At 41.4% G+C, this 72,089-nt stretch overlaps 2 protein-coding genes and 1 non-coding gene across 4 annotated transcripts; all 3 read right to left on the reverse strand.

Moving 5' to 3' along the window:
• Nucleotides 1-6,462: 6,462 nt before the first annotated feature.
• On the reverse strand, nucleotides 6,463-12,106 carry IL17F (interleukin 17F). The gene is made up of 3 exons (XM_054568814.1): nucleotides 12,080-12,106; nucleotides 7,860-8,065; nucleotides 6,463-6,727 (listed from the first exon to the last, which is right to left on the reverse strand). The coding sequence occupies exons 1-3, from the start codon at nucleotides 12,104-12,106 to the stop codon at nucleotides 6,463-6,465; spliced, it is 498 nt and encodes a 165-aa protein (XP_054424789.1).
• Nucleotides 12,107-14,601: 2,495 nt separating this feature from the next.
• Nucleotides 14,602-14,731, reverse strand: LOC129068024 (small nucleolar RNA SNORA25). The gene has a single exon (XR_008528843.1). It is a non-coding gene; the product is annotated as a small nucleolar RNA SNORA25 (small nucleolar RNA).
• A 16,173-nt stretch (nucleotides 14,732-30,904) lies between these two features.
• MCM3 (minichromosome maintenance complex component 3) lies at nucleotides 30,905-50,031 on the reverse strand. 2 transcript variants are annotated; one of them, XM_054568815.1, is made up of 17 exons: nucleotides 49,843-50,031; nucleotides 48,658-48,770; nucleotides 48,000-48,208; nucleotides 47,384-47,514; nucleotides 45,167-45,405; nucleotides 44,566-44,674; nucleotides 43,642-43,795; nucleotides 43,172-43,303; nucleotides 42,362-42,570; nucleotides 40,260-40,434; nucleotides 39,771-39,897; nucleotides 38,804-38,954; nucleotides 36,616-36,756; nucleotides 35,521-35,624; nucleotides 34,942-35,030; nucleotides 34,399-34,468; nucleotides 30,905-32,110 (listed from the first exon to the last, which is right to left on the reverse strand). In XM_054568815.1, exons 1-17 carry the CDS (start codon nucleotides 49,918-49,920, stop codon nucleotides 31,912-31,914), a joined length of 2,430 nt encoding a protein of 809 aa, XP_054424790.1. In that variant the 5' UTR covers nucleotides 49,921-50,031; the 3' UTR covers nucleotides 30,905-31,911. The 2 variants fall into 2 exon arrangements, with proteins under 2 accessions (XP_054424790.1, XP_054424792.1); XM_054568817.1 differs by lacking the exon at nucleotides 48,658-48,770 and having other exon boundaries at nucleotides 49,843-49,895.
• Nucleotides 50,032-72,089: the final 22,058 nt, after the last annotated feature.

A 72,089-nucleotide genomic window follows, 5' to 3' on the forward strand; every position in this document is an offset into this window, starting at 1 on the left:
TCTGAAAACACAGAAAGCAAACCCACATATAAGGGGGTGAGGGAGCTACTGTATATACATTTGTATATAGAGAGTAAGTGGAGAGTGTAAATTTAATAACCATGATGAATATTATAGCTGTAGTGTTTAAGTATAAAAGTTGGTTGTTGAGTTCCCAGGGACTGAGCAAGATGGGAAACAGTTTCAGTGCCTCTTGGGATAATGACTACCAGTGACAAAGTGTCTGCCATTTCCTGGGTACTATAGAAAGTCTTTCACATTTTAATTTCAATCGCATTACACACTACTCTTTAAAATATATATTATCCCCCAATTGACATAGAAGGCAGCCGAGTCTCACTCAGAAGTACTAAATTACCGAAATTCATACAACCAAAAAATGGTAGAACCAGAATTCAAAGCCAAGGGCTGTCTAAATATTAAGTGCATTTTTCTAGCTTTCGTGTTAGAAACAAAAAAAAAACTATTTAATAACTATTTTTCTCATTGTAAATTACAAGTGAAATTTCTCCCATGAGGCATTATAAATATAAGTGATGTTTATCCAGATTTGGAAAGAGGTGGGTAGGAAGAGAGGAAGAGACAAGAGAGATTAAGAATATGTTTTCCCCACAGCCAAGACTTCATAAATAAGAGCTGGTTATTAAAAGAAAAGTCTAAGCTGGGTACTCAAGGTACACCCTTCATGTGGGCTGAGTACACCCTCCTCTTACAGTTGAGTCTTTGTTACTGTTGGCAAATCAATGAGAGGGATTTACCCTGGCCAGTCAGCTACAAGGATTGGCTGTGTCCACTTACCACTAAGCTCCGCCCTCCATGGAGGATCAGCTGTGTAGGGGCAGGGTGGTGGCGCTCCAACATCATCTGTAGCTGTCCATTGGGCGTGCTGGTCCTGGGGCTTCCAGGTGGTCCAGGCCAAGGTCAGCTCCCATCTGTGTTTTGCCAAAGGCCACCCTTTAGCCTGAGCTATAAAGCAACCTGAGAGGGCTACTACTTGTGCTGGGCTTAGAAATTCTCAGGTGAAGCCAAGCTATGAATCTCTGCTGGCTGCTCCTAGTGCTGGGCCAGAGACTCACTAAAGCCAGCTGCTGCTTCTTTGATAAGATTTAGGAAGTTGTGAAGTGTAAGCCCAGACCTGCCATTCATATGGAGAAGGAGCTTAGATGGGCCTGTAAATTGGGTGGGGCAGAGTTTCTGGGGATCTCGAGGGCAGGGCAAAGAGTATTATCCAGGTTCGAGTCTCACATATGACACCAGCTTGCTGGCTCTGTAGGGAGAGGGTTTAAAAAAGGGACAATGCCCTCTGCTCACCTTCATACCAGATACTTCAGTTTCTTACTTTATACCACTGGTGCCTATCAACTGCTACCCTGGTACTGGAGTTCAGAGGAAGTGAGTCTGAGTAGTTGAGTCTATGTGTGGGTTCTTTGAGAGGAATTGCTTGAGGCTTCAGAAGTTTCTTCCACCAACTCAATCCCCGCTGGTTTCTGCAGCCAGACACTGTTGGGACCTATATTCCTGGCACTGGAATTCTGGGCTGGAGGGCCTGGTGTGGGGCTGGGACTTCTTGTTCCTGAGATATCCCTCCTGAATTTTTATCCACCACACATGGATGAGGGACAAGCCCATTCTGCATCTGTGCCCCTTCTGCCAGTCTAGGTGGTATGGTTTCTTTAATTCCGTACTTGTCAGACTTCCATTCAACTCAATTTCTGACAGGTCTGAATGATGGCTGTTCTATATTTTACTCACAATTTTGATGTGGTTGGGGAAGGGGTGAGCCATGTCTGCCTACACCGCCATCTTGGGTGATAGTGGAGGCAGTGCCACTGAACCCTACAGGGCACCTACTACATTAGGCCACACAATGAAGACACAGAGTCATAGCAGCTCTACCTAATTCATTGAAACAAACACAGGGTGCCTGGCAAAATGAGGAGACAAAGAAACACAGCCCAAATGAAAAGACAGATCAAACTCCAGAAAAAGAACTAAACAAAATGGAGATAAGCAGTCTATCAGATGCAGAGTTCAAAACACTGGTTATAAAGATGCTCAAGGAACTTAGTGAGTATCTCAGCAGCATAAAAAAGATACAGTCAGAAATGAAGGATACATTAATTGAAATAAAGCACAATTTACAGGGAAACAACAGTAGAGTGGATGCATCTAAGAATCAAATCAATGATATGGAACATAAGGAAGCAAAAGACAACCAATCAGAACAAGAAAAAAAGAATCCAAAAAAATGAGGGTAGTATAAGCAGCCTATGGGACAACTTCAAGAGGTCCAACATTTGCATTATAGGGGTGCCAGAAGGAAAAGAGAAAGAGCAAGAAATTGGAAATCCATTTGAAAAAATAATGAAAGGAAACTTCCCTAATTTGGTGAAGGAAATAGACATGCAAGTCCAGGAAGCACAGAGAGCCCCAAACAAGATGGATGCAAAGGGATCCACTCCTAGACACGTCATAATTAAAATGCCAAAGGCTAAAGATAAAGAGAGAATCCTAAAAGCAGCAAGAGAGAAGTTATTTACCTACAGAAGAGTTCCCATAAGATTCAGCTGATTTTTTGAAAGAAACTGTAGTCTAGAAGGGACAGGCAAGAAATATTTAAAGTCATGAAAAGCAGGGTCCTACTGTCACGAATGCTCTACCCAGCAAAGATATCACTTAGAATCAGAGGGCAGATAAAGAGCTTCCCAGGCAAGAAAAAATTAAAGGAGTTCATCATCACCAAACCATTATTATATGAAATGTTAAAGGGGCTTAATTTAAGAAAGAGAAGATCAAAACTATGAACAATAAAATGGCAAAAAATACAAATCTATCAACAATTGAATCTGAAAAACAAACTAAGCAAACAAGAACAGACAGAATCATGAATATAGAGAACATTTTGATAGTTGCCAGATGGAGGGGGGAAATGGGTGAAGAGGTGAGGAGATTAAGAAGTACAAATAGGTAGTTACAGAATAGCCATGGGGATGTAAAGTACAGTATAGAAAATGGAATAGCCAAAGAACTTACATGCATGACCCATGGACATGAACAATAGTATGGAGATTGCCTGATGGAGTGGGATGTACTGGGTAGAGGGGGCACAAAGCGGGGGAAACCAGGACGACTATAAAAGCTAATCAATAAAATATAATTTAAAAAAAGAAGAAAAGGCTACATGCTTTAAAGTTACTACGTAGAAAGAAAAGTTCCTCTGTTCACACATTATGATGGTGAGGTTGTATTTGAACATGTGAACCTCATCTTAGACCATTCTCCTACAGGCAACACAAGGCATTTCTGAGTCCCAGGAAAATGAACTAAAAAACACAGCCTGTTCATTCAGCCTCAGCCGTGTCTTTAGTGGCTGCTGAAGAAGATTGAGTCCCCATAAGAAAACTGTGCCACCTTGTGAGTGGGAGAGGACCTGCAATTTCCTGAGTGACAGCCATCCCTCAGCTCCAGCCAGGAAAGGAAGCTATAACTCAGAGCCCCAGACTCCAGGGGGAACTACATAAAATGTATTTGGAAATGTGGGATGTGGAGGTAAGTCTGTACCCATTCCCAGGGCCACATGGAGAAATGACTAAAATGTGTCTTTATTTACAAAAAGAAAAGAAAAAACAACATGCATGAAAAGTCACAAACTTGAAGTCAGTGAACCTGTTTCTGTCACTAACTGCCCAAGTGACCTTGAGCAAGTCACCGAACTCCTCTGGGCTTCATCTGCAAATGGGAGAGGTTGACCAGGTGATCTACAGGGGCCTAGTCAGCTCTAACAATGTCCACCAGAGGGAGAGAAATTGCATCCTTTCTGACCTTCTGACTGGCCTTCAGGTTTCCAATTCCTATTGCACACTACCAACAAAATTATCTTAGGAAATACAGCTGTGTTCTCATTACATCTGCAATACAGCATACAAAACCATCCACAGGTGGGCCACTTGCCTCTTGCCATGTTAATTCACTCATTCACTCTTTTTATTCAAGAAATATTTATATGTATCGCCTACTGTGTCCCCATACGCACACTATCCCAGGCACATGGAAACACTTCCGGGTCCCCTAACACAGCAAGCTTTTTTGTGCTTCTATTGCTTTTGCTTATAATGTTCCCTTTGTTAGGGATGCCCTTACTCCATTTTCCTCTAGAGCAACTCATTTTTATCTCAGCGCACAAGCTGCGTGCTCTCTGAAACCTCCTGGTGAGCTATCATCCTCTCTATGTCCGTAACATTCCATACCAGGGCTAGAGTGCTTAGCACACTGTTATGGAATTACACAAATACATGTGTAACAAGATAATATCTTTTGTTTTAAAGATCTTATTTATTTATTTCTAGAGGGAGGGGAGGGAAGGGAGAAAGAGAGAGAAACATCAAAGTGTGGTTGCCTCTCTCGGGCCCCCTACTGCGGACCTGGCCCACAAACCCAGGCATGTGTCCTGATTGTAAACTGAACAGATGACCCTTTGGTTCACAGGCTGGCACTCAATCCACTGAGCCACACCAGCCAGGGCAGATAATATCCTGATACACTCAGATGTGTACTTTTTTCACTCTGCCATTTCCTTCATCTCTATACTTCCCCACCACTCAGACAGGGGCTTTTTATAGGAGATTCACGGCAAACTTACGAAGCTGATCACCATGAGAGAAAAAGTTTTCCATATTTCAAGAGCCTGAACATTTTAAGTACAAACATTGATATTCATACCATAAATAAAAGATTCTGAAGCAAAGAGATAAAGAGCTAGCCTAGCAAGCTACTCCATCCACCGCCCCACCCCCACCAATAAAGTAGATAAAATTTCCCCACACTAATAAATAGGTGCCAGGTTCCTGCTGCTTTCCCATCCTTAGGCAGAGTTGCCGGTGGAGGGGAGAACCTATGCCCCACGGCCTCTCTGCGCTCTGGAAGGCAGCAGCAGTGCAGAGGTGCTCTGAACTAATGGGATGGTAGCACTCCAAGAGAAAATGAGATGTGCCATATCTGGGCAAGAGAGGGATAAAAGAAGCTCCAAATGCCATGGAGACCTGAATATGGAAGCTCCTGCATCCCCAAGAAGCATTAGAGATGGATGAAAGATAATCAGTGACCCAAAAGAAGTCAGAACAAGGGAAGTGTAAAGTGACCACCACAGCCCTAAAGACCAGGGGCTTTGAGGATGGCTGTTGCCAATCCTGTGGACCTTCCATACGCCCTTCTTACTTTGTATCTCAGGTGGCTCGCACCGTGGCCAATCAATGTTCACTTCGTAAAATAATGTAGCTAGGAAGATGGATCGATAAAGAGTTACCAGGGAACATGGTGCCATTTTTCTTAACTCTCCATATAAACCTCAAGAACCATTAATAATAAAAAAAGCTCTGCAACTCATAGCAACCGAGTAGTCTGGTGGTTGCCAGGCGTGGATGGCAGAAATGGGGAGATGAACAAAGCGTACAGACAAAGAGTTATAAAGTGAATGAGTTCTGGGGATTTGATGGACAGCATAGTGCTGTGTTACATATTTAAAATTTGCTAAGAGAGCTCATCTGAAATGTTCTTACTACAGATAAGAATGTAATGCCGTGAGGGGTTGGAGGTGTTGACTAACTTTATTGTGGTAATCACTTCACAATATATTTTTGTATCAAATCATCACCTTGTACACCTCAAGCTTACACCATGTTATTTGTCAATTATATCTCAAAAAAGCTGGGAAAAACTACTATCACCAAGCTCCCACACACAAAATAACAGTAATAATCAAATAATTCTAACACTAGTGCTCTGATGAAAAAATATTTTAAAAAATGACAGGTGTATAGAATTTAAAATTTGGGGGCTACAAGGTCTGTGAGTACAATCTGAAATGAACAGTAAAGTGTTTTTTAATCATTAATACTTTATTATATTAGTACTTGATATATTAATTTTTCTCCTAAAACTGTACAATAATCAATATATCATAAAAACATGAACAATTTCCTTAGAAATATAAATACCAGGCCAACCTCATAAAGATTTAGCAAATGCTTAATAAATATAGGTACTAGGTCCTTAACGCCATCCTTCCCACCCCACCGCAGCCTGGACAACCCCTCCCACCCCCTTATGTTGTGGGTATATTTTCTGTTTTTATCCACATGGAACAGAGGACCCTTTTACCAACAAAGCTCCCAGGGAGCGGCACTGCATCGCAGCGACTGCGTGCTGGTCATCAGGGCACATATACAGAGCGGCCCAAGGGCGCCTTCATTCTCCTCCAATTGTTTTCAGGGGGTCGGGACATTGTAACTGCTCAGGACTATGTTAGGATTCAGAAGAGCCCCAGAAAGTGAATACTACATCTAATACAGAGCTTTGAGAATTCCATGCAGACCTCATTAAGAGTCCTGTGAAGTGGGGGGAATCGGGGACCACACAGGACTTGTTGCGGAGCGCTGGATGAGGAGTGGCACTTCCAGAGCTGCTTCAGCTCAGCTGATGTGCAGCTCTCAGGTCACGTGCATAGCGGACGATGGGGGTGACGCAGGTGCAGCCAACAGTCACCATCACCTTCTCCAGCCGGAAGGAGTGAGAGCAGCCCTGGGGCTCCCTCCGGAGGACCAGGAACTCTTGCTGGATAGGAACGGAGTTCATGGAGCTGTCTTCCTTCCCCTCGGCATTGATGCAGCCCGAGTGTCTGCACTGGGCCTCTGCAATCTCGGAGGGGAACCGGTGGGGGTCCCAGGTGATGCTGCAGGAGGAGCAGGAAAAGCCAGTGGTAAGACAGGGAGGGGAAGACGGACAAAGGATGAGAGCCCTGCAGCACTGGGCGCTCACATGCAGGGAGGTGGAGCTGAGTAACAGCACAGGCTCCCAACAGACAACCTGGATTTTGGCTCCAACAGGAGCTGAACTCCCTAAGCCTCAGCTTCCTCGGCTACAAAATGGAGATTCTCATATATCCCTCCTAGAACTGTTAAGATCATTCGGTGATACAAATGTATATCCAATGCCATACTGTAAAATGTTGGCATTCAATAAATGTTAGGTCTTAATTTAGTTCATTTTTTCACAATTACAATTATTATTCATCCTTTGCTTAGAGAACAAAATCACCAGTAGGCCTCCCAATATATAGTCTACAAAGTATGCTGCTTGGAAGAGAAAACCAAAGCCTCAGAGGTCTATAAATCGAGGGCCTTCTCTCAATTTCTCCCTCGATAGCCCCCTTTGCCAGGAGGCATAAAGGCAGCTAAGCCAATTCAGCCAACTTGCCACCATACACACTCCCTTCGAGTGGGAAGCAATACAGGCAGCCCAGAAGCATTTCTAATTATCCCTGGAATCTGTTTTTATACTGGTATTGGGAGGACTTACATGAGTGCTTGATATTTCAGGAACCTACACATGAGACAAAGTCACAAGACCGCACCCTGAACACTCCCTCCTTGCATCCCACTTCCCGAAGAGTCTTTCTCCTCCACTCTGTTCTCCACTCCTGGAAGACCATTGTCTAACCTGAGTGGATCTCTCTAAACTGACTTTTCTGGTTCCCACTTATTCCCACGCAGAGGTAATTATGTGAGCTGCTTTAAAGAGAGCTCTCTTCCAACACAGAAAGTTTGTAAAATCCAATCTAGGGCTCCATGAAGCAGAAAAAGGCAGAGTCAATGACAAATTGAAAGCAAAATAGTAAGACTTTCAACCACCCAGTCCAAAACAGCAAGAAAAATGTGAGCTCCCAGGTAAAGTGGTATTTCTGTTTTTATGAGGAAATGTGAGGATTTCCAGTTGTTCTATTTTTTCTAAATTTTCTACTTTCCAACTGGAATAAGTTAGCATATTTTTCAAAAGAATGTGAAGATAGTTTCCTCTGTACTTACTTGTAATCCCAGGGGGAGCTGGAGCGGTTCTGGAAGTCATGTGAGATAGGAGCCACCTGGTTTTGTCTGAGGATGCGAATGTCAACCCTCACACTGTTGTCCTCTGGAGGAGGACAAAGGGCAGTAACCCCTGCGTTGAGGTTTCTCCGAGCTGCCCCCTCCCTCAGGAGAGTGAGCCCCAGCATCAACAGCAGCAGACGCTTGATCTGGAAAATATAGAAGGTTACAGCTGATTAGGGGCTCTGGTGTCACCTGCTGGCAAGAGACATCCGATGATTTGTCTGAATTCAGCATTCCTGATCTGTGATGAGATCATGGCTTCTCTCTGAACCTCAGATCCTCACCTAGAAACTGGAATGGTCATACAGGAAGATATCAGGGTACCAAACTGAGAGCTAAACTCATTAGCCTGGTGGCTGAGCCTCCACAGTGTGAGGGCTCCTAACCAGTGGGACAGAGAGATAACAGGGCCTGGCCTCCTCCTAAGCCTCTGGTTTCTCTTCTTTTTGACCGGATGGTAACTCTTGCTTTATAATAATATTCACAAGATTAAACGAAATGTTCTTTGGAAAGCAACTATAAATCTAACAAAAATAGAGCCTTACTAAATTATAGCTCTTGTTTTTATTATATTTCCCACCTCAAAGCCCATGAATCCTCTGCAGAATCCTTCCTCCCAGTGATTCCATCATCTAGAACACACTGCCCACCTCTCTCTCTCCAAATCCCACCCTTCCATCAAGGCCCTGCTCAGGTGTGGTCTCCCCCAAAAACTGCCTCTGGAGCAGTTCAATTGGAAGTATGTTAATTATCCTTAAATCATGAAGGTTTAACCATCTGCCACTCAAGCATCTTTTCTTTACTGTCTAGAAATGTACTGTTTGTGTCAGATCTCCACCCATTGGATTGTAAGTTCCTGCAGGAGAATGTGTCACAGAACAGGGGTTTCGTAAATACTTTCTGGATGGACGGAAAGCAGATAAGTGAATGAATAAACAAATCAATACAGTTAAATTAACAATATAGTTAATCTCCCACAACCTCCCAAAGAAAAACACTATAGCAAAGTCCCAATTCTCCACGCTAATTGAAAGAAGCAGGGGCACTAATGATGCACAGCAACAGAGACCATGGAAACTATTTCTCTTTAACTCCAGAACATATATATTTTTTATACTTACACTGACATGTTGGTTTATTTGGTTTTACAGGGATGCACAAAGAAAGAAAGTTCTCTGCAAAGACCTAACTAAAATAAAAGAAGAGCTAAAAGTCCCTTCAGCTTCCCATCGTCATGACAGGGCTTTGCTCACCTCACCATCAACACTGACCCTTCCTGGGGATGGACAAGGCCCCTCAGCGACTATTAACATAATGCAGAACAAGAGCCGAAGCTGAGTTGATTTCATTCTCTGGGCTCAGCGTGGCTCAGGCCCACAACTCCCATGAGTTAAGGTAGGTGAGACAATCAGACACATTGGTTAAAGGACCTCCTTTTTCTATTTTGCAGATGCTGCGACAAGAAATGATAAGAGTAAACAAAAAGGTTTTGCTGTCAATGGGCTGTACCAGGTAACTGTTACTAAAAAGAAGTGAAAGTGAGATTGACCCAGATAAACCTGAATGAGGCTGATTGGCCTTCTGATAATCAGCAGTCATCTACTTTCATCTCCCACAATCATATATTCATTCAACAACTTTGTCTCTATAGTGTGCTGATTCAAGACATGAGCTCTGGAATCAGATGTCCTGGGTTCCTAACTCAGTTCCAGGACTCTTACTTGCTGTGACTCAGTTTTCTCCACCAGAAAATGTGAAGATTAAATGGTAAGATCCACATGAAGCATGGAGAGCACAGCCACATGTGGTAAATACTCAGCACGGGTGATGATTATCAAGTCAACACTGTGCTGATGATACACAGCGGAGAGGAAAGATGTCCTCATGTACCTTCTGTCTGGACACAGCACTGTGGAGTTTGAAAAAGTAAAAGGACACCTGCTTACACAGGTGGGTCCTTAAATAGCTTCCCAGGCCTAACAATTCCTTCCTTAGATTTTTTACATAAATTTCTCCTTTGTGTTTTTTCTCTTCTGCATCATGTTCACTAAATTATTGTTATATTTCTTACCAAAGTTTTCAAATAACTGTACCTTGAGGGTATAGGATTTAGCAAAAATTGTCATGGTTCTAATAAGTCATTATTATAGTTGCTTATAGTCTTTGAGTACCGTAGAAACATATTCACATCCCTTTAAATTTTGGATTCTCCCAAGTTGCTCGTGGAGTAGGTAGAGCTGGTAAGGTAATTATTCCAATTAGATAGCTGAAGAACTTGTGTCTCAGAGGCAACAAATAACTCCGTTGGGTTCACCAACCTGCTCACGACAGTCTGGGGACTGAAACCTAGCTCATGGTGGTCAGTGCTAGTGCTCTTGTAGATCTTTATCATTGTTACTAACATACAGCCACTCACGGGTGTTTAATCTTAGCTTTGTCCCACTAGAGGAGCCAAGCATTTTAAGCAACATGACAGCTATGTCAGGAATGCATGGCTGTCGTAGGTCATTCATGCATTCCTTTATCAGGAAATCAGATGATGTCTGCAAATCCCTTCAGTTTGCTCCGCAAAGCTGTGGCTCTGATGGCTGATTTTAGTGGTTAAGCAATACAGAGCAGGGGCTCTGATAAGGCCCTTACTGGTTCTTAAGAGCAATATATGCAACATTTCTTCTCTGAGAGGTTCAGAAATCTTGCTTCTGAACCATTCAAGAATGCTGTACTTGGAGCCATTAAAACTGGATTCATGTCCCAGTTCCTGTATGAATAGTACCCAGGGATGTTAAATCACTTGACTTGAGATGTTGTTCATGTGTTCAATGGGGAAAGTAGTTCCCAAACTATTTCACTGGGTTGGTGAAAGTCTCAGAGGTAAAAACAATAATAATATTTTTAATACTAATATTTAACACTCCTTGAGTGTTTTCTCTATCTTCATTGATTGTTATATTAAAATGACCAAGTTGACTAAAAACTATGCATGCATAGATCTGCTATTTCAGAGTATAGATTTAGTCATTTGCAATGATATCAATTAATCCCCCCTGAAATCCCATAAGGGACATGCCATTATTATTCTCAAAACTGATAAGGGGAATAATAGTGCACAGAGTGGTTAAAAACTTTTGCCAAATCTCACATTTAGTAAGTGATGGAACCAGGTTTTACTCCAAAGCTTATACCCCTAAATGCTGCACTTTATTACATTTCTTGTCATCTCTAAAATAATATGTAGATATAACACAGTATTATCATCACCATATGTCATGACTTTTGTATGAAATCCAAGCTCTTTTAGTTGCATGGCTTATTAACAAGGGGAAAAAAAAGAGAGATTATTTAAGGCAATGCCCTGTTTTCATGCTCTTCTATATTAAAAATCCTCTCCAGGTCTTACCTGACTACTGCCAGGCAAGATTCCAGACCCAGAGGAGGTAGATTTCCATCACACTAACATCTCTCTCTCTCCTCAGAGGAGTGAGAGAATGCAAAAGTAATCAGTTATCAGAGACAAGGCAAATTTCCGTCCCCTAGAAGCTGTCCAAAGTTCACTGTGGCATGGTTTCACTTCCTCCACAGGGCACTCCTTCTCTACCTGTAGTCTTGTAAAAATCATTAAACCTCTTTCGGCCCTGACTTCCTTCTCACACACACACACACACATACACACACACACACACACCCCCATCTTACAGTGATACAGAAGAGATAGATAGACAGATAGATACATAGATACATAGATAATAGATAGATATCTTCAAGGGAGTATTTTCTATATCACCATAGGAGATATATATGTATGTGTGTATACACACACACACACACACACGCACGCATGCACACACATATCCTAATAAACTGGCTAAGCTCCCACATGAGATTAGAGTTTTAAGCCTGTACAACTCTACAATGATAGCCACAAGAGAGATAATATGGTTTGTGACACCAACTATGCCAAAGCCACCAGGTGAAGAGCTGTTTTACACCCCACTATAACTTCTGACTATATTTTCTTTTTCTCCACCAGACAGGGATCAAAATTTAAGTCAGTTCTGTTTTGAAAAGAAATACCCCTAATCAAGCCTAATTCCTTAGAAATCTGCTTTTCTGGAATCCTGGGGAGTGACTATACCTAAACAGAAATTGTTATTACTACTCACCACAGCAATGTTACACAGGATGGTCATTGTCGTGTTGCTCTGGTTGCCCGCTTCGTGCAGTCAGCTCTTTCTTTTCGTGTCCTGTGTGTGCCTGTGTTGTGTCAATGAGAATACCTGTTGGTTTTATAGCAATCACTGTCCTTGTTCCGATTGACCTGCTTACTGTCATAAGATGTGGTTGCCCTGAAGTGACTGACGAATGTAGGTTTTTTCTATTCCACTTCCTGAAGGGGAATCAAAGGGGGACCCTAAAAAGAGATGACGGAAAAAGGATCAGACATTTCTTTTCTTCTGCCCCCACTTCCACCCCCATTGCCCTGAAATTACAGCAAAATTCTTAACTAATTTTCTACAGAGACTAACCAAGTTAAAAATTGCTGTCATGCTATTTTATGGTCTTCCACAAATGGTTAAGACCTCTTGACATGCACCGTATGTTCTACTTTCTAGTCATGCAATATGAACCATGATTTAAGTGGGAAATATGTCATCCTTAGAAGAGTCTTGGTATTAGATGGCAGGCCTCCCTCTAGCTCCAATTTAAGAATGGAAAAACAAAACCAAAGAAATGAATGATGTCAGTGAGAAATTCTGAAATTACATCCCCAGGTAGCTTTGTGGTAACCTGAACTAATTTGATTTTAACCCCATGGTTAGACTATTACTGATGCTTAATAAATAATCATTATTCATACAACATATAAATGACCACTATCTTGGCTATCTCTGATTGAGGATGATTTTTTTAACCTAAATGGATAAGCAAGTAGATCCTTTAAATGCTCTGATGCATTATTTTAAATAACCTGCGAAAAGCAAAAATTTAATTTGTCTCATTTAAATGTAGGTCAACAAATATTTATTAAGCACATGCTATGTGTTAGGCATTGTACTTCAGTAATACACAGACATTTTGAAATAACAGTAACTTACTTTTTTTATCTCCATTAAGATTAGGTAAAATTATACATGCTTGTTTAAAAAGGCAGGGTACATTTTATCAGAGCAAAGTTATTTTCACCTATCACATGTGTGAAAAATTTCCTCCATTTTTTTTAACTGAGGTAATGAAGAAACAGCTCTTGAGTTCATTGGAAGACCATCAAAATTTGATCAAAATTCTTCTGTGATCATGTGCCTTTCATCCACATTTCTGCTCTCCATGACCATGGATTCTTCTCTGCCTCTCTCCTCTGAAACAATCAAGAGTTTAACTCCTATTTTAAAAACTCTCTTGAATTATTCTCCCAAAAATCATACCCTTTCTCTTTACCTCTCTGCACATAATTAGTTACCCCAAGGCCATGAACACACCAGAGACTCACACTTGCTTATATGTTTTAGGGTGAGTCTCCGGTGTGTTCATGGCCTTGGGGTAGCTTTAGCTCCCCCCAGTAATCTCTACCAGTCTCTTTTGCTCAATGTGCATCCCCAAATATACACTCTAAATAAAAACAGTGTATGTTTTATGCATACACAGATTCAAGACAAGTCTCCTAGCCAACCCCTTCTAGCTACACTGAAGCCCTTAAGCCCATTTTATAGAGAATTTTTAAGACTTCACCAAATATATCCTTCCATATATTCAGTAACATTAACACCATGAAAAGAGGAGCCATGTTTTCATGTATCACTCATGCTACCAAAGTAATAAATACAATAGATCCTTAAAAATATATTAAACTGACTGGTTGAGTCACTCACTGTCTTCAGGGGTCTCTTATCCATCCAGAGCTATACCTCAATGCATTCATTGAAGGCTACACCAGCTCTCTTGAAAGAAGGAACAAATAAATCCCCTTGAATTAAAAGTGCCTAATGTAATACAAGAGGATTTTCTGGATTGCTGGAGAGAATTAAATAGCCTTTTGTGTAAGAAAGAAGCAAACATTGATGTTTTACATCCTGTAGTCACAGCGTTTTCCCCCATCAAGGTAAAAACAACTAACTTAGGATGTCAAACTAGTGATCAGCTTTCACCAAGTTTGAAGTGAATCAATGGATTCAGATCATTATTTCACCTGTAGTGTAAATCATGTGCTAATACTGGGACACAATAATGAGTATATAATGGACACATAGCTGACTGTGTTGGAAGCCCCTCACCAACTGGCCCTGTACCAGCCATGACCCACAGCTTTAAGAGTTTCCATAAAGCAAGTGGAGCCACCATGTAACACAGCAACAGCTAGGACACTCAACACACAATTCAAGGGCCAACAGAGAGAGAAAGCTGAGACTCTAGTTCCAAAACTGAGTTACATACAGCCTCACGTGAGGTACAACATTGTAACTGGTCCATCATCCATGTTAGCAATATTTTTTTTAATGCCCAACTACAAGTTTGTTCAGGCTATTACAGGTAATAGAGTGTACTATTTTAGCCTCTACATTAATTCATTTAAAATCTTATTAAGGAAAGAAAGCAAGCATCCATATATCAACCAAGAACATAATGACATGAGATTGTTGGAGATGTATATAGTTAAATGTACACATTTAGTTTTATTTATTTATTATTTATTTATATCTCCTCAGGGAAACATAGCACTATCGAGTATCTATTACATCCTATGGAGAACTTTAATTAGATTAGGTCACAGCATTAAGAGCTCCTGGTTTTTGTCCCATAAGATCTCTTTGAAATGACCTATAAATTAATATGTTATCTAATGTGTGCATACCTTTTAAAATAATTTTTGCTCAATCTAGTTGTCATGTCAGTCATTCCTATATAACAGGAATGGAGATGATCATGTGATCATAAAGTATCTGGTCACTAGCAACCTACAAGAATTAGCTAGACAAAGGACATCTGCAAGACTCCAGTGATCAAAGACAGCTATTGTAAAATCTCACTGTGAGGCAGACTCTTTGGGTCCCTGTTTGGGCACCAGCTGAAGGAGGGAGCAGGACTCTGAGTCTTGCAGAGCCCATCCTGAGGTCATCATGAATAGGGGGAAATAAAATGAGTTGTACCAGACACTTCTCAGTCTTATAGGAGGGGAGATGGCACTTTCCTCTAGTGGAGAAGATCCCAAGCCCTTCTCTTGAAGTGGGTTTTATTGAGAACCATATGAGCACGGGTATGGATGCAAAGCTCATCAATCAATGTCAAAAGGCTATATTTACAGAAAACAAATAGAGATCATAGGTAACAATTGAAGGAACACAAGAGATTTGCCTCAGGTCTGGGTCTGTGAATAATGTAAATTTCCTTCCCAGCATGAGCCAGTTATAGCATGGAACTTACTTCTAGGCCTGATTTCTCCCAGAAAACCACCAGATCCAATTTAGGGCTGTACCTGCCTTTAGTATTGTCTCAAGCCTGAGCCAGGTGGGTGGAGCAGAGCAGCCAAGAGATAAGGAGACTTCTTTCAGATAGAATGAGGAATCCAGCCATATCAAAGCCGAGGGGTGAGGGTCTTTTTCCCCTTCTCTGTGTCCCCCATGTCCTTCCCATGATGTCCCCTATGCAGCTGTGCCTGTCTTAGGTTGCCCCTGCCATCAAGGGATCTAACCCCTCATTGACTAACCAGCCATCCTCCGGGGCCAAGCAGGGTGATGTGAAGAAGGCAGGGGTTGCACCCCTGCCAGGAGGACACGTTTTGTCTCCTCAGTGGCCTATTTTTCCAAGTTGTCCTTGTTTAGCTCCCGCGTTGGGGCCCTGTTGCCTGTCGGTGGGGCTACAGCTCCTGAAACCAGACAGGGCATTTCCCAACATCACTGATTACAAATAGCTAATATAAAATCACACATAGCGTGTGTTATATTTATATTGAACAGTGCTTATCTAGGCAATGAACATAAGGGTTAATAAAATGTTCCCAATATGTTGAATGCTAACAATGTAGCAGAAAGGAAACCTAGTGGTTAAACACGTTGACTTTTAAATAACCAACATTCAGAAGTTTGTATGAGCAGGGAAAGTTGGGTAAAAAATGTGAAGAGATTAAGAAGTACTAATAGATAATTACAAAATAGTCAAGGGTATAAAGTACAGTATAGATAATATAGCCAATAATATTGTAATGACTATGCATGGTACCATGTGGGTACTGGGAATATCAAGTTGATCACTTTGTAAAGTATATGATTGTCTACCACTGTGCTGTACACCTGAAACTAATACAAAATAATACTGAATGTAAACTAAATTTAAAAATAATTTTTAATAACTTTTATGTTCACTCAAAAAAAGGCAAATCTAATCAAGATATGTTGCCCTAACCTAACCCTATATATGTAGATAAAGAAACTAATGCTTAGAAGTGAGGTGGCCCCATAGCAAAAGGCAAAAATAGTGGCTCTTTCACAGAGGTCAAGTGTCAGGCTGTGATGACAATGAGATTTTAGGCTAGATAAATGACACCGCACCCTATGCAATGGCAAAACATTTGGCAGAATTATTGCCTGTGATAACTGAAGAGGCAGTTATACCTAGAAGCACGAAAGTTCTAGAGAAAGATACTAGAAAACAGAATACTAGTTTTGTGTGTTGGATGCTATCATCTGCATTTGGCAAGGTAATACAAGAAATGGATGAGTTCAGGAAAGAGTTGGCAGGTTTGCAGACAAATATGAGAGAATGAAGGGAGTCCAGAAATTAAGAGTCTTTCAAGATTAAAACAATAATTTCTATCCTCCCAAAACAAGAGATAAGATTGAAAATGTCTTTGAGGGAGAAATGTACAGTAAAACTTTTCAACCAAATAAATTTCCTATGGCCAAGAATCAACATGAAGCATCTGATACATCCTTTTAATTGAATAAAAGAACTCAGAATAGAGTGTAAGGATATTGTTCTAGTGAATTACCACAAAATCGAGACAGAGAGGAATGCAAAGCAAAGAAATAGAGATATTCTGGGAATTATGCCACAAAAAGAACCAATTTAGATAAGAAGTTTACTAAATTTTGAGAGAGCTCTTGAAATTGATTGTGAACCAACCCCAAACTTCTAGGCACAAAGGAAGGCATACTTGCCCACAGTATTACAGATGTGGCAAAGATATTATTGGGGCAAAATTACCTCCCAGAGGTTGGAGCCAGAGATCACAAAATGTCCCTGAGAGTTGGGCCCCTCTTGAAGAGTAGAATCTAGGTCTGATTCAAGAATTTTCCACATGCTCTGGCTATAGGATCCCTACAACGTCAGCCAAGCAGGATTCAGGGTTGCCACAGGTCAAAAATGTGCATCTCCCATTCTTTCTTTCCCAAATGGAAGTATTTAGTACTATTTTCCAGCTCTATTCTATCCATTGAGACCTTATGTGATGAACTACAGTATATCATTTAGAAATCCTAGACTTTGAGCTACATACTCTGAGAGGATAGAAGTTTTGGCTGCTCTCCCTTAGGGAGAGGGTGAAAATATTATGTATATGCAAGAAGAGTGAACCAAGTATCTGGTGAATAGAAGGGTGGACTATGATAGACACAGTGATCCCCAAAACACTATTCTTCTCTACTTCCAGGAACCTGGAACATTACATTTCTTAGCCTCTCTGCTGCGTGACTTGCCTTGACCAAACAGAAGTGAAGTGTTTCACTTCTAAGCAGAAAAATCTAAAATACACTTGTCACTCTCCATGACCGCTCCTCCCCTGACTCGGGAATTATGGTAACATGTGGGGAAATGGAGACACAGTCAAGGGTCTGGATCTCTGAGTGAGTACCATGAGCTGAGCCTCCCTGTTCATCTACATTGGACATGTAAGCATGTTCAAGAAACAAGCCTTAGTTCTTATAAACCCGTGCAATTTAGAGACTGTTACGCAACAGTTCCTAGTCTAAACAGACTGATAGAGACATTAAATTATTTTACAGGCTTCTCTGTTTGTTTTTACTTTTTGTCAGAGCTCTGACTCCTCATTAATAGCCAGTTAAACAATGTTATCCTATATTTGGTTTGAAAGATATTTAGAAAGAATTAAATGCAAAAAATAAACTAGGACTATTATTCACTATTTTATTCACTAAACAAAAGCTATTCGTATATACTTTATTTTAATCCCAGTGTTATCTCCAAATAATATTAAAACACTTCTAATTTCCCTGGACATTTAGTTGCAAACAAATATGAGAGAATGAAGGGAGTCCAGAAATTAAGAGCCTTGCAAGATTAAAACAATAATTTCTATCCCCCCAAAACAAAAGATAAGATTGAAAATGTCTTTGAGGGAGAAATATACAGTAAAACTTTTCAACCAAATAAATTTCCTATGGCCAAGAATCTGACCTTAAGGCCAGACCCTTCTGAATAAGGGTTAAGAACATTGAGCCAGAATGGCCTCAAAGCATGAAGGCTGGTTTTATTCCCAACCTTCAAGCCCCTTGCAGTTCTCTCCCCTCTCAAGCACAGATATTCTGTCTCTGCTTAGGCTATTCAAACCTATTAAATACATAATCTATCTGCCTTTTTAGTCCCTAGATCATTTAGAAAGTCCACGTCCCATTCCCTTTCAAAGCCCCACCTCTCTGTCCCCTATTGAAGAAATTTTTTAAAAACATGGAAGCATGATAGCATCTATCACCACAAACCTACAGACCCCCACAAACTCCACATCATCCATACCCCTCAGCTCCTTTAATGAAAAGGATTATTTCCAGGTTAAGAATCCTTTGTGCCTGTTCATTTAGTTTTACTTATTTGAGTCAAATATTCAAACCCATTATGTACTTATTAGAATCTCCATAAAAATCACACTTCATAGCAATTACCTTTTTATAAAGATCAACATATTTTCATGAGAAAAGATTTTTCAAGCCCTGAATGGTGTGGCTCAGTGAGTTGGGCATCATCCTGCAAACCGAAAAGTCACTGGTTCAATTTCAGTCGGGACACATGCCTGGGGTGTGGGCCAGGTCCCCCAGCGGGGGCGTTCAAGAGGTAACTGATTGATGTTTCTCTCACACATCGATGTTTCCCTCTCTTTCTCCCTCCCGTCCCCTCTCTTTAAAATAAGTAAATAAAATCTTTTTTTAAAAAAGTTTTTCAAGAACAGAACAACATTATTTTTGGTTTAAAAATTAAAAAGAGATCATTATAATGATTGTCAGATGAAAATACTGTACCAGGGTCTTCCTGTACTGATGTTTGTGGGATTAGGAGTTATTTGGGGCTTAGGTCAACACAGGATAAAAGATACAGAAGTCCTTTCCTTTCTCCATCTATAACTGTCACCCAGTCTTTCTCTGTGTGTGTGTGCACATGCATGCACATGTTTGTCTCAGAGTATAATGCCTGATGAAAAAAAAAACAATAACCTATGAAAAGAGTCACAGGGGAGAAAGATGAAGGAAGGGGATGAGGCAAGAGCTGAAAAAGAGGAAAAGTAAGGGGTGAGGGGAAGACTTAAGAAAAGAGTTTCCCCAGAGTAGTGTGTTGCTAATCTGGGATGCAATAGGGCTGAGGTCACTGGAGAAAGTTCCAGATCAAATGGGGGAACCCCTCAACTCTGAAACTATTCTATGGACCTGTGGAGGCTTTTGCAGCAGAGTTTTATCTTTGCTAACCAAGATACAATTTATTGAATTCCCTTGCTGAACCAGTCACTGTGTAGGTATTTAACATGAGTAAGAAGAAGAAAAATAAAAGTACTACCTAAAAAAGGAGCAGAAAATAACCACAAGTTTCCTTTACCCAGGAGTGCTGTGAACTTTATGTCCCCAATCAGAAGACCAGGTGGCACTTCTGATTTGGAGACCATGTATCATGGTTCATTTTGGAAGCACACAGAGCCTATTTCAATGTACAAAATTTTCAGAGAGCGAAATTGCTACACATTTGAATAATAGGAATTTGAGTTTTCCCTGGAGAGAAGAAAAAGGGAGAGAGATGCCAGTAAGAGACCAAGTTGAGATGGCAAAGGAACTTTTAAGAGTCATGAGCTTAGCATTCAAATTGTTCCCACATCTACACTGTGCTTCAGTTCTCTTCCAGTATTTCTCGGTCTAAGGGAAAATTCTTTACATACAAAACAGTCATAATGTCTACAGAGCAGCAAAGTGACGTAGAGAGAGAGCAGCAGCCTCAGGAGGGGAGGCAGCAAGAATGAGTCAGGCAAGAATTGGAAATGAGAAGGCAAGCTCTGTCCTCCACCCCAGCCATCCAGGAGCGCCTTCCTGCTCAGTGTGATCCTGGGACCAGCAGCATTTAGCTTGCTAGCACCTGAGAGCTTGTCTAAAATGTAGAATCTCGGGCCCTGGCCCTAAACTATTAAATCTGACTTCACATTCACAAGATCCTCAAGTGATTCATATCACATAGAAGTCTGGGAGGCACTGCTTTAGAGAACGTGAAAGAAAGGGCGAGACTTCCCATAAAATTACAGTGGGGCCCACTAGATGCATTACATTTTGTCAAACTGAGGAACTGAGAGTCAAGTGTCCTTAAAAGTGGTTGGGATAAGCAAACAGGAGCCTTAAGTCTCACAGCTGCACTCCCTGATAGCTAAGAACTGTACCTGTTCTACTCTGGAGGGTTCCTTGAAAAGTACAGGGGTGAAGAGAACAATAGAAAAGTGAGGTTGTTTCCATGTAGAAATTCAGCAGCAGCTGATTTGGGTTGGCCTCACCGAGCTACCCACAGGCTAGCGGCAGGCAACTCAGGGTTCCGTGCAGGCTTTCACTTACTCAGCAGCCAAGCTGATTTCCTGCATCAGATGGATGGAATTAGTCAACACATTACCGAGTGCCAATGCCTGGGGAAAGCCCGTGTGAGCATCTGTCAAACACTGTCGAATTTTCCCAGCTTCCTCCCACTGAAATCTCTCTTGAGCTTGTTTCTACTAGGTCATCCAGGAACTAGTGATCAGCAACATTTGCTCCTGAGCTGCCACCACGGGGCAAAGTTCTAGGGTGGTGAGCTGGGGTGGCTAGTCTAGTCCCAGAAAGGTGACCTTGCAATCCATTTTTTGCCTCTAGATCAATGATCAATTTCTTAGACATTGGTCCAAATCTAATGTGTAGCCCCCGTTTCATTTATTAAAGAAAATCACCATCCCACACCTTTCACATGAACTCATGTTTCAGCTTCGGCTCCACAAAATGTTTTGTGTTTCTGAGCCCTCGCCTTCTCCTGGCCAGTTCCTTTTTCCTAGAATGAACGTTTCAGTTCTCTCTACTCATTTAGGTTCAACCCAAATGCCTGGCCTCTTAGTTCAAATCCATCTCCTCTGACCGGCAATGCAATTGTGTCTTGCCCTCTTCTGAAATCTCCACTAACTTTCATGGCATTTCATTTAGCAGTTACTTTTCTCCTGTCCACTTGAATGACTACCTGTATGTGCTTTTGTGTTTTTAGCTTTCAAGTGTTTATTTCTAATCTGCTTATTCTGGGGTTTTTTTTAATCTTCCCTCCACTCCCACATCCCCAGCAAATTATCCCACCCATAGCTGGTGCTAGGGAATAGTTATCCACTTAATTTGATTTAATTTGATATTGATCCTAGTTAATTTCTTCTTCCACCTGATTTTTTTCCTAATAAGTGGATCAGAGTATGTCACCACAAAATACGTCACTTGGACATAAGGACTATTTTAAGCTGAAGGTAATGAGAAACAACAGACTCAGGAAAGGCTGTCCTCCCCCTGTCTAAAAGCAGGGCATGAGTTTACCTTTGCAAAGGTGCCCCCTCTCTTATATTAGAAGGAGGACAATGACTAAGCCACCGGAGAGGGAGACAGCTCATCAATGGAGTGAGCGCCAACCTGAGTCTGCATAGCAAACCTCACTAAATAACACTTAGCTTCTATTAGTTTCCCACATATATTTCCTTTCCTACAATTTACTTCTGCTAGATGTCCAAAACCCTCTCCTTCACTAATCTAGTTAATTCTGAGTGCATATGTGGGGCAGTAGGGGGTGGGGGGGGGGACCAGAGAGAGAACAGAGAGAGCCACTCCTCTGAGAAATGTGTCACTTTCACTCCTGCAGCGGACTGACTCAGAGTGGTAAATCTCAGGTTCCCCTAATTTTCGTAGAAACACTGTAGAACAGCAGGATTAAATGGGTTTCCTGTGAGGGACAGTCCTTTGCAGAGGTGAGGAATTGAAGGGTGTATGGAGAAAGGAGAAGAAAATAAAGAGAAGGGATGTGAGAAGGAAAAGGGGAACCTCAGGGAGCAAAGAGAGGCGTGCCCAATTTATCAGGGCTCATTCCACTGCTCTCTCCCCTGCAACTCACCCAGGGTGATCACAGGATGGTGGTCGGGAAAGGACATCAAGGTGAAAAAAGACTGAGAGGTTCACGGCTGGCTGCGCAGAGCCCAGCACTTAGGGAAAGCTTCCTGTAGAGTGCACATGTTTATGTCCATTCCACAAGCTTTGTGCTGAGCAAATCACCCAGGAGAATGTCTCTGCTAACTTTTTTATCCCATGACATCTCTCACCCTACAGGTCCAGAGCACTTCTTCACCTAGCACCCAAGTTAGCCATTAGGTAGGGTAGACTTCTCTTTCCCTTTGCTCCATATAGATTTCAGGAGCTGCACAGGTCTTTAGAGATAATCTGGTTCAGCCCTCTCAGCTGATGATGAAGGTTGGATGGCTTTCCTACTGGCAGCCCCCAGGGGAGGAGCCCAGCCTGGACGCAGGCCTTTTGACTCCCCGTAGTTTCCATCCACAAACAAAGGCGTCACTCTACAAGTCTTCCAGGACCATTTTTTTAACAAAGTGCTACCTAAGGGAGGAAAATTATTATATTAATAGCCTTACATTGCAGATCAAGCCATATAGCTCACAAAGCATTTTCATCAACATTTATCTTTTAATTATATTTTACTTATTATGCTATTACAGTTGTCCTGATTTTTCCTTCTTTGTCCCTCCCCCGCCCCCAGTCCCTCAGGCAATTCCCTCCAACCATTGTTTATGTCCATGGGTCATGTGTATAAATTCTTTGACTACTCCATTTCCTATACCGTACTTTGCATCCCCATGGCTAATCTGTAACTACCTATTTGTACTTCTTAATCCCCTCACCTCTCGACCAATTCTTGCACGCTCCCTCCCATCTGGCAACCATCAAAACCCTTTGACCCTGGCTGGTGTGGCTAAGTGGATTGAGTGCTGGCCTGCAAAATGAAGGATCACTGGTTTGATTCCCGGCACATGCCTGAGTTGCAGACCAGGTCCCCAGTAGGGGGCACACAAGAGGCAATGACACACTGATGTCTCTCTCTCTTTCTCCCTCCTTTCCCCCTCTCTAAAAATAAATAAAATCTTTGGGGGGATATTCTCTGTATCCATGATTCTATCTCTGTTCTTGTTTGCTTAGTTTTTTAGATTCATGTTGTTGATAGACTTGCATTTTTTGTCATTGTTCATAGTTTTGATCTTTTTCTTAAATAAATCCCTTTAATATTTCATATAATAATGGTTTGGTGGTGATGAACTCTTATTTTTTTCTTGCCTGGGAAGCTCTTTATCTGCCCTCTGATTCTAAATGATATCTTTGCTGGGTAGAGAATCGTGACAGTAAGACCCTGCTTTTCATGACTTTGAATATTTCCTGCCAGCCCCTTCTAGCCTACAGTCTCTTTCAAAAAATCAGTTGATAGTCTTATGGGAACACCCCTGTAGGTAACTTCTCTCTTCCTACTTTTAAGATTCTCTCTTTATCTTTAATATTTGGCATTTTAATTATGTGTCTAGGAGTGGGTCTCTTATGCATCCATCTTGCTTTGGGCTCTCTGTGCTTCCTGGACTTGCTTGTCTATTTCCTAAACTAAATTAGGGAAATTTTCTTTCATTATTTTTTCATATAAATTTTCAATTTCTTGCTCTTCCTCTTCTCCTTCTGGCACCCCTGTGATGTGAATGTTGGGCCTCTTGAGGTTGTTGAAGATGCTGCTTACACTATCCATACTTTTTTGGATTCTTTTCTCTTTTTGTTGTTCTGATTGGTTGTTTTTTGCTTGCTTATGTTCCATATCGTTGATTTGAATCTCAGCTTCATCTACTGTACTGATATTTTCCTGAAAAGTGTTCTTTATTTCAATTAGTATATCCTTTGTTTCTGACTGGATCTTTTTTATGCTGTTGAGGTCCTCACTTAATTTCCTTGAGCATCCTTATAACCAGTGTTTTAAACTGCATCTGGTAGATAGCATTTTGTTTAGTTGTTTTTCTGGAGTTTTGATCTGCTCTTTCATCTGGGCCATGCTTCTTCTCATCTTGGCAGCCTCCCTGTGTTTGTTTCCATGTATTAGGTAGAGCTACTTGGACTCTGTGTCTTGATAATATGGCCTAAAGCAGTAGGTGTCCTGTAGGATCTAGTGGCACAGCCTCCCCTGTCACTCAAGCTGGATATTTCAGTTGCACCCTTCATGTGAGCTGAGTACACCCTCCTCTTCTAGTTGAGACTTGGTTGCTGCTGGTAGATCGAAGGGAGGGATTATACCCAGGCCAGTCAGCTACAAGGATTGGCTGTGACCACTTAACCAACTTCCACCCTCCATGAAGGATCAGAGGTGCAAGGGAAGGGTGGTGGTGCTCCGACTTCATCTGTAGCTGTCCACTGGGTGCACTGGTCCTGGGATTTCCTCAGTGGTATAGGCCAAGGTCAGCCTGTGCTGGGCATGGAGGTTCCCAGGAGAAACCAAGCTGTGAATCTAACCTGGCTGCTGCTTGTATAGGGCCTGAGGCTCACTGGAGCCAGCTGTTACTTGTTTGATAAGATCTAGGAAGTTATGAAGCATAAGCCAAGACAAGCCATTCATCCGGGGAAGCAGCTCGGGTTGGCCCATAAATTGGGTGGGGCAGAGTCTCTGGGGATCTCCAAGGCAGTGTTAGCCAGGTTGATGGGGTCTCAGACATGGCACCAGCTTGCCAGAGGATTTAGAAAAGGGACAATGGCGAGCGCCTTGATACCAGACACTTTAGTTTCTCCCTGTATACCACTGGTGCCTTTCAAGCTGCTACCCCAGTGCTGGGGCTCAGAGGAAGTGAGTCTGAGTAGGTGAGTCCACGTGTGGGTTCTTTAAGAGGAACTGCTTGGTGATCCAGCAGTTTCCTTTACCAACTCAATCCCCACTGGTTTTGCAGCCACGAGTTGTGGGGACTTATCCTCCTGGCACTAGAACCCTGGACTGGGGGCCTGGTGTGGAGCTATGACTCCTCACCTGAGATATCCCTCCCGAATGTTCATCCACCACATGGGTGAAGGAGCAGCCTGTTCTGTGTCTGCACCTCTCCTACAGTCTGGATGGATGCAGTTTCTTTAATTCCATAGTTGTCAGACTTCCACTCAAGGAAGTCTGATTTCTGACAGTTCCGAGTGATGGTTGTTCTATATTTTAGTTGTAATTTTGATGTGGTTGTGCAGAGGCAAGCCATATCTGCCTATGCCACCATTTTGATTAAAAGTTCATAGAAATTATGGTATTTGACTCTCACAACAATCCCATGAGAAAAAGATGATCAATCTCTCCATTTCAAAGATTAAGAACTTGAAACTTTCTTAGAGAGTACATGGAAACTGTACAAAGCCACACAGCTATCAAACAGCAAAGCTGAAATTCAAACCTACAGCTTTTGACTCCAAGCCCAGAGAAGGAAAAATAACTTCCCCGGATGCAGGCTGGAGAATTTGGAAATGAAGATGGCCAGGGAACAGTGACAAAGTGAAGGGTTGCAGGAGGATCAGACTGACAGAGTGAGCAACATTTTCTAAGTGGTGTCTGCACCGGGATCAGGACACCTGAGTGACTCTTTTTTCTGAAGATCATGAAAAATGAAACCAGTCTTTGTTTTATTCTGAAGGCTTTTTAGCCTCTTCACATTATCTTATACACAGTTACCTATGTATTAACAAGTGGAGACAAGATCTGGCCAGACGGTTTTGATGATAGCTCATGAGATGCCTTACTATAACAACTTTTCAAAGATTACCTAGTGGTGGGAAGTTGCCTGCTCTGCACTTGCTATGTTTACTATAGGAAGGATTTTTTAACCACTTCCATAACTCTGCGAGTACCAATGAAGGTACTGTGTGAGAAGTACGTAGTATGAGATCTTAAAAATAAACTTAAAATCTTAACCAGGCTAAATCTGGCAACTTTAAAAAGGAGATGAGGTTAGAGATGATATCAAGTGTTAGCAAGGATGCAGGAAAAAGGGCATCCTTTATATATACATGTGGGACTATAATTTGGCAATTTAGTGAAATACCTATAAAACATGAATAATGGTCATATTTTTGATCAAGCAGTTACACTTCTAGGAAATTACCCAAAGAAAATAAGCAAATACCAATTATATAGGCATATACACAAATGTATCTGGGGGGGAAAAACAAGGTATGTTTTCCTTAGTTACCAGATTATAGCTGTTGCTATTTACTTCTTAGGGTGATTTTCTAGTGTTTCTCTAATGAAGAGATACTGTTCTCTAATAAGAAAAAATTACATTCGAGTTGTTTTTAATTTTAAAAATTTAAATAGATTCCAAGAGGGTAGAGCTTCCTGGTAACTATGGGGCCCAACATAGTACACATTTTGTAGGATGATAATAAATGGCAAACACCAGTCATTGCCAAGTAAGCTTCTTGGCCTTTAGAGCAAATTGCTGAGATTATGCGGAGAGCAACACACGCTATGAAAGGTCTTCGATTTCATTTCTACTCTGGCGACCACAGACCTTGTCACCTCAGGTTTACTCATAGATGTAGCTCTAACCACCTCCAGCTCCCAACACAATCTCAGCACTTTGAAGTACTAAAAGGGACCAGGGCAGTATGGTGGTTAGATCAGGGTAGTTAAGAATAAAGATAGCCCTGAGTTTGAATCTAGAGTCCACTATGACTGGCTCTGAGACCCCAGGCAAATTATCTAACCTGAGCTTATTTCCTCTTCTATAAAATTGAGAAGATAATTCCACCTCATAAAATTATAGGATTCAATAATTTATATGACACCTAGGACTTAAATGCTGGTTACTATCAGGACCACACTTGCTCACCTGCCCAATCACTAGGTGCATGAAATTGTTTCTGGGAGTCAGTTTGCTTGGGAGCTTGGAACCTGTATACAACATTCCTATGTTAACTCTGATCTCTTAGTTTTTATTGTCCATTTGAGTGAAATGTGACATGTGAATGCTTGCATTTCTTCCGCAGTATGGATTTTCAGAATTCTGACTTTAAGTTCAAAGATTTGGATCTATTCTTAGTCCCTAAATTCCTACAGAGTATTATTCATTAATCTCAGTCTCAAATGCCTAACCTATAACTGGCTGATAAAATGGCTATATTGTGAAGTGTGAGTTTTAATTACTTTTAAGACTTGTTTTAAAGTTCACACACACACAAAATTATAGTAGTCATGTTAGGATGGTAAGATAATTTTGTTCTCTATTTTCCTAAACAGTCCATGTTGTTTTTTTAGACATAGCAATACTTTAAAAAATAGAACCTATGCACATAGTTCGATCCAACCTTAGGCTGTTTTTGGATATACAGGGTAGAGCAAAAGTAGGTTTACAATTGTTTGTATGGAAAATAATACTTAATAAATAATGCCATAGGGGTAAATTGTGTTTCATATATTCACAACTGTAAACCTACTTTTGCCCCACCCTGTATTCTCTGGCGCTGTCCACTTAAATGACTAGAATGGCAACGCATATATGTAAGATGGCATGAGCCGACCTTTCTATGCCAAGGTTAAACATTAGTACTTAAAGGCAGGAAGGCTTAGCTTGTTTTAAGAAGTATCTGCTGGGAGAATTATTATCAAATAGTTCAAGTATCAATAAGAATGGTAAATCTAAGTAGATGGTAATATCCTCCTACAGGCCATAGGAAAACACTCAGAATTTAATAGTAAAAATATTGAGAATCCTAATTCTCTCCCTAGAGGAAAAACTGAAGAAAATGAGCTAGAATTAGATGCTGGTTAACAAGAGAGGCAACAGACACCAGCCCTCATCACTGAGGCATCGAATCTGAAAAAGAAAGTGAACCAAGTTTATATTTCAGTGAACTCAGGTGGAGTTGTACAAAAATTTATTTTGTTCTAAAATTTTCCTAGGAATTAAATCTCAAGATAATTGGAAACATCCTGGACCCATGAAATACAGGGTCCAGCAGAAGTAAGGCCTTCTTGAGAGTGCTTGTTAAGGTATATAGATGTCTCGCACAAGACGGACAACAGTTTGAACATTTCAACTAAAATGTCATGGTGTGCTTGAGTGTGATATTTTTATGTTACAGAAGTACATGCTTATGATTTTGTAATTAAAAAAGGGGTGTTATATGTCCCGGACCCTGTAGAGAAGCACAAATATCAGTACCCTGGAAAAGGTATTTAACAAAGATGATCGAAGGTTCATTCTGACCTGGCTGACATGTCTCATGGGTAGAAGTGACTCCGGGTGTTCAGAGTCATATGAATTACCAGAAGGGATCTCCGACATCACCTAGTTCAACGACCTCCTTTTCCAGATAAAGAAACCAAGCACTTCCCTCTGAGGAAGTGGCTTGCCCAGCCTGACACGTTAACACAACTGCATGCTGTCAGAAAAGGAACTTGGACACAGCGCCCTCGCTTCCCAGTGCAGGGCTCATTTCCCTCTGCCAACTTTTGGCTCTCGGAAGATTTCTGTGTAACCTGTGCAAAATGCTCCACCTCTCCACCTCCCCGCCTGTGAAGCGTAAGTGGAGATACCTGGCTTCTGAGGGGAGGGGAGGGGAAATGGTAAGGAAGTAGAATACACACAGGGCTGCTTTTAGGCCCGCATAGCTAGAGAAAGCCAGTACACAGGTGTTGGAAACTGTATACAACAGGTCCCTTATTCCCTGTGAATGGAATATCACCTCAGCCAGCCTGGAATCATTAGCACAACTGGAGTGGGTTGAAAACGCGAGAAAACAAGAAAGGGATAAACTATGGATCCTCTGGTGTCTGGGAGCCTTTCTTAAAGCTCTGTATCTTCCTCCTCTATGTTGTCTCAATGACCCTACCTCACAGGGATATTATGAGGATTAGGCCGGCACTGCCCACACTGGGGAGATTTCAGGCCTTAGGAGAGGCTGAAGAATCCAAGCTGGAAGTAGGGGCTCTTCCATGTGAGAAGCGCCTGAGGCAGAGTCACGCTGACTGGAGGACAGGAACGGCAGGGAAGAGTTCAGGAACTCAACAAGGGAGAAACCACTTTAAATGGCTTTAATCAAACGATCACTTGTTAGAAAAGAAATACCTATTAAAATGAATCATTTCACTTTAATGAAACTTGTAACTTGCAGTATGCCCAAGGGCACTTAACCACCTGCTCTCTCATGTCTCACAAGCACCTCACAAGCAGTAATCACCCTGCTATACAGACAAAATAACAAGCAGCACAAAACTTAACCAAAGTTATTTGGTCACAGAGAAGAGATTCAATTCCAATGACTTACCAAATCCTCTCTTGAAAACCATCCTTTCAATATGGATGCTTCGTTTATCCAGGAGAGCTAAGGAATAACAGCACAATTTTTCAAAGTACAACTTACTAAGCCCCACCAATTATTTTAACTATTTCAGATGGCAGACCTAAATGGAAACACATCTCTTTCGGAATGAAGCCCTTGTTCTTCCTGACCAATCATCTCAGCAGTGTGGCAACAGCAGTGCCCTCCGGGGCTGCCGGCCTGCAGGGAAGCCTGGGCCTGAGCTGCCCTTCTCAAGTTTGCACAGCAGGAATTGGAGCTCTTGACAATAAACTGTTCTACAGTGTTTAACAACTTCGTTTATTTTTTTCCTAAGTTGGGAAATAATGCATACAAATTTTTAAAAACTCATTGTAGAGATTCATTGAGTCTCTAACAGTAAGTGATTTTAATGCAATTAATATCTGTGGTGGCTGCCTAAAACATTCTTCTACCTTCTGTTCTTTTGTTTGCTTGCAGAGAGCTGAGCTGTGAGCAAGGTAAAGTTGGTATTACAAGTATTACCAAAATGCTGGGTGCTCCTGGTTACTTTCCCACTCTGTGCCTCAGTTTCCTCAGGGGTGAAGGATAGAGAGCAAGAGTCCTGTTAACAAAATGTTTGGCCTTTTTGGTACATATTACTTGAGAAGACCCCTGGAGACCCCTAGCTTTTCTTTACACCAGTACCCCATCAGTAGCTCATAGCCTCCCCGATTCCCTGCTGGCCCCTCAACTCCTATAGCTCTTTACTTTGTGTGCCCTTTCGGTATATAGGGATGAGCAAAAGTAGGTTTAGTGTAAGTGTAAGTTGGAAGTAGTTGTTCTTACATTACTAATTTTTCTATATTCCTTACAAACTGTAAACCTACCTTCGCACCTCTGAGCATTCACTTTTAGGATGTTGACACATCAGACATACATATCCTCAGGCCAAGGGCCTCAAGAGCGGGAAATCCCACTTTTGCACCCACTGTTGCATCCAGTACGTCACTCCCACTGCCAGTGCTCAATGTCCACCTCCTTCCAGGACCACTGCCCCCACCCCTTCACAACTGTGCTCTCGAGATCACCCCCAATAGGACTTGGATTTCACGTCTGTGAAAATAAATCACAAAGATGATGAAATGGGACTCCCCAACAATCTTGTCTTCCCTTTGAAAAACGTATGCCATGAAAAACCAAAGGAAGAAGAAAACCTGCTTCATCGCTTCAGGGTGAGGGGCTCCTCCCAGCACAAAGGAAGGAGGAAGTACTTCACCAATCTCACTTTCCTCTTCTTTTCCAAGCAGCTTCCAGTCCATGTGACCCAGGTTCTCATAAAGTCACACACTTTTTTTTTAACTTAAGCAACTTTAAATGTTTTCCATAAGCTATTCAAACCAGACAACAGTAGAAATATTGTCCTAGTCCCTCTACAAGCTTCTGTACAAACAGACTAACAAATCCCAAAGATTGTATACCCAGGTATATGTGGTTTCACAAGAATTCTGTAAGGAAACCTCTTTATGGGCAAAACTCACATGATATTGACATATCTGATGTTATCTGGTAGTTTCTCCATTAAGGGGATTTGATTCAGGTTCAGAAAAGCCAGCAGAGAATCAATTCTCCTCCTAGACTTTCATTCACTGGCTTCCTGTGGCCATTTAGCTATTTCAAATCAGCAGGGTTTGGTGCGTACAACTTTAACTGATAAATGCTGGTGTCACTGAGGAAGAAAACTACCTACAGACTTAACCCCCAAAGAGTGCACGGTAGCCTGCTGCCACCTTGTGGTGCTTTGTGCAAATGGGGAAGCAGCAAATCTCATAAGGCAGAGCTTTTAAGAAAAACAAAATTAAATGTGTCTCTAACAGTACCTAAGGCCATATGCATAGTATAAACATGGATAAGTTTATTCAAAGTGTTGAGTATTTAGGTCAATGGTTCGTCGTATCAGTCTTAACTGGTGCTTCTGCAAAGAAAGCTTTCTTGCCCTTCATGACTTGCTTCCATAACTTCTCTCCACCAGCATAAAACGACCCAAAGCCTGCTCTAGACCAAAGTGCTTAGGAGAAAATAAAAGCCAACCAACACAGAGGATGAACAAAAAAAAGCTGTGCCCCCAAAATACTCAGAAGTTATATGCTATTTACAACAAACAATGGTTTGGTTTGTTTGGGGATGGAAGTGGGCAGTATGATCCAGCCTTTTCCAACGAGAGGCAATAGTCTTAGTCCTTTCCCACTTTACTCTTGCATTACCACATGGTAGCTTTCATTCCCAAAGCTTCCACCAAGTCCTGATTCAGCTTCAGCACGTGCCCCTCAACTTCAATTCAATTAAACAATGTTATTCACAGGAATAAAGGCAAAGACCAAGATGGGGGTTAGGGTGGGGGCTTTCTTGGCAGATCCCCAAAGTTGAAACACAAGTCCGCCTCAGATGAGGAAGACGATGCCCTCAGACACCATGACCTGGTTGTCGTCCTGCATCTTGCTCAGTGCTGCCTGGATCTCCTCTGAAGAGAATGGCTCTTCTTTGTCCCGGTTGATGGATTCTGTGAGACGATTCATGCCCACCGACTGGGCATGAGCTTCCCGGAACACTTCCAAGAGGGCCACCTTGAATGCCTTCAACCTGCCCAAGACAGGAAAAATGGGTGAAGGAGTAAACAAACCCAAATGCTTCCAGGCAAGATCTGTTGGGAAAACCTAATAAGGTGTTAATGCAGCACAGTCATCCCCCTACACCGCCCCCCATGTCTCTGATGCCTGCTCCACGCCAGAGTCTCCCCCTTTAAAGCTAAACTGTTGTATACAGAGCTTTCTGAAACCTTCAGTTTGAGCACCTGGAGAAATGAAAGTATTTTAAAATGAGAGGCCTTTGAGGGTATGGGAAATTGGGAGTTAGTAGAAATGTAAACTGGGATGGCATCTTAGGGAGGCAATTTAGCAACATGTACTAAAATTTTAAAGTACATACCCAGGGAGTCCATTTCTAGAAATTAACCTTACAGCTAACTACACTTGCACAAGTGCACTGATAAATGAGAATGTTTTACTGTAAACAGCAGATTTATGGAACTTAAATGTCCATCATTAGAAAACACAAATAGAATTTTACACATCCATACTATGGACATTCTGTAGTCATTAGAAAGAGATCTATATGAGCCGATTTTGAAAGTGCTTTCAGATACAGTTCACTGGTTATCTCTAGGGAGTGGAATTACAATTCATCTTAATGTTTTTTCCTACTTTTCAATGCTTTCAAATTTCTTCAGTAAACATACTGTGTTGTGCACACGCTTAATGTAATAAAAAAAAACTCAAACCTTAGTCATGGAGTTTCTTTGGTATTCAGTAACAAAATTTAGAGATAAAACTGTTTCTAAAACTAGTGTAAAACTCTTCATCTCAAAACAAATAACAGCTCAGTAAGAAAAAACAAATATAAGTATCCAGCCATGTAATACAAAAAACAGAGACGTGTACTGAAGAAGACACAAGAAACATCGTACATAGGACAATGACACCTCAGTCCCCTTCAAAGTAGGCACCTTGGGATCTCACACAGTTTTCCCAGCATCTCTTCCACTATTCAAAACACTCCAAAATACTTTGTTGGAATCGCCATCAGCTGCCCCATCTTATTATTTTCCTGAATTGCAGAACGAATTTTGCCACACATATTTCATGCCAAGATCCTGCATCAAAATCTCGGACACAGTAGTTTTTAGAATCCCCAATCAGCTTCTAGTTCACACGGCCAGTCACTGATCTTTGCTGACTGCAGCCCATACATGTTCAACATTCTCAAACATGTTTTGCTTGTTGCAGGCCTTCTAGAACATGGATCGCTTTCAACAGATTCTCAACGCATCTTTGAAATGTCTTTGTACCACACTTTTATTTGCACTGCACTCGTTGCATCGTCCCCAAAAGCCTTCTGAGTCATCCAAATAGTTTCCACAGAGGAATGTTCAAGCTTAACACAAAACTTGATGCAGATTCATTGCTCCACTCACTCAGCTCATTTTGAATGCAATGGTCACAGAGTACAAACGTTCACTCAACGGAGTCTACTACCCACAGTGACTAGTACAGTGAAGCCGTCACTGTTCATGCATGTGCATTCCAGTCCACCTTCCTTGGCTACCAGATTACACTGATGTCATTCAAACCATTCTCATTATATCAGCAATGGGTGGACTTTTTCCGGACAGACCTCATATATACTTATTGTTTATATTTGTAAATATACACATATTTTTATATTTAAATTTATTAACATATAAACACATATTTATTTATATGTAATTATATAACATATAACATGTTTATATATGTGTAACAATATATATTTATATATTAATTAATATATTTAATTTATAAGTAGATACATACTTTTCTATTTATAAATGTATATAAATATGTGTTTATATTTGTTTTTTCTGTACTTATCATTTGAGATTTTTTACAAGTTTCAGAAAGTGTTAGCTATAAATTACATAGACATATTTCTATTTTTATGTATATTTTTATATTTGTACACAAATGTATCTATTTATCTATATAGATCTCCTACTGAGAAGAACCAAAGGTTCAAAGACAAAATTTGTCCTTGCTTTAAGACTTTCCCTCCTGACTTCACAAGGACTTCAGATTTAAAATTCCCACCTATAGAAATTTAGAAAGCAAATGATAAAGCATAAACCAGGAGTATTTTGTAAAGGGTATGTAAGAACTCTTTACACTATTTTGTTGCAAACTTTTTAAGTTTGAAATTATAATCAGAATATAAAATGTTTTTTAAAACCTTGAGGCCTCTGGTTTCGAGCTCAGTTGACAGGCAGCTTGTTTCATACCCTCTCCCTCAGAAGCCCTTGCCTTGCCAGGACACATGGAATTCACCTCCCTACTCACCTGGATTCACTCAACTCCACCTGCTGGGATTCTTTGGTCTCCTGTGAGTCCGCTGACTTTGGAGTTTGCACTTGAGAGGATAAATGGTTGCAGAGAGTGAGAAGACAAGGTGAAGAAGCCATTTGCAAAAACACAAGAGGAGTGACCTTGTCCGCTCCCCACCCCTCAATGACTCTGCTGAAAACTATTTCCTAGGGTTCTTATGGGGCCAGGAAGGACAATTAGGATAAAGGGAAATCTCCAGTGAAGGAACAATGTAAGAACTGTGTCAGGCAGAAGACCCTCAATACACACTATCTGGGTGCTGGCACCAGGCTTGGCACAGAGCACAGTTCATCTAGGAGGAAAGCAAACAACTGAGCAAAGCTTATTTTCCAAAGTTTTACTATGAGTTTCTGAGGCTCTCTTAGAATAGACCTCTTGGACACAGGGTCCCAAGCAGAGAAAATGGGAGCCCTTCATAAAATGCAATGCAGAGAGCAGCTAAAAACATTAGGAGTCAAAGGAACCACCTCATTATCAGTAAGGGACGCTCTCTCTTACCTTGAGGCATTTCCTTCTCTGTGTCACTGAAGTCATAGGGGTCATATGAGTCCCCATCCCTGGCATCTGAGTGATGACGAGTCTTCCTTCTAAAATAACCACAGCAGTTAAGAAAAGCTTTAGGAAGCCCTACCCAGTTCCTCTGACCATGGAGAAAAAGAACCAGAACCTTCTAGAATCAAAGTGAAACATTAGGCCTAGGCCCGTATAAACTGTTATTTTTCTGCTTCTCAGTGCTTTTTCCCTATCGCCCACCCTCACAAATTCAACCATAGTCCAAAGAGGAATAATTAATCTTGTAGAAAAAATTCTGTAATGTATACTCAAAAACTTCCGAGTGAGTTACTGCTCCTGCTAGGTAGCATTTCTCTATCAAGAAAGAGTATGAAAGCCATCCCACTGAAGATAGCAAGGGCTCACTCACTCTCTCCTTTGTCCAATTCACCCTCATCCCCAAACTCTGAAGATTCAGGCACCTTTCTCTGAAGAACTTCTCATCTATCAACTTGATCCACCCTCTAAACCTCCTCCCGCCCTAACTGGAGTCTCTTCCTCTAATTGCTCTTTGCCCCACCTTACCTCTTCCTCTTCTGTTCTTGGTCTTCTTGGCTTTTGTCTTCTTCATCTTCTGTCTCTGATTCATCCTCATTTTGCTTCTTACGTTTCTTCTCCTTCTCTAGAACCTAGGACCAAGCCAAGTGTGTATAGGTGGGTGCGGGGCGGGGGTGGGCGGGGAGGGGTCACTGATGCCAGTGGACTGAATAAAGACCTATGAGTAAGGGTCCATTCTGCACCATCAGCAGAAATGATGTCCATGGTTCTAATGACTCACCCAGCCTCTCTTGTCCCCAAGTCCCAGAACCAGGACCAGGAGATAGGCTGCTACCCATCCTTAGAAATGCTAGGTGATGTGTTCAATGCCTTTCACACAGTAGGTACTCAAAGAGTGTTTACTGAATAAAGAAATGAATGAAAAGTAAAAACAAAACTCCAGCCCATAATGGTTAAGTGGGAAACAATTCATTTCTTTATAAATCAAGTATTTACATTAAATTTAAGACTATTCCCACCCTAGCATGAGAAATAGCCAAGAAAGGCTTATCAGACCCACAGTTAAACCCCAAAAAGCTATAATTCACTAGGTTGGGGGATGGGGGTCCAGGAGCAGGAACAATGAGTAAAAGGGAGTCAAGTCTTCAAGGTCTGAAGTGACAGAGATGCAATGTCACAAAGCAGAAATATGATGAGAAGCAAGTTTGAGAGTTCGACTTTTGACATGGGGTTTTGAAGTGTCAGTGCAACACCTACCTGAAGAGGCTGCCAAGGGGGAAGGTACAGAAGGAAGAGGGAAATAATCAAGGTCAATCTTTTGGAAACATCTACTCTAAGAAGCAAAGGAAGCAAAGAAGCTACAGTACATCGATGAAATCAAAATCCCTCCAAGTGCCCTAGCCTCGGTATTTTAAAGCTTTCCAGCTGGTTCTCACATGCAGCCAGAATTGGGAACCACTGGTGCTGCAGGTCGCAAAGAACTAGAGGCCAAGCAAACGAACGCTGGTGGACAGATGCTGCTTTCTGCTGATGACTCAAACACAGGACAGCCATGGGAGGCTATAAGCCCAAGCACCAATGATTTATTCAGAAGAACCTCTCACCAAGCATCTGAATCCTCACCTTTTTGAAGTAAGCGTACTGGACCAACTCCACAGCTTCCTCTGCATCCTGCAGGTCCACAGTCTTGCTCATGCGAGCCTTGGCGTGGGCTGTGGCCAATCGAATCAGGGTTTCCAGTGTCCGGGCTGTAACTGGAGATGTCTGCAGAAGAAAACAAAAGACGATTATGTATCCAGCATTACACATATTTTTCAGGCATGCCCACCATTCCCACTGCAGTGAAAAGGAAACAATGACACCAATGACCGGAAAAGCTCTAGGAAGTCCAAGCAAAGGGTTCAGAGCTCTGTATTCTGTATAACTACCATACAAAATTCAGAAAGATGAAAATTATCAAGGAAATATGTGTGAGAAAGTGCTGAGGGAGAGAAGAGTAGGTGAACAGGAAAGAAAATTAGGCATCTTACAGCTGGAAAAATTTTAGAAGCCTAGAAAGAGTACAAAAGTGAAAGGAGAGAGGGAATCCCTTACAGCAGGCCTGCAATGCATCAAGAACTTTGCTTTTATATTCTTAATCATTACACACTCTTAATTTCTTGGAAAATTTTATAGATGAGAAAAATGGGACTCAAGTAATTTGTCCAAGGTCACACTATGAGAGAGGTGTGAAAGAGTTTACACTTTTAGAAATTGAATAAACTCACTAAATCCAAAGGAAGAGCAGAAGTCTGACAAGTTCTTACCAAATGGTTCTTACAGGGGTGGGTGCCTGCCAAATTGGGATGCCTTCATCTCTTTTAGCTCTTATTGTCTGAATAGGATCCCTGGCCTAAGGAATCAGAACGTCTGTGTTTAGGACTGGACGTGTGCACTATTTTTAAGTTCCAGGCGATTCTGATGTGGCCTTCTGGTTAAGCCCTGCCATTATCCAACCTTCTAATTATTTTATGAATAAAGGAACTGTGACCTGAGAGGGGAAAGGATTTGTGCAAGGTCCAAAAACTGGCTGAAGAGCTGGGATCAGAACAAAGGGCTGGGACTTTCTATCACACCTCCCATCTCCCATTGTGATGCCTCAGTGATGTATGTGGTCACTTCTACTTTCAAGTTTTCAAAATTATCATTTAAACCCAATCTGACATTCAAAAACAAATATATTCACATTTATATGGGTTAAGCAAATCTTTTAATGACTTAGAAAGCTACCAGAGTTTGGAGGTTATATACTCCATTATAAGCTCTGATTGGTGTATTATGTCCAGTGGGAGGGCCTTTGGCACACTGGAGTGTATTCGCATGACAGGAAACTTTAAAAAGAAAGGGGCTATTTAATCTGAAGAAGACAAGTCATACAATATCTCCAGAAAACAAAACTGACACTCATGGGTATAAGTCATAAGGAAGCAAGTTTAAGTTCAATAAGGAGAAGCATAGTCTAATATTTCAATGCAGTGATACACCAGGCATGTTTTCACTGAAGAGGTCAAGGACGTCCCAACATGAATTCTAGAAAATGGAATTCCTGTCCTGGTGTGAGGCTGGAATAGATGATCTGGGATCATATCTAAATCCAAGAATCTATGTCTATATTGCATAACAAGGGTTTGGATTTGGTTTTCTTTGTGAAATCCTATATGAACTGAAGTGCCCCAAAACATTTAGATAAATTCATGGCCTGGTGTGTAAGGTCTCAAGAAATAGCTTTGGGAAAACCATCACAGTTGCCCAAGTCCAAATCGTTTGTCAAAGTCCAGCTGGAAATCCTTTCCTGATATTCATACCACTTTTGGAAAGTCTAAAGGAAAAGTTAATAGCTTCTTCACCTGTCTCCAACATTTTCAGGTATCACACTGTGCCATATATTTATAAACCTGCATGTATGACCTTCCTATCTACCGTTCTGCCTCCCCATCCCAGATCTGAGCTCTCTGAGGGCACCTCATATTTTAACACTGCGTGTAAGAAAATAGATACTAATTCAGTTTCCAGAAGTTGCTCACGTTTGCTAAACAGATCACAACTTCCGGGGACCAATACCATCCGCATTGATCAGACACGTATTATCTGTGGGGTTCTCATTTCATTTTCCTTGGAAAACAGAAATGATTAAACTTGTGTCATGACCAGAAAGAAAAATGTAAAAAAGAACCATGATACTAAAACAGTTTCAGAGCTCCCAGACAGCAGACACTGTTTCCCAGTCACATACTTAAGAGACTCCCAGCCCACCTTGCCCTTGGGGACTCACCCTGGCTGTGTCAGAGCTCATGCTGTCCTGGCTGCGCAGGCGGGAGTACTCCTCTGCAATGTAGGCAGCCGACTCCTGTGTTAGGATGGGCTTGATGATTTTGGCCACGTGGATATACTTCTTCATGAAAGCTGCATTCACCATCTTCTCCCTGGATGCATACAGTGAATTCCACTGCCCTGCCACACCTCAGCATCTGCCTGGGCTAAGGCTTTGCCTCTCCTCAGGGAAGCCAAGATCGAGGGGCAAAGCAGACATAGCCTAGAACTCATTATCATAAGTCTCATATGGAAAATGTATAAGGCCCTTTCACATATTTTTATTTAATTCTACAGGTATTACTTGTGAGGTAAGAACTTTAGTTATTATTTGCCCTATTTTATAAATAGGAAAACTATGACTTACAGAAGCATAAGTAGAGTCAAATTCAGTTTTCTGACTCAAAATTTTGTTTTAAACCAACAGGCTTGAAGATTATGTTATGCTTCCTACTGCACCACGGGCAAAAATAGAGGGATAAGATCTCACATGTCATGCTTTCAGCATCTGATCACAAGTTTCCTTTATCCAAATCCACTTGCAAAGCCTCCAGAGCTTGCCATCCTCTGACCCTTCACCATGACCTCAACATAAATAGCTACATGATTTGTCCAATCCTTCACATATGAGGATGAGATCACACACCCACCAACAGTTAGGCATGTCATCAAGATTTCTATTTTAGGAAGAGAACCGAACCTAAGCTTAATCACCCACAAACATTTACAAGGCAGCTGGCCAGGAAAAGTGGTGTACCTATGGATCCAGAAGGAAAGAAAACAGGCCCACAAGGCTGTAACTCCAGGCCTAATCTTAACCTGGGCAGTATATATACATGCCCTAATATGATACAATAGTAGATATACACATGCTCTAATATGACATTAATCTCCGGTTCCCTCAAGGGAGAGGTATGAGAAATGCTCACTTTTTCTTCCTGTTCCCATGCAGAAGATTGTCATGCTTCTCATAAATCTGGGTGTCCTGCTGGTCTTCCTGGTTAATGTTGGGATCATCTGTGGCCAGGATATCCACGGCACTACCCAAAGGCATAGCTAGAAAAACCAAGTTGAGAGAGAGTAAGAAAGAGCTTAACCTGGGGGAAATTGCTTCTTCTATAGCACAGGAAGGAAGAGAGACAAGACTCACAAAGCAAGGACCCACAGGTATGTGGAGGCCACAAATAAGGAAGGTGGAATCACCTGGCCCACAAAAGATGCTCAAAAGTGTTCCCAGAGCCAGAAATGAACTAAAAACACACCTTATAATATTCTCCAGTGAGCACCAAGGGGAGGTGGCCAGGCAGGTAAGTGCATCTTTGACATCATCCCTGGCACCCACCGCCACTTCAGTTGGGCCTTGGATAACAGGATCTGTTTAGGTTCCCTTCCCCTCCTTACTCCTCTCATGGCCTCACCATCGCCATCCTGCTCCCCCGGTGCCCTGTAACGGTGCATCCTGAGGACATGGTCCGAGACCTCCCGATCCTGCTCAGGGTCCATCTGATCCAGCATGATGAAGAGTAAGTCAAATCGGGAGAGCAGTGAGTCCTGCAGCCCAATGTTCTCCATAGGGGTCTTGTACTGATCATACTGGGGACACAAGAAAAAAGGAAAGTGCAGGTAAAAATCAATATAAGGGACAAGGAAGTTGGATTGATTCTGGGAGTGAGAATGGAAGAACAGATCTTACAGTAAAAACCAAAAGCAGTGAAGGAGAGTATTTTAACATGATTAAAATACTTAATTCTTCTCTTTTACCTGCAACAGAAGCTCAGGTGGCCTGAGTGACTCACCAACCCCTTCCTTCCAAGCAAACAGAGCCATCACCCAGGCTAGGTACCTCCAACAGGCTGAGTGTGGGTCTCAAAACCAGCCTCCTCCTTCCTAAGCTTTATTCTGCTCCTCTCATTCCCAAGGCAGGACCAACCCTGACAAATGACTACCTCTCCCCTACCTGTTATAAAGACAAGACAAACTGGCTAAACCAGAAGCATTTGGAAACTCTGGAGCCCCTTACTCAGAAGGTAATTGTAAAATAAAAATGACCAACAATGTACAAATTATAATGTAAGAATCATGGGAGTTTTCCCCTGGGAGTCAAGAATCCCTATATTCTTACCTTTCTATTCAAAACTTACTAGGCTGATGCCTACCCACCCACATATACTTCAGTCAGAGGATCTAACAACCTTGCGGGTAAGATTAATAATTATTCTGACCAGGTTCACATTTCTGGACTTGCCATTTTCTCCCTACATTTCCCTAAAATTCTTCAAAATGATGTAAACACTCACTTAGCACTAATCTAAAATCCTATAGTTCTCAACCCACACTATCCTTAGAACCAAACTAAGAAGCCTTTTTAAACCATAGTTACCAAGAGCCCCAACCCAGAGATTTGGATTCAGAAACTCTGGGGTAGGAATCAGGCACCTATATGTTTAAAATAACACCACCAAAACAGGTATTCCCACTGTGGGATAAATTGCCAGAGCCCACCATGGGCTTTGGGTTCAAATCCTAGCTTTGCCATTTTCTAGGCTGTAACCCTTAAGCAAGTTACCTGAACTTTTATGCCTCCATTCTCTCATCTGTAAAATAAAGAAACTACCTAACCTCACAGGGGTTATTGTGAGGATGAAAGGAGTTGATAAACATAAAGCACTTATAAATACTAGTTAATATTATTATTACAGCACAATCTTTAAGAGGCAATTTAGCAATCTCTACCAAAATAAACATGCATATAACTCAATCCAAGAATTCCATTACTAGGTATTTAACACACAGGCATATTCCCAAATGTATACCAAAACACACATAAAAGGATGTTCACTGCAACTTCATTCATAAAAGCAGAAAGGAAAAAGGGATAACAGCAAAGGCTGTTATAATATCAAATGGAGACTAGTCACACAAATTTACTATAAAACCATACAGTGAAATACCGAACAGCTGTTTAAAAAAAGGCAAAACTCAGCAAACCCCAACTGGAATAAATACAAGATTACATCTAAGCATATCATAGTCATACTAAAAGCCAAAGAAAGATTAATTCTTAAAAGGAGATAAAGAGTGCATTGTTGGTACATGATTATTTTCCATTTTCTGAAAACACTCAAAAGCTGTTAATGGCTATTTCTTGGGGGGAAAAAAAATAGGAGAAAGGCTTTTAATTTCCATATTCTATCTCTCTATTCTGTTTATAAATCCTAACATGTGTACGTAGTGCTTTCATTTCAATGGCAATACAGGTTACCTGGGAGGTGAGACTGCAGGTCATTTTTGTTGTCTTCTTTGTATTTCTAAAGTTACTTTAAATAAATAACTTTCCAGGGGATCCTGATGTGTATGAATGGGTGAGGAACCATGGCCCTAAACCAAGGATGGTATTAAGGTGATAAGCTTACTTTGGCCTGTTGCTCCGCTGGGTCACCTGGACTAAACTTCTTGGCCCAGTTATTCAGCAAAACTAAATGAAGGTGAGGACAATGAGTAAGTGTCTGATTCCACTGACCCTGCCATAGACGGGGTTGGCTGCTGCCAGCACACTGCAGCGGGCATTCAGTCGTGCATGTATGCCAGCCTTGGCGATGGTCACTCGACCCTGCTCCATCACTTCGTGGATGGCGGTACGATCCATGTCAGACATCTTGTCAAACTCATCGATGCAAACCACTCCGCGATCAGCCAGGACCATGGCCCCCGCTTCCAGACGGCGTTCCCCTGGGAAGTAGGGGGGTAATAATACATGCTGCAGTCTAGGTTGTAGGGGACAGAAGGGAGATTTCAACCTTCCTCCTAGGCACCTCTCACTGTCGCACATGAGAAAATAGTGAAGTCAGCTCCTTGAGACTTAGAAGAATCCCTGGCGGGTCACAGTTTCAAGCTCTAACCTGAATCTCATCTCCTTGTTCCACTTTGACCCCAAGCAGCTAGCCTCCAACCAGCTTCCTTTGAAGAACTTTCCTCTCTTCGTCCTCATCAAGTAATTTCCTAACTCGGTCTCTGTTCTCTTTTTGTTAGTCTTTAAACCCTTTCCTCTAATTTAGGAAATAGTACAATCTTCACTTTTATTTCCCTTCCAATTTGCTTTCTCCTTCAAAACTCTTTTAAATAGCCTTCTAGGAGACATTCTTGTCAACAGAAGGCAACCCAAACTTATATAACTCACCCACTGCTGCCACATGCTCAGTCCCCTACAATCTGGCCCAAATTAACCTCTCAGGGGTATCGTCCCAACACATGCCGGTCCCTAGAGCATGCACCAACAGTTACGCTCCATCTCACTGCTGGACATTTGCCAAGGACTTACACCGTCCCTTACCTGTTTCCTGGTCTGTGGTGACAGCAGCCGTCAGACCCACTCCAGAGGAGCCCCGGCCAGTGGTAGGGATAGCCCGGGGGGCGGTGCAGAGCACATACCGCAGAAGCTGAGACTTGGCAACTGACGGGTCTCCTATAATTGGATGGGGGCAGTGGTGACTCTCTAAGAAACTCCGCCACATTGCCCAGCAAGTCTGCTTTTATAGAACAGCTCTTGGAATAACAGAAGTACAGTAATAGGTTATTAACATTATTTCCTCCACTTTCCCTTTACCATCGTGGAATATATTTTAGGTATATAAACCAAGAGACCTAGAAATAATAATAATAATAAATTCATTTCAGTTCTTTGCCCTTCGATGGACTAAAATACAGCCAGGTATAGAATATACCATCTTACAGGCTATAGTGTCCCTCACCACACTCCACAAGGGAAGGCCACGAGTCTACAGCAAACCCCCAACACCATACCTATTAGAAGAATATTGATGTCCCCACGGATGTGGCTGCCATTTTCTAGGTCTCGTTCTACCCCTCCCAAGAGCAAGCAGAGGATTGCCTTTTTGACATAGTCATGCCCATAGATACTGGGGGCCAACGATCTGGCCAGCTGGTCAAAGATATCCTACAAGAGAAATACCAATGGCATGAAAAGCCTAACGAGATTTAATGGGATTCTGCTGAGCTCCACATTATACTGTAGCCTATATAAAATGCTTGAAGAAATACAAGTACATGAATACTGGTTTTATTCCTAAAAGCTTCCTCTTTAAGACAAACCTCATCCATCAGATCATCTTCAGAACAGGTACAAAGAAAGCCTAGATTCCAAAACTTGCTTAGAGGTTTAATTTTTAAGAAAAAAAGCGAACCCTGATCAAGACTGAAGTCTGCTTATCTTTATATTCTCCATTGATATTAATCAATAAATGACCTCAATTTTTAAGCCAGAAAAGTATTTCCAGGTTCAATAAGAGTATGCATTGTGCTTCAACCGTAACCTTTATCACACATGCACTGTATTTTGTTCAATTCTAAATGCGAACAGCCTTTAAAAAGAAAAACAAAAACAAATTTGAGAACTAAAAAATAACACAACTTTTTAAATTTAAGTTACAATGTATGAATCTTCAGTAAAGTCTCATTGGCACACTGATATTCTTACTCCTATTCTTTATTTATATTAGATTTCACTTAGCAGCCCAGCAGGTAGCGCAACAGAAATATTAAAGAACAAAGAGCAAAAACACCCTGTTACTTGCTGACTGGGTCAAAACCAAGTACTTTAGAGGAAAAACCTTGGCCTTCCTCCTGATCCAGTTCAAAGATGGCCATGCCCTAACATAGCCCATACAAATCCATCCCCATCCTCAAATCCCTGAAGGACATCCAGACCTTGGAACGGGTTTTACTGAACTTCTTGATCTTGGCTATATCCTCAGCAGAGAATGAAGGCTGAATGTCCTTGCTCATCTGCTTCACATTACAGGCGATCAGAATCGTCCTGGAACAAAGAAGAAAATTAAGAGAAAGCCTGCTATTTTCAATTTCTAACATCAGAACCTATTTAGGTTAATTATCTAAAACAGCAAAGTGAAAAACAAACAAACAAAGAGAAGAAAAGCTATTCGGAATTAAACAACTGATTCTCCATCCATGACCTCAACATGCAGATGATGCCTCAGCTTGGGAATTTATCTCCTGCTGACCCACAGAGCTTCAGGCAGAAGATGTGGGAAGGAGGTAGGAATACATGAAATTCTCCCAGGTAAACCATGAGCTATAATCATATTACCAGTAACTCCCACTTTTAGCATAAGATAGCATTACCAGTTTTATTATAGAAAAGAGGTATCCCATCTCCCAGGCAGGCAGAGTACTCCACCTGCCTGTTATAACTCTCTGGATTATGGCAAACTAGCAAACTAGAGAAAGACTACCACCAGAAACGGAAGTTGCCAACAGTATTCTAAACACTTCACGACTGACCCTTTACCTGAAGGTCCCAGAGGTGTAGCCTCCCTTCTTTCCAGGAAGGCAACGGTAGGTCCCCACCACCTGGACTCGGTCACCAGGCTTCACTTTATCCACCAAGTCATCATCCAGAATGACATCCACTGAGCGCGGAAGCTGGCCAGCTGGGGCCTTCTCCGGCATCTCCTGGATGGTGATGGTCTGGTGGTCCTTGTAGACAGAAAGGCCATATTCTGTCTCAAGGGGATTGTTTTCCTCATCCTGGAAAAGGCACACAGAAAAGCAGAGTTATCTCAGCCCTAGCTTAGAAATACCCCACTTATTTGTGGAGGGAAATGATATAATTTAAAGATGACTTCATGAGATTTTAATATCCAAATACAAAAAAAGCCAAATGACTTCTCCAGCTTTTCCAACCTTATCTGTTCTAATAACACCATCTAAATGGGAAGAGGTAATCTATAGTCTGAAGGGACCATAGCTGTATTAACATCTAAATTAAGATTCTTCCCGTACTAATGATGAATACATGCTTTCACTATGCTGCAGTATTTCCACTCCTAGGTAATGCCAAACAGAAACATTCACCCAAAGCGTTTTATTACAAAGTTCACAGCCGCACTATTCCTAATAACCAAGTATTAGACAATATCCAAATGCCAGCAACAGAATGGTTAAATAATGTAATATATTCACACCAGTGAATTGTACAACAATGAAAACTTAGAAAATACACCTACACACAACATGGATAAATCTCATAAACAGAAGCAAACACAAAGTGTTTATTACTGTAAGTATTTACTTAGATAAAATATAAAAATAGGCAAAAATAATCTATGCTGCTGGACATCAGGACAGTCTAACAGGGCCGTGTGGGCCCTCAAAAGGGGCTTCTGATTGCTGGAAAGGTTGTTTCCTGTTTTGCATGCTGATTTTACAGGTATTCATCAAGTTGCACACTTCTGTGAGCTTTCCTGTATGTATATTAAACCTCAGTAAAAACACTTTTGACATTTTATTTCTTTGCAATTTGAATTTTCCAACAAATACACTTACTGACTGCTTACTATGTGCAAAACACTGTTCTATTATTTCATGAATCATCAAAACAATTCAGTAAAGCAGGTATCTTTCACATTTTACAACAGATTTAAAAAACTGAGGCTGGGAGTGGTTAAACAAGTTCCCTAAGATCACACCAGAAGTAGCGGAGTCAGGACTCAAGGCAGGTAGAACTCCAAAGCCCAACCTCTTAAGCTCATATTAGACACAGCTCCAGAGACCTGATCAGATGTATTTCATGGCTCAAGCAAAGACATTTGGCCACAGTAACTGGTAGAAGAGTACTCTTTGCATACTTCCTGAAGAAGAAATTCTGGGAAGTATAATTCTAGAGAGCAGGATAATTTACAGAATGCAACTGGCCTATAAAAGTAAAAAGACATGGGTCCCAGTCCTTAAGAATATCACTAACTTGGACCATAAGCAAGTCACTTAACCTCTCCAAACCACAACATATCACCTCACCTGAAGGTAGACTAAATGATTCTAAAGTAAGTTGCCTTTATAATAAAACAAGATATTCTTGTTTTAGTTGTTTATACGTTAAGATTCCTCCACCAGTGGATAAAACTGAGTACAAGGACTGGGTCTTATTTATACTTGTGTCCTCCATGGATGCCTAACAATTCTCTGGATACAGTAACTCTCAATTAAAATTAATTGTGGGGACAGGTATTCTTTGAGAGAATGAGTTTAGACATCAAGTAATCAATAGTAATCGTCTTTTTCCTCATTAAGGCTTCATATCATCCTTAATTCAGATCAACCTGCACACTAAGAATAAAGCCATGGCGTATGCCAACCTTCTCTCAAACCGTAGTAAAATACTTGCAAAGAGCACATAGTAGCATTATAGCATAAGTATTTTTTTGTATTACTTTTAGGTTATAAAATTATAACTTTATAACTTCACTAAAAGAATCAATGTAGATTAGATGACATTTTTCCTTTTTCCAATTGTTCCATAATTTTCTTGAGTATTGATTCTTTTTTAAAAAAATATTGTGAACTTTCCCTATTTCCTGGGTAACAATCTATGTTTCAATCCTTGATCCTTACTTTTCATCCTATTTACTTTTAGAAGAAAGACTTCAGATATCACCCAATTACCTGCATTAAAACAAATATATTTGACTACAACCTCCAAAGAGGGCCAATTGTTCATTCCCCTCACCTTGGTGGGATAGACAGAGCTGGAGGGAAAGGCCACCAGGGTGGTGAGATCAGAATAACGTCGCTCTATGGTCTTCTTAGTAGCAGGACAGTAGTGGACACTGCGGACAACTTTGGGACGAACTAGAGAGCCTAGGAATGGAAAATATGTATATAAATTCATCCAAATAGACAGTGATAAAGGTGGGACCTAACCCAGGCAAGCCTATGATGACTCCAAATACTATTGCTCCAACTAGTTTAAGCTATTTCAATAATACTTGTCATTTATTCATCTTTACATATATATATAGAACATCACCATACCCATGTAAAACTTTAAGTACAACCAGTCCCAACTGAGAAATAGTAGAAGTTCATGGTCAGAAAGAGGAGATTGCCAAGAGCCAAAACCCCTCCACTCTCAGCAGAATTCATCATTCTGCTAGCACAGGCAGCCCTTCAAGGTCCTCCTAATCACCGTGCACTTGGAGCTTCTTCAAGTTTCACCTGGTACTTTCAATGCTCCGCTTTTTTGATGCCACAAATTATCCTGCCCTCCTCCACCTCTCCTGCTTTCCCAGCCCCTTTAAGTCTATCCCACCTCCATTCTCAGACTCTTACATTAACCCACTCACACTTAGTGACAATGCCCTCCACACAGACTACACAGCTGAGGAAGCAGGAGGTCAGAGTCCGGGGAGAGACGTGCTTGGAGCCAAAGCTGCCCTCCAGTCCTATGTAGAACTCCTCATACTGCTTGGCATAGGTGGCATCAATGGAGGCCACAAAATCCTTTAAGGCCCGTTGGAAAGCAACCAGCTCCTCAAAGGCATTGTTCAGGAGGCTGCATATGGGTAGGAGAGAGAAAAATTAGGCAGAGAGGGCAGAACTCAAAACAACTGACTCTCAAAACAGAGACAGACACTGCGATTTTTTTAAATTGATTTTAGAGGGGGAGGAAGGTGAGGAGGGAGGGGGAGAGAGAGAGAGAAACACCAATTTGTTGTTCCACGTATTTATGCATTCATTCATTGATTCTTGTATGTGCCCTGACCAGGGGTCAAACCAGCAACGTTGATGTATCGGGGCAATGCTCTAACCAACTGAGGTTGCAGAAGTGGACATTCTTAAATGATAAAGGTCAGGAAGGAAAGGTGAGGCAATGAGGGCTTCAAGGTTGGCAACACTTCATCCAGGTCCTCTCCTGGGAAGCCAGTTCCAATGTGGGAAAGAGAGGAGGGAGCCATTCTCACCCAGAGCCAGGATTTCCCTTTGGAAACCCTTGTCACTCACCGATGAGCCCTCTTCTCATTTTTCCTGCGCAAGTCATTCACATTAACAATCAGCCGGTATTGGTTGTCACTGATTAGCTCCCGAACTTTGCTCTGATAAATTCCCTGGTCTTCCTGCGAAAGAGCCACCATCACATATAACAACAGCCACAATTCAAAAACGTCTTTAAACAGAGGCAGCTCTCACAGCAAGGTAGGTCCATCTCTGCAGCAGAGCTGAATCCGTTTCCTCCATATTTTCACTCACTAGCCTCAGGCTACATATACACCCAAAGGGGACGGTGCACGGATTATGACTTCCTCAAGGTCCATGCTATTATTTCTATTATCAACTGCTTTTCTGTATGCAGTCATTTCTCAGCCTTTAATGGGGAATTAAAACGAGCTCATAGTAAGTATAAAAGGACAATAAATACAAACTTTGTTAAAATGTAAATTAAACGGGATTTTAATAGTCATACTAAAATGAACTTCCACTTAAAAATTATATACATAACCAAAACGTTTCATTTACTGATCATCTGTATAATATAGAAAGAGTTCTCATATCCAAAACTAAAGGAGCTGAGAGCCTCAGCTATTTGTTTATGGATACAGCATCAGCAACCCTTCAAGATGCTTTACCAACATTCTATGGCTTTCAATGTGGGGGTGCACACAAAATCCCTTTACCTGCATAACAATCGCTTTTTCTCTGCGTCTCACTTATCACTGAGGAATGCTGCCAAAATAAGAAGTCTTCCTCCCAGCGGAAAGTCAGCTTCTAAAACCTGGAGCCCTCAACGCGGCGGATCACTACCATCCTAGAGCAGTGCTTCCTCCACCTAACCCCCCAAACTAAGAGAGCCGGGAGTGACGTCCGAAAGGTCCAAGTGGACTTTGCCATTTTGTCTGCACTTCAAGAAAGCCTGTCAAACTTCCGGCCATCACTCGTACTCAGTAGAAAGTTACAGGAATGCTAAGGTTCAAGAATAGAAAACCAACTAAGGACTGACTCCACCGCGAGAAAACTTAAAAGATCGGGGTGGAAGGCTCCTGTGCCAGCAGGTCGCGGCAGTCTCCAGGCCTGGCCGGCCTCTACCTGCCGGCCTGTTCGCTGCTCCGCGGGGAGAGGGGTCCCGCGTGGCCTCGGCCCGTTCTCTCAAGCTCCAAGCTCCAGAACCTCGCGACCCAGCGCCTCCCTCACCTCATCATCCAAGAAGTCCAGGTAATCTCTCTGCGCCTCCCGCAGCTCCACATCGTCCAGTACCACTGTCCCCGCCATGCTTGTCAACTCCGAGATACCTCCTCCAGAGCAGCGCGGATCTTCTAGGGTGGCCCCGCCCCGGCGCGAAAACTTGCTAACTTTTCCCGCCACCAAAAGTTACCTCGAGGAAGGGGCGGGATCTCTGGGAAGATGTGTACATTCTGATTGGCTAACTCCTCTTACCCCAAACTAAATTCTACCCAATCGAGAGCTTCTACTTCGCGTTCATTGGTGGCGCCTCCTGGCCGCCGGAAAAGTATCAGCCCGGGTCCTCTGTTTCTCCCCTCCCTGTTCCGGCCTCACTGACGGGAAAGCTGACCAATGGGGCCGAAAGGAGGCTCGTAGAGCCTGATCATTGGGCAGCCGAAGGCGGGCGGGAAGGAGAGCGATGGATTCTGGGAGTCTCAGTCTTAAACCTTTTCCGGATGTTTCGAGGGTGTTTTTCGATCACCTGTAGGCTCACCCGCCGGAGAGGGGACAAAGTGACAGATGGTTGAACTAAACGTCAGCGAATGGGGGTTTATAACGCAAGATGAAAATATAAAAGCAAATAGTTTTTAAAATATACCTTCAAATCTGGTGTGCTGGATATATTTCTTAAGGGAAATAAAGTGAATTTTGAGAATCCGAGATTAAGAATAGAATCATAGCACCTTTGGGAATGGTTATTTAGTTCAGCGACCCACTTGCTAACACAATACCGTTGCCTGAAATACCCCATAAAAATATAAGGCCACGGAGGAGCGTGAAGTGAAAGAAATTTTCAATGTCAAGCCCACAGCCCTAAAGACCTCATGTGTTGTACAAAATTTCGGACATAATTACTACACCATCTTTCAGACGGGTAAGTTACAGGCTTTCTCGCCTTATAAGATCACGGAATCTTTTAAAATAACAGTGAAAGATACACACAAGGAGAAACCAAAAAAGAAAAATATAGCGGGGGGGGGGGGGGAGTGTCAAGTCATTCTTAAGTACCAATCAGTAATTAAGATAAAGCAAACCTGAAATTAAATAAACAAGATAAATTGCATTTCCACTTTTTGTTTATAGTCTATTGCAGTTTTAAAATATTTTTAGTTTTGTTTTTTAGTTATAATTTATATACAGTAAAATGCACAAATCTTAAGTGTACAGCTCAATGAATTGTTATTATATATAAACCCATGTAACTACCCAATGCACAATAAAGAACAGTCTCATTGCCCCAGCATGTTTTTAATTTTACAGGAAACGAGAATACCAGATTGCCCAGTACTAGACATCTGTTAATTCTGTGCCTGAAGTTTTGGCCAACTACTTACTAAGTTTGTTTGAAGGTCTCCAAGACTCATTGTGCCCTGTATTCCAAATATAATCTGCCTAAACAACATAAATATGCTGTCTATTTGTATGTGTATATGTATTTTTAGTCATTATACAGATTATAGTTTTGTGTCATCCTGGTGGGCAGGTAAATCGATCCTTAGAGAAAAAATACCAGTCACCTCTGACTGCTTGCTCTTCTTTAACAGGCCAAAAAAAGAAAAAAAAATCTAGAATGAGGATTCAGTTTGCAACTATATAGTAAGGGATAATTACTTATAACTTAACAGTGTCTTTATCATTTGATCATAACCATCATATTATGGATATATTGAAGGCAATATTGACTATTTTCTGCTCTAGAAACAACTTCAAATTCACACTAAAAGCACCAGGAAGCTTAGTTAAAAGAAAAGTAAGTAACTTGCAATGGAAAGTCCAAAGGACTCAAGTATGAAAATCAAATCTTTGAATCTAGCGCACTTCCCTGGGCTTCAGTTACCTCATACAAAATATGAGGAAATTAGAAAATTCTTAATAATCTGACCCACTCAAACATTTGGTGAGCCTACAGTGAATTTGGAGACTGTGATGACAATTCTATTTATCAAGTCTTTACATATCATTATCTTCAGCCATGAAGTACATGCAGATATTTAATTGGTGCTTTTCCCTTCCTTCATTAGGGCATGAGATGTTTAGGCAGAGAAAGGATGTTTCGTTTCCTCTGTAGGATATATTTAAATATTATCTCCTGCTCCTTCAAAATACTGTGAGAATAATCAATCAAATTGTTGCTTAAAAGAAATTAAAGGCATTTTTGCACATATCTCATACAGAGTCCAACTGAATTTAGGCAGTGGCTCTCCCCTACTTTTTACTCAAAATGAAGAAGCATACGTAATCTGACAAAATTGTATATCAATGGTTTTCTTTTTTTTTTCACTTTCTTGCTTTCCCCTCTGTATCCATTTTCTTTCCACCCTGGGCCTTGTCAGACCTAAGCCAAACTCCAAAGCTGAACAGTAGGGGGCTCTGTGGAGAGCAGAAGTTTGCAGGAAGACTGGAAAAGAGAATGCAAAGTGTCTGTAATACTTCCACATTTCTGTGTCCTTGGGGGAACAAAAGGTACCCAAAAGCACAATGCAATTTAAAAATGTTATTAAATAAATATTATGTACGCTTACTAAATGATGTGTGTGTGTGTATCCTTATTCAAACCAATGAACAATATATGTCGCAAAACTTTTCAAACAATACTCTAAGTACCCTATGATTAATAACCAACTTTCAGCATTCAGGAAAGCGCCATAATTCATTATGATCCTTTAACACTCAAAGGCCACAAAAGCTTGGAAGTCAAGAACTACACCTCTAGTGCCGAGCAGTTTAAGAAATGACCTGCAGGTCCACACTTGCCCTGGCCAAGCAGATCTGTTCCCTTCCGTGATATGGACTAGTCAGAATCTTCTCCTGATGCACTAGGAGAAGTAGTCTAGGGTCATGAGCATCAAGACAAGCAGACTTGCTTTCTCTTTCTGGCTGCTGTACTTACTAGCTGTGTGACTGTGAACAACTTGCTAATCACTCTGTACCTCAGTTTTCTATCCTTTAAAAAGAATGTAAACAGATGCATGGATACATGTAACAGACTGACAATTGTTGGGGGTGCGGGGTGATGGGGGACTGGATGAAAGAAGGTGAAAAGATTTACCAAAGAACATAAATGCATAACACATAGGCACAGACAACAGTGTGGTGATGGCCAGAGGAAAGGGGGGCGAGGGGAAGGAAAATGGGGACATCTGTAATTTATATTAATTAATATAGACAATAAAAATATAGAAAAAATAAAAAGTTTGATATAAAAAATAAAATTAGGATAGATGTAATGTAATATCTAGTTCAAAGAATGATTTGAGTATTCAGTGAGCTAATAAAATATTGAGAAAAGTTGCTGGCATGTAGTACACACTAAATAAATGGTGGTGGTAGGGGTTGGAGAGGGATCAAGACATGTTGGCGAGGAAAGGGAGTAGGTACCCTGGTGCATTCCTTGAAAAATTCAGACAACAAAATTCAAGCCACTCTGCCCGCTCCCACCAAAAATTGGTAGCAGAATCAGTGCAGACACTTTTTTGAGGACCTTGTTTGCTACAAACCCAACTGGCTAAAGGAATAATATACTCACAGGGTATTGTCTGGCCCCAATTCTGCCAGTATTGAAAATCATCAGAGGCATTTGATTTATGCTTAATGGAAAACCAAATGGTCCCTGAAGTTAGCCACTGTGTCTTGTAAAGACAGGAGAGTCCCACAGCACCTGCCCCTATCTTTTGCTTCCTGGAAGACTTTAGGTTAGATGTGCTCCAAAAAGCAAGAAAATCCAGAAACCAAAGAACATCAGTGATCCTGATTTCTCCATCAAATTTGACAACACAGTTGGGTCTACCAAAAACTTGTGATTCATTGTCATTTGCCGATGCTAATTTCAGCAGTCAGGTTTCTTAGTCACTGAAAATCATCCCCATTCTTTGTCGCACAGTTTCACTGAGGGTCAGATTGAAGAACTTTGCTTCAGTGCTTAGAGCCACAGATTTGCAGGAGGAAATTATCAAAAACTTCGTGAATATGAATACAGTATGTAAGAATCTCTAATAATTTCATCCTGTAAATCTGTCTAGATGTAAGTGTGCATTTTTAAAAATATAGTGGCTTTATTCCTTATAATGTGACAATGTAATGAAATTAAAAGATTTAGCCATATCAACCAAGCAAAAATTAGTCAAGCATCTGTATACCTAATTCTGTCCCTGACCAGACACTCTAGATCAGTGCTGCCCAATAGAAACATAATGCAAGTCACATATATAATTTAAAATGTTCTAGTACCTACATTTAAAAAAGTAAAAAGAAACATGTTAAATTCATTTAATAATATATTTTAACTTAATATATCCAAAATGTCATTTTAACATGTAATCAATATTTTTTAAGTATTAATGAGGTGGGGTTTTTTTTATGCTAAGTCTTAAAAATCTAGTGTGTTTTTTTATACTTCACCCATCTCAATTCAGCCTGGGCACCCTTCAAGTTTTCTACCATATGTGGCTAGTGGCAACCATACTAGCACAGCTTTAGCGTATAAAAATCTACCTCTTGAAGTAGCTGTGATTTAATTTGAAATAATAAGAACCATTTATTGAACATGTACTGTATACCAGATACTGTGCTATGCACTTTACCACATAATCTCATTTAATTTTTCTAATACCTTGTGATGTGCTTATTTTTAATCCTCACCTTACAGATAAGGAGACTAAAGTTTAAATAGTACAGAGTCCTATACTAACAAGAGACAGAGGCAGGATTTGAACCCAGGTCTATATCGCTATATTGAATAGCATTTTAAAACAAATGAGTATTTTTTTAAAGATTGTATTTATTTATTTATTTATTTATTTTTAGAGAGGGGAAGAAGAGGAGAAAGAGAGGGAGAGAAACATCAATGTGTGGTTGGTTGCCTCTCAAGAACCCCCTACCGGGGACCTGGCCCGCAACCCAGGCATGTGCCCTGACTGGGAATCGAACCAGCAACCCTGTGATTCACAAGCCTACCAGTTCAATCCACTAAGTCACACCAGCCAGGGCTAAAACAAATGAGTATTTAAGACTCTGTAGGATATATTTAAATATTAAGTGAACATATTTTATATTTTAAAATACTTTAATTTTTTAAAAGACAGTCTGTTGTATTCTTAGTGCATTGTAGTTTTTCTTACTCATTTTACATTTCAGGTGTAAAGAGACCTCTCTCTGGACATGATGAATACCTTGTGCTCATTTACAGATGGGCTAGCCATCTGTATATCTCCTGTAACATTTGTGTATTCATTCATTTAATCAATTATGTGTGAGTTATGAATGAGACAGTAAATTAGATACTATTTATAATCAGTTCTTATTCAACCTTATCCTTCAAGTAAACTGTGCTCATCATTTTGAAGTTTCAAAATATTTTAAATGCCTGTCATTATTTAACCAACAGGGCTTTCAGAAGCTGTGTTTAGTTGCATTATAAATAATACTGTCAATATTTTTATTTGGGTATTTAGAGGAAGTACAAAGATCAAAAGTTTACAATCTAATATGGAAAAGAGGTACAAGCACAAATAATCATGAGAAAAAGCATCCTGTGTCCAGGCATGGTACAAAGTGCCATGTGCAATAAAAATGGCAGGTGTAAACTTACACAGGAGTGATGAGGTAAAGCTAAAGAAAGGGGGCAGTATTTGATGTAAGAATCAAAAGGTGGGCAGTATTTCTTCTAGGGAGATGGAACAACAATGACATTGAAAGCAAAATGTAAAGGCAACAGTGACCAAATCCTTGGGAGACTAAGGTGAAGGATCAGCATAAGAGCCCAGTGCAGGACAGGACTGGAAGCAGTTGGGTGTATGAGGCCTGACTGTAGAGGACACTGACCAGCAGACTAAGAAGACTGTGCTTGATTTAGGAGGCAAGAGAGAGTCATTTATAACTTGTGAGCAAAGGAGAGACAGTATCAATTGTACTTTAGGAAAATTGTATATCAATTTTCCATTTCAGAGGAAAAATGGACAGATCTAAAGGCTCTTTGGGTAGAAGTAGGAAAGAGGGAGAGAGGGGGAGAAATTACACATGTGTGTAGAATAAATACATAAGCCTCACACACAGTGCCTCAGGGGCTTATAAAATGCATGTAAATGTTAATTATTAAGATCTTAATTTAGAATAAACAATTGTTTTGCAGTTAAGGCAACAGAGGAAAAGAAATTTAAGAGAGAACCAAGTCTCTCAAAACACGAGTAGTCAGGAGAAGAATATACGGTAACTTTGACATTTAGTTCTAAAACATTGTCTAGGATATTATCGAAAAGGAAGGAAAATTATATTTTTGCTTAACTTTAAAACAAAGTATATATACACTATACCTCATTAAAGCAAAGTATATATAAATTATATGTAATCAAGTTTATTTGAAAAATCTAAGCAAAGAAAATAAATCAGGAAAAGCATGATGGCTACATCTGGTCAGCTGGCATGGTTGAGAGAAAGCCAGTGCTCTTTGAAGTAGACCGAATGTTCATTTTAATTGGCTCTATGCCATTTGACAAAGAAACTACAGTTCTTGTCCACAGCGTTCACAGTTAATTTGATAGACCAGAAACCAGGGCTTGGGAAGACTGAATCTTATTGCATCTTCCACTCACTGAACATTTAATAACATGGAAACAGAATTTAAAAGATGCTTATGAGGCACCTTGGGATACAAACCCCAGAAATGGTTGCACTGATCATTTACTTGCCCTTTGTAGAAATATACTAAGATCACCTCCTCCATTCCCCACTCCAGCTCAGATCCACAGTTCACATCAGCACCTTCCTACATTCTTCTAGCTCAATCGTGGGAACCTTTAGATAAGAAGAAATACAAGCCTTCTTTCAGTCCTCCAATATGCTGTTGTTTTTAGAGAGTATAGAAAAACTGTTAACACTCTAATTTTGTATTTAAGTGCTATAAAGATCAAAACAAAAATCTCTGACAAGCTGAGGTTTAATTTTTACCTCTTCTCCCTACTCTTTCCCTGGATTCTTTGATAAGCATCCAAAAAACCAAACCCAGATGGATATTTTTCCTGGCCTGTGTTCATCTGGTTAGCCATCTGCTTCTCTCTGTGCTGATACAGGAAGGGGATATATTTTTTTTTTAAAGAAAAAAGAAAAGAAAAGAAAAAAACAGAAGATGTTGGCTCACAGCCCTGGAGGTCTGGGGAAGGTGGCTTTTAAAATAACCACTCTCTATTCACTGCCATACTCCAATACCACCTTCATTAACTGGAAATGGAAAGTCAGCCAATGCTGTTCATTTAAAAATATGCCAGGGTACATGATAGAATATTAGTGCTCAAGTCACCTTAGAGGCCATTTTATATAAAGCCTCATTTCATATCTAGACAACTAAAGTCCGGAGAAATTCAGGTAGATCCCATCATCAACATATTTAAAGTAAATAAAGAAGGGTTTTTTTCTTTAAAGTGTAAAGAAATACTCAAGACACAAGATCCTGAAAGAAAGGTAGATTTTAGCAAATCAAATTTTTAGAACTAAAGAATATTTTTTTTGGTGGATCTTTGTTTGTTTGTTTTTTGGAGAGAGAGAGAGGGAAAGGGAGGGAGAAAGAGAGTGAGAGAAACTTCAATCACTTGCCTCTCATACATGCTCTGACCAGGGACTGAACCCACAGCCCAAGCATGTGCCCCGACCAGGAATGGAACCAGAAGCCTTTTGCTTTGCGGGATGATGTCCAATCAACTGAGCCACATCAGCCAAGAATACAGTTTTTGAAAGGATAAATTAGTGGACAGGTTAAAAGCAGAATAGAGGTGACTAGATTAACAACTGTAGGAGACAGCCACAGACAGTAGATTCCAGGAGGTCTTGAACAGACTGCCTAAGGTCAGACAGGGTCAACATCTGACAGCATCAGAGGCAGATCCAGAAAGAAAAAGCAGTGGTTTTCTAACATAGAAGTTCATACCACAAAGTCAGGAAATCAAGACAGATCAATTTAAGAAGCAGAAGCAAAAAAGATGGGTCTCACAAATAATAGGAAGACAAAGAAACACCCCCCAGTTGAAGGGAAAGGAGGAATCCCCACAAAGAGAACTAAATGAAATAAACTATCAGATATTGAGTTCAAAACAATTGTTCTAAGGAAGCTCAATGAGCTCAGTGAGCTCAGAGAGAATTACCAAAAACTACAGGGAAACTACGAGGAACTTACTGCAAACTATATCAGCATGAAAAAGGACATAGAAGCTATCAACAAGAGACAAGAGGAAATGAAGAATACAATTTCTGAATTGAAAAACACAGTAGAAGGAATCTCTGTCTACTGTGACAAAAGCAGGCTAGATGAAGCAGAGGATCAAATTAGAGAGCTGGAAGGTAAGGTAGAAAAAAGCTCCCAGAAAGAGCAAGAAAATGAAAAAAACCTCAAAAAGAATGAAGCAGCATTTAGGGAAATGCAGGACAACCTGAAATGTAATAATATTTGTATAATAGGGATACCAGAAGCAGAAGAGGAAGGGGTAGAGAACCTGTTTGAAAAAGTAATCATGGAAAACCTCCCTAATTTGAGGAGAGAAAAAGACACACATGTCCAGGAAGCACAGAGGGTCCCACTCAAAAGGAATCCAATGAGGCCTACTCCAAGACACATCATCATTAAAATGACAAATCTCAAATATAAACAGAGAATCCTAAAGGCAGCAAGGGAGAAACAGGTAGTAACATGTAAGGAGCCCCAATACAGCTAGCAACTGACTTCTCAACAAAATCACTACAGTTTGGAAGGGAATGGCAAGAAATATTCCAAGTCATGAAAAACAAAGGCCTGCAACCAAGACTGCTCTACCCAGCAAGGCTCTCAATTAAAATGGAAGGCGAAATAAGGAGTTTCCCAGACAAAAGAAGGCTAAAAGAATACACCTCCACCAAACCAGCATTGCAAGATATGCTAAAGGGACTGCTCTAAGAAGATGAAGAAAAAGAGTCTGTGAATACCCAGTTCCTTTCATAGTCACCAATACTTGATATTAACAATATTTTTAATACTTATTAATCTGATTGTGACAATGATGTTGTTTTAATTGTTCCTTTATTATTTGTTCAAACTAAACCTGTTTTTGTATATTCCTTGCCTATTTCTATTATTTTTAAAAAGCTTTAAATGACTTTTTGGTATTCTTTATCCATTTTTTGACTAAATGTTTGTAGAATTTTTTCCCTAAAAAAAAAAATTAACCTTTTTTTAGATGTGTTGCAAATACTTTCCTATTCTATTACTTGTCCTTTAACTTTTTTTAATATGTATATTACTGTAGAGTCTTAAATGTTTAATATAGTCATATTGTCAATATTTTACTTTATAGCTTCTGAGTTTGAATATTCTACTTCAGGGTTAGAAAAATATTATTTTGTATTTTCTCCTAAAACTCCTTTGATTTTACATATTGATTTTTAACTCACCTGAATATTTTTTGTGTAATGTGTGAAATAGGGCTCTATATTTGTTTTATTTCAAGTAATAGTGGTCCCTGCACTTTATTTGTTGAATAAGCCTTATTTTTCCCATTGATTTGAAATATCAATTTAATCATATATTACATTTTTAGACAGATATATACGTTTGTTTCTAGAACACTCATTTCACTGATCTACTTGATTATTTCTGTGCTGGTGTCATGTTGTTTTGACTGCTGAGACTTTGTGATGAATTTAAATTTTTTAATGTTTTATAATGGATTTTGACATTTAAAATAAATAAATAAATCTGCATTTAAAAAAAATAAGAAGAAAGAAAGAACTCCTACCTTCTGTGACAACATGGATGGAACTGGAGAATATTATGTTAAGTGAAATAAGCCAGCTAGTGAAAGACAAATACCATATGATCCCACCTATAAGTGGAATCTATTCAACAAAATAAACTAATGAACAAAATAAACCACAGGCATGGAAACGAAACATGGAGCAGACTGCAAGTGACCAGAGGGGATGGGGAAGGAGGACAATGGTGGAAAGAAGGGGAAGGGACTAGACAAACAACATATATGAGTGACCCATGGACATGGACAACAGTGTGGGAATTGACCGTGGGAGTGGGGGTGGGTAGGACGGGTGGAGGAGGGCAAAGGGGGAAAAATTGAAACAACTGTAATAGCATAAACATGATTTTAAAAAATAAATTATCAAAAAAAGCAGACTAGATAACATTTGAAAACAGAATTAGTAAACTAGAAGATGGAGCTGAAGAAAAATACCATAGTGCAGTAGAGGGGGGAAAATGAGAAATTTAAACAGAAGAGGAATGAATGATAAAATGAAAATGGGAATTCCAGATGGATTTAAAAAATGAAGGAAATAAAAGAAAGAATAGCTGAGAATGTTCAGAATTGATCAAAGATAAGAATCCTCAGCATAAAGAATCTTAATGAATCCTGGGCAAGGAATATAAAGTTACACCTTAAGGACACTGCAGTGAAACTCAGAGCACCAAAATTTGGGGAAATTATTAAAATCAATTGAAAAGAAAAGAGGAACAAAAGTTTAGACTGACAGCTGATGTCTCACCTGTAAAAACAAAGGCCAGAAAACTGAATATTTTCAAAGGGCCAAAGAAAATAACTGGCAACCTAGAATTATATGCCTTGCTAAACTATTATTAAAGAGTTAGAGCTAAGCAGAAGACTTTCAGAATAACACTCCAGATCTTTGCTGAATGGAGTATATTTGCCTGCTAAGGCTGCCATAACAAAATACCACAGGTTAGGTGGCTTTAACAACAGAAATATATTTCTCAGTTATGGAGGCTGGAAGTCCCAGATCAAAATCTGCTATGGTTCAGTTTCTGGTAAGAGCTCTAATGGTATGCAAATGTCCATCCACCTCCTTGCTATGTCCTCATGTAGCCTTTCCTTTGCGTACATGCAGAGAGAAAGAGGAAAAGGGAGAAAAGAAAAGAGAGGGAAAGAGATCTTCCTCTTGAAATAAGGTATATTGTATTATGACCCTACCCTTATGACCTCTAACCTTAATTACCTCTAAAAGACTATCTCCAAATACAACCACATGGAGGATTAGAGCTTCAACATATGAATTTGAGGGGGACACAATTCAGTTCATAGTAGACTGCTAAAGAATACATTACAGGAAAAAGGAAATTAAATACAGAAGTAAGGAATAAACAATGGTGAGCAAACAAATTGGTAAACATCGAAGGTAAATCTAAAGTGTCGACTCTAAAAATCAATATTACTAATAATAACTAATTTGGAGTGAGGTAAAAACTAAATGGAAATAACTAGTTTTGTCTAATAGAACTTTCTACAATGATGGAAATTTTCTATATTCGCTCTGTCCACTATGGTAGTCATTAGCCGCATGTGGCTATTAAGCACCTAAAATGTGACTATGCAACCAATAAAACAAATTTTAAATTAAATTTAACATTAATTAAGTTTAAGTAGCCACATATGGCCAGTGGTGAGCATATTAAAAAGCACAGCTTTAAACAATAATAACATGACAAATGGGTAGAGCAGCTCAAAGTTAAATATTCTAACTTTGTTTATTTGGGAGGAAAATGGACACTTTGAAGGCAGTTATTCATGTTAAAAATTTAAGGATAAAGACTAGAAAAATTGAAATAGAATGTATCATTCCAAAGTAGTAGAAGGAAAAGAGAAATAAAGAAACACTCTCACTACACATAAGATGACAGGAAAAGAGATGGAAAAAAAAGAAATCAAAGAAAAGCATTGGTAAGTAGAAGGTGTAATAAATATGACAGAAAGAAATAAGAAATAAACTGGTGTATTTTCACAGTGGAATACAGAAATTTAATGTAGCCTCATGTATCAAGAGAATACTAAGTGAAAAAAATCAGATAAAAAAATGCACAGTGTTAAATCTTTTACAAAGTTTCAAAACATAAATAATTACTATTCTTTAAAAACACAAATATATCAACAATAACAATATGCATGGGAATGAATGATGCAATCCAACTTCAGAATAGTGATTTCTTCTGAAGGAGGGGCAAAGGTTTAAGAGGAGTAAATTTATAGCTGAATCTAAATTTTTTTAAAAGATTTGAAGCAAACAAGACAAAATGTTAACATAAAATCTGAGTGGCAAGTACGTGGGTTTCAAACTATATAATTTGAAACTGATAAGAATTTCAAACTATTATCTTTCATGAATAAAAATTCAAAACAAACACATTAGGCCAAACCATCCATTTAGATACTTTCCTCTGGTTGCACTATTTCTATCTGACTGGTTTAGATCTTAGAACTTGAACTTGATTTCTTGTCATTTTGGAAATCTCTTGTCAACAAAATAATCTAACATAATGAGTCCTCCTCACAGCAGAAAACTAAGGAGCTGGACAGCCCAGTTCCACTGGGAAGTTCTGTTTCCTTAGGACAGGAGTCAACAACTCATTTAACTCTGTGTTGTTAGTGGGGCAAGTGAGTGCACTGGGTACCACTGGACGGCTATGGAGGAGGATGAAAAGAGGGGAAGAAGAGAGAGGGAGAGAAGGAGAAAGAGTTAGGATAGAGGACTACCAACTGACTTTGCTCACCCCCAACAAATCCCTGTAGGAAAGTGGGATGGACTGGCCCCATCTCTTTAATGTTTTTCTATTGCTCCTTTTATTACACTGCAGTTACTCTACAAATCTTGTCTCCCTGACTTGATTATGTCTTACTCCACTTCCTACCCTGAATGCTTAGCACAAGGTCTAACAGAGTAAGCCTTAATGAACGACTGTTGAATTAACGTTGAATATGTGACTTTAGATTTTAAGTGATTTCCTGGCATCTTGCTTAAGCCCTCTAAGCCTTTCTCTTTTGCTTTATCCCTGTCTTGGGTCCTCTTAAAGGCCCTAACAATTTGAAACATATAAGCCTTTTCCAGTGCCATCTCTAAGCTGGGACTCTCAAACCAGCTTCAAGGCTTCACAAAGTGCTTTGTCAGGAAGACAAGGAAGATAGACTGGGGGCAGTGTCTGAAAATGAGAATTTGGGGGGCAGGGGGCCAAGCATCCTGAACCTGACCTTTTTACTTTATGGGAGCTGTGGCACGGAGCTATTGTCAAGAGGATAGAGAGGGATGTGTCAGGCAGTTCCTGACACATAGTATCCATTTCCTTCCTCCCCTGTGTCCCTGTCCGAAGTGTGGGGCCCCCAACCACCTTCTCACACCCAGTCCTGTCTTTCCAAAGCCAGCCCTGGTCTGATAACAACCCTCTCTTTTCAAGAGAAATCAGCAGGTGCTTACAGCTGTGGGTGGTACTGTCTTAACAGAGACAGTGATCTGGCCACACAGGATATTTCTGTTAACTGTGTTGTGGGAACTGGTCTAGTTGCCATTGAAGAGATTTTCCAGTGAAGACGTGTGCAAACGGTCTATTGGAGGCTGACTGGCCCCACCTGCAGTGTGCTTGCTCGTTGGACATCCAGCGTGGGAGACTTGCTGGCCTTTTGGCAGTGAGCTGTTGTGGAGCCAAACTGAGGTGGAGGCAAGTACACAGGAAGTCTGCTTGAAGCTCAGATATTTGCATACTTGGTGAGACAGACATGAATGGGTAAATCCACCTGTGGCCTACTTAGAAGAAACCTGACTTTGCCTCAAGAGGGGACAAGACAACAGGGGTATATTTACCTCTCCCTGTCACAGACTGGGGTAACTGTGGCTAGCCAAGAAGGCTGATAGCCAGTCTTGTTGATCCTGGGCAGGTCTGTGGTCTCTGGTGGGTCAGTCGGGGGAGATGACCCCTACAGCTTCCTGGTTCTGTCCTTTCCTGCCATAAACTCTAATCTGAGCAGGGCAGGGCAGAGCACAAGTGCCTATGACATTGGCAAGGTCTATTGTGTTGGAACCTCTGCAGCATCATCTGTTGTACCAGGCACATCGTTGATAATTTCTAGCAGCTAAAGGATCACAAAAGCAGTAGCCATGGAAAATTCTGCAGCAGTGGGGCTTCTCTGGGGGTCCTTTCCTCAATAACATTGTCCCTTACCTGTTGTCATTCCGGCCATTCTCTGCAGTATAAGTGGAAACACTACAGCACCATCCATGTTAAGCTGGTCTAGGTGTAGTCCTCCTCGACCCTCCTATCACCCACAGGGGTATCAAGGAAGAAAAGGAATCCCAGCCTTATTGGCTCACAGCCTCCAGACTGCTCCAATAGGGGGACTATGCACCAGGAAGGAGCTGTGAACTAATAACTCCCATGCAGCGCAAAAGACTTGCCCAAACACTATGCCAACAGACCTGACTAAACTTCAGCCTGGCTTCCTCCTACATTATGCTGGCCCCTAAAAGTGACCCTAGCAATTTCCCATCTCTCTCTTACCGCAATTTAGATCCCCATGGTCTTTCCTAGTCCTTTTTTTCCTCTCCTTTTCACTCCCCTATAGACCTTTTTAGTTATCTCTAAAGGGTCTAACTCCCTTTAGCTCCTTAAAAAACCTTAGTCACCTTTGTCTTACTTGATTTTGAGTTCACTTTACCTTGGAGTCTCTCTTCCCTACCGCAATAATCTGAATAAAATCTGTCTTGCCACCTTAACAGGTGTCCAGTGCTGTTTCTCTTGGACAGAACCAGTCCAGAATTTGCACTAATGAGGTCAGCCCTCCTGCCCCCAGGCCAGGAGCCAGTGGGACCATCCCAGGTACCACAGCAGGATCCACCTGGGATCCACTGGGATCCCGCAGAGATCCAGCACCTGCTCACCACCATGGAGAAACCTGCCATCAAGAGGTACCTAAAGACAGTCCACCACAACACTGCAGGCGATGAAGACGGGGCCCAGTGCCTTCAAGAACAGGGATGTGTCCGACATGCATATCAGTGTCGAATCAAGTTCAAGGCCCACAAGGTGGCCTGCAAGAATGTCCATGTGGCCATCCTGCACTCTGCGAGAGTTCCCATCAAGGGCTGCCCCTTCTACAGAGCAGATCATGGGTGGCAGCAGCCCTGACCACCTCAGGAGCAGACCCAGCCATGGATGGATGAGCAGAAGGTTACTCTCCCCAGCAGGAGCAATAGGAGGCACTGGAACTGGAGATGGAGACAGAGACAGAGCATCATTTTAAGCTGGAAGTGGAAGCGTTAGAGCTGTCCAGTGACTTCAGTCCTGAAAGCCCAGCTGGAACCCAGGTTGACAAGACAATTGAGATGGACATTAGCCAGGAAGTCCAAGGGAGTGGGACAGGTAAGTGGCCAAATATGTTCTACCAAAACCTTGATGCCATGGAACTGGGTGGAGAAGGAGGCCATTAATGATAAAACCAAGGTAAGGATCCTTCAAAGTTCCTGAAAATTTAAGAAAGAATGTTTTTACTACAGGTGTTGGAGTTGGCATATTTAAGCTGGAAGGGACAGCCGAAGACTGTCTTCAACCTTTGCATTTTACAGCTAAGGAAACTAATCCAGAGGAAAGTAACTTGCAGAAGGTAACACTGCCAGCTAATGCTAAGGCTGACACTAGAACCCAAGCCCAATGATCCTTCCACCTGTCTTGTACTGGCTCTTGACTTAAATATAGTTGATAACTGGCTCCCATGGTAATCTTTTCCAGTCTTATTTCTGGGGTCTGGAAAGAATAGGATGAGGAGAGCACCTAGAATTTGCTCTCTCCTCCCCCCACTCAACAAAAGTCCAGAGGAAGCCCGAATCTCCAAAGAAAAGCCAGGCTTTGAGAGAGACTCCATCATTAGCCACAAACACCCCAGGGTGTCTACAGTGCCCCCTGGAGCACGGGCAGGCTGAGCGTGCCCTTTCAGCCCAGTGCCAGGACCCTCAGGCACCACCAGACTGTTGCTGCCATTATTGCACAGAAATGGCAGAGAACAAGTATATGGCCAGCAAATTGGCCTGGGAATCAGTAGCCCAGCTGCAGGGCCACCTATATCACCATAATGCCCACATGGCAGACCTGGTCCAGGTGTTCAGAGACATTTACACCTAATGCCAGGAGGTGGTAGCCATTCTTCAGGACATGTGCATGAGGGGTACCCCTCCTAAGGTCACCTCTAGGCCACCTGAATCAGGAAAGAGGCCTGTAGCTTTTGCCATACCTTCCTACCCTAGAATTTGGGGGCAATTTCTCCACAAAGACTGGGACTTAACGCTTCTCTTTTCTCCTTTTTCTTTTAGGAAAAAATTGGATATTAAATGGAGGGAAAGAGTACACAACAAGGTGAATAAAAAGCAAGGGAACTTAGGATTTTAATAAAAAAGATCTTCACATAAAAGCAGCTAGTATTTTGGTTCTTTTCTCATGTCTCATTCTGTCTCAGCCCCATAGCAAGAGATGGACAAGCCTCTATATCAGAGCTTCTAATGATTACAATCAGACCTTAGCCAAGGAAGGCCATGGTTGAGAGGCCTAGGCCTCTCATTACCCCCAAGCCCCTCTCATTATCACTCATACACTAAAGAGATATTTGAAAGTCTACTACATGCCCAAGTATTATATTAAATACAGGGTATGGTATTCATTAGTAAGAAAAATGCACATTGTCTTTGGAAAACAGTATGGCAGTTTAAAAAAATTAAAAATAGAACTACCATATGAGGTAGTGATCCCACTTCCAGGTATATATCCAAAAGAATTTAAAGCAAGGTGTCAAAGAGATCATTACATACCTGTGTTTATTGCAGTATTATTCATGGTAGCCAAGAAATAGAAACAACATAAACATCCATTGATGGATGAATGGGTAAACAGATGGATAGAATGGGAACTAGGGCCAACTCTGATCATTATTCAAATTTGTCTGAGGCCTCAGAGAATGCTGCTGGGTCTGTAATAAGAAAGTACAATGACAGCATTTTCACACTAGAAGTGATGCAATGCTAGAGCAAAGAGCAGACTTGGAGGTTAGTGGGGCTCTCTCATGTTACGGAGAAAGAAGTTGAGACCTGGGGAGGTCCCAGGACCTAGGGTCCTAGGCTATGGTCTCCCTAGTCCAGAACTTTTCCAAGTTTAGCGTTCACTAAAGGTTTTTTTGTTGTTGTTTTTTTTAAGGACCAAGCTGATCATGTTACCCCTTGCTTAATTCAGTCAGTGATTCCTTTGGGCTCATAGGAAAAAGTTCAACATCCTTAGCTTAACATGCAGGCCCTGGCCTGCCTCTGCAGCCCCACACTTCCACTCCACCCTGGCTTCCCAGCTGCAGAACTACCTGCCATTCTCCCAAAGTACCGCGCTGCTTTCAGCCCTGGGCCTTCTGCAGGTCCCACTTGCTGGAGTTCCCTCCACCGTGCTTATCCTTTACCACTCGGCTCCAAGGTAAACTCTTACCAGCCTACACACTGTGCTGGCCCTCTTCTAGGTAGTCGTATACCCGGCTCTTATTACATCATATCTTATTGTATTGTAACTATTGGCTTGCTCAGCTTTTTCTCCTGCTGGAATTCCTAAAGGCAAGGACTGTGTCTTTTCCACCTGCGCATACCTAGTGCCTAGTACATAGCAGGTACACAAAAAGCTTAGTGAATGAATGATCTCAACAGTATATGCACTGCACAGGAAGGAGTGATTGGGAGGTGACTTCTTGCCTTGAAGGACCCCTTCAGCATACCTGTGTCCTCTCCCAGTTATTATGCACTTTATCTGAGCTGGGGAATGTGGAATCATTGAATGTTAGAGATGGAGGGCACTTCAGAGCTCAAGAGAAGCAGGGTTGTGGAGTAGCTGGGAAAGCAGGATGGAAAAGGGGATGTGACAACAGGAGCAGATGTCAGAAAGGAAGATGCTCTGTGGCTGGTTTTGAAGATGGAGAAGGGCCACAGCCGGGGAAGGTAGGTGGTGTCCAGAGGTTGGAAAAGGCAAGGCATAACGTCTGCCCTAGAGCCTTCAGAATCAGCATAGTCCTACCTATATCTCATCACACAGCACACCAAAACTGGTTTGGGACTTCTGACCTCCAGAACTACAGGATAATAAATATGTGTTGTTTGAAGCCACCAATTTTGTGGCAACTTGTTATAGTAGCAATAGGAAATTAAAACAGATTATCAATATCTGAACAGCAGTGGTTCAGAAAAGGACAGGCATTTATATGTGTAAAAGTGTAAACATAGATGTTTATAAAAATGCCTATGATTTTATGGGTGATAAAATCAGCACTCAAGAAATTTAAAGTAGAACTAAGATGAGTAGATCTGCCACTGTAAACTGCTTGGGCTATAAAGCAGACACACACCTGTGGCCATTTTCTTACAAACCTCTTGGACAGCACAGACAATTTGTTCCCCTTCTGTTGGGGATGACAGCATGCTTGGAGTGTTAGAAACATTAACCTCAGTGCTGTATTCCCAGGAAGGGAGAGAGGAGGGTTAACATGGAAAGAAGAAAGAAGGCCTGAAGGAGAAATCCAAGTGAAAACACAAGATGGATACTCATCACCCTAGTTGGCTGGGCCTGGAATGCCAGGTGCCAGCTGATGGCTTGGTGCACCTGGAACCCCTTTGTGCCTCATGCCTCATGTGGCTCTGCAGGTTGGTTCTGTTCCATGCCACAGCAAGGGTAGAAGCTCTTGTCCCACTCCGGAAAGCAGGCAGAAGACCTCACCTCAGTCAATGGAGAGAGAGTGGAGCAAGCAGCAGCCACTGACCACCTCACAGTTCCGCTTTGCCTGACATAGCTCCTTGTCCGGGAGACGCTGCCACTGGCCTCTCAAGTGCCTAAAGGCCTGTTTGGTGGTGCCCCACGCAGCCAAGAGCCATTGGTTAAAATGCAGCTCTCCAAGGGTGATCAGTTGGTGGTATGGGACTGTCAGCCACTGATGGAGAGGGTACGCTCCATCGCCAATGAGGACAGGCCCTATGTCACAGCCCCTATTTCTTTTTAGATGTGGGTAAGAGAGTGCCTGCATCTCCTGTATGGCAAGGCCAACTTGCCTCCAACACATGTAGATTATGGCTGAATATTGGGAAGCCAACAAACACCTGGGTAAAATGAAGGTGAGGACCCTCTGTGGCTTGAGGAATTACTGAAGAGTACTGACACCCATTTGGATAATTCTTTTCCTGACTTTTAGCACTGGGCGCTTCATCGTGTGTGCCTCCAGTAGCCCCAGCACACATCAGGAAGCCATATTTGGTCCAGAACCTCTTCAGGACCTCCACCTAGTCAGGCTGGTTTTCCTGGAGGTATGAAATACAGCACAGGTGGTATCTATCACCTCATGGAAGTCATGTCCACCCCTAGATCTGCCTCCCCCAGAGAGCTCAGCCACACCATGCAGAGGCGCCCAGGGGGCCAGCTGATACATTCTACTGGCTACTTTCTGAGGCACAGAGAGAGGCAACTTCATGTGGGTGACCTCCATTTGAACATGCAGGGCCAACTTTTTGCAAATAGAGTAAAATGTCTCCTGAGACATCCAGAAGGCTTGCTTTCACCTGTTGGGGCTAAGTCTATCGGCTCAGAGGGCCTTCCAAAGACGAGATGGTGTAAGGAGGGGCCCGGTCCTGTGGGCTCTTCTTCCAAGGGCGAGGGGCACAGTAGGCATCTGTGGCTGTATAAGCAGAGAGAGAATGACCACCTGGGTCCTCAGGAATGGAGGACAGATTGAGCCAGGTGGACCTGCATGGCCTGGGCCAGAGCAGCCGCTTTCTCAGCCACAAGCCTGGCAGCAGTGACTCCCATGTGCAGTGGTTTGTGCAAGAAGCTGCAGTGTCCCCCTGAGCTGGATCCATGAGGCATGCATTGAGAGTCAAGGGTGCCATTAAGCAGAGTTGGACAGAGTGATGTGTGGGTGTGTATGCCTTTCCCAATGATGGGGAATGAAATGCCTGTCTCCCAGGCAGGTGTGGGCACCAGAAAGCTCAGGGTTGAGTTAGCTGATGAATATCAGGCCTGCCATTATGAACTGGCCAAGGGCATGAATGTAATTACATTTGTATAAACCGCACATCAACAACTTCTATCCATTTTCTTACAGATTCAGTCAGCAGTACAAGAACCAGGATAACCTGTCCCAGAGCGAACAAGACTAGGTTCTTAGTATGAATATCAGTTTGCCTTCTCTTCCTCACAGACTGATTTCCTCTCCTCAATGACTCCTTCTAGAGGACTTTTAATTTCTCCTGGCTTTCTCTCTTCACCAAGCAAACACATTGGTGAAATTCTACGGGAAATCACTTCCCTCACACTAAAATCAAGAAGTGCCCAGAAAAACAAAACTCCATCGTTCAGTTTTACTTGCCCTGATCATCTAGTGTCCTCACAAGGAAGCACGTGATGAGATGGTTAGTTAGATTTTTTTGGACAAAAGATTCTTTTCAATTTCAGTCACCTGGCTTTTAGTTTAAAAATTCACTCTGGATTCAACTTCTTTATTATGAGGAAAGACCTTAGAGTTTTCAGAATAAACAACCACAAGGCAGAACAGACTTTGTCATTAGCACTTAGTTCCAGATCTCAGAGTTGCAACATGGCCAGATCATTTAGAATGCCTTTATCTAGGCTGATGCTAGAACTAAGAGGCTGCAAAGGACTTCTCCACACACCAATGTGATGCCTTTCCTGATGTTTTTTTCTTCATGAAAATCTGCCTCTACAAAGAACATATCGCATGTCCTTTGGGCTTCTCTTTCTCTAAGAGCTGATGTCCATCCTAGGCAGGACGGTTCATATCCTGGCTCTGTAGGCTGTGTGACCTTAGGAAAGTTACTTTCCTAAGAGAATTCTGTGTTTCGGGTATTCTCCTTATAAAACAAATAGGTTGAACTCGCCTACCCTAAAGGTCCCTTGTTACTCTAACATGCTGAGGTTAATTTAAAACACCAGATTCCACAGGAGGTCATCTAGGATGGCTGAAACTGCATCTCCCAGCTTGTTTCTAAGGTGGTCTAATAAATATAATGTGGTAAACATTGTGAACTCAACAATACAGTCCACAAATATTTATTGAGTCTTATGTGCTGGGAATTGTGATGTGCATGGGGAATAAAAGGAAATATCATCAAAGACACTACATTTCATGTGGGTTTTTTAAATCAGTAGCTTAGTGAAAGGATATGCAATATTTAGTCATGCCTTTCTAGGTACCTGTTTCTAACTGAAAAGCCTGTGCTTGCCATTGGTGCTGATTCTTAACTTGGGCAGGACCAAACACTTCGGCATTTAGGCCTTTAATGATTTAGTTGAATGCTTTCATGTAGCAATTAAACATGTTTTCTAAAACGCTGGGTGGGAAAGAGATCCTTAGTTACCGTCACAATGTTGGGGCTTACTGTAGTCTCACCATAATCGTATTTTCCCCAACAGACATGCCTGGAAAATTATTCTCCTACTAAACTTCCTGGCATCTTCCACTTGGAAATGACAACTTAGCCAGCCCCCACTGCAAGAGAAAACATGAGTTTCTGTTCTGTTTTATTTGTCTAATGACTTCCTTTGATGTAAGACATCCTCATAATTAGCCTTTAGTAATGCCTCCTCCTTAACATATTCAGAACTCCCCGTCTGATGCATCCACTTCCTCCTTAGTTATCAACTCAAGTTATCGTCTTCGATGTCAGGTCTTTTCACAAACTGTTTAAAGTTCCTCTAAGCAGCCAAAGGCTGGTCACACTGGACCTCCTGAGGAGAGATGGAGGCGAAGGGACTTTTAGCTGTTTTTCTCCCCACCCCATTGCTTACCCATCAGCAAGTCTTTCTGCTGCCAATTAGCCACTTTCTATTTAAAAAAAAAGAGGGCTCATAGCCACCACCACCCGTCAACACACACCTTTTAAAAAGGAAAAGAAATGGATAAAGACAGTTTAAGAACTTTATTTTTCTCATCCAGTTTTGAAGCTTCTCTCACATAAACTCACCCTTCTTATGTTTCCCTAACTCACCTTTACTAACTGCAGGAATCCCTGCATTCTCCCAAAAGTCTGCTCTCCCTCCCTGCTCTGCCCAAGTTACCATCCCCACCCCGGCTCTAGGGAGTGTGTAAAGGAAAACCTGTGTTTTGCTAAACTTGAAAAGCGGTATTACCCCCATGCAGCACAGATGCAGATGAAGCGTGGATTGACCTGAAATGCCTTGCTTTCCTGACTGCCTGGTTCACCAAGGAGAGGAGCTTCAGTTCATCAAACTTGAACTTTGGTTCCAACAGGGGGTAGTCCCCTGCCCACACCCTTCCCTCCCTGGGAGGCCCTGGAAGCAGGTGGTCGGGGAGGTGTCCACCTCCAACCTGCACCCACCCTACATCCTAGCCAGCTAGAAAAAGGAGAGTGAGAGAAGAGAAAAAAATAAAAAA

Source organism: Pteronotus mesoamericanus, unplaced genomic scaffold (assembly GCF_021234165.1).
Source record: "Pteronotus mesoamericanus isolate MK-2021 breed Mesoamerican mustached bat unplaced genomic scaffold, CSHL_Meso_final contig_20, whole genome shotgun sequence".
Classification (NCBI taxonomy): domain Eukaryota; kingdom Metazoa; phylum Chordata; class Mammalia; order Chiroptera; family Mormoopidae; genus Pteronotus; species Pteronotus mesoamericanus.

What these genes read in the sequence shown, in the direction of transcription:
- IL17F (XM_054568814.1), bottom strand. Translation starts at nt 12,106, where the DNA reads ATGACCATCCTGTGTAACATTGCTGTG. An exon ending in TCCTGTGTAACATTGCTGTG is followed by an intron (nt 8,066 to 12,079) that starts GTGAGTAGTAAT and finishes TATATTTTCCAG; the next exon opens with ATCAAGCGTCTGCTGCTGTT. An exon ending in AGCTCCCCCTGGGATTACAA is followed by an intron (nt 6,728 to 7,859) that starts GTAAGTACAGAG and finishes CTCCTCCTGCAG; the next exon opens with CATCACCTGGGACCCCCACC.
- MCM3 (XM_054568815.1), bottom strand. Translation starts at nt 49,920, where the DNA reads ATGGCGGGGACAGTGGTACTGGACGATGTGGAGCTGCGGGAGGCGCAG. An exon ending in TACACCTCTGGGACCTTCAG is followed by an intron (nt 44,675 to 45,166) that starts GTAAAGGGTCAG and finishes TCTTTGTTCCAG; the next exon opens with GACGATTCTGATCGCCTGTA. An exon ending in CACCACAGACCAGGAAACAG is followed by an intron (nt 42,571 to 43,171) that starts GTAAGGGACGGT and finishes CCTACTTCCCAG; the next exon opens with GGGAACGCCGTCTGGAAGCG.